Raw genomic sequence first — 64,471 nt, forward strand, 5'->3', positions numbered from 1 at the left:
AAGACAATCTCTACATTTCGTAGATATGCCAAATGAGCAAATCTAGACACTTTCCATAAATAGTATTTGGGACCGAATTGAGACTAACACAAAAGGCATGATAACGAGGGTGTTTGGCAAACACGGTAAGCTATCATCCAGCGATATTGAGGACTAATCTCAATATGCGATAGTTCTTGTCAAGCCAGTGCAAGACAGAGCAAAAGAGAACTAATAAGTCCGGCCAAGTATGCTTGGCTAAATAGACACTTAGGAATTCCTTCCTTATGCTCATCCGACCAAATACAGATACAAAGTTCAGTTTACTAACACTTGAACAAGAGGGACTAATAAAAGGTCCAACAATACCGACCTCCTGCCATCGTGGCAGTAAGGTAAGAGTGTTCGTAAGGACTAACTGACAGGTAACTTTTGATACCCAAAGTCACATTCCCAACACTAAAACACTCTCACTATTATGCCTCATGTATTGGTCCCATTTGGTCTTATTAACTATTTATAAAAAGTGTCTAGATTTTCTTGTTGGGCATATTGGAGGGAGTGAGTGATGGAATGTATAGACAATTGCTACAATCCACTTTTCTCTCTAGCCCTCCAATTGTCACCCATGGTTTGGCATGCTTTAGTATAATAGATACATGCATTGCTGAGTCAAGCAAAAAGAAAATAATGTCTTAGGGCATTGCTAAATTTTGATGTTTGTTTTCTACCAATGATTGCGTAGCATAGCCTATGCAAGAGGCATTTGCAGGATAACTGCCACATTTCCTTCCTTTCTCTCACCAGCTAATGGCAACTAAGGTTATGCCATACTCCTATCTATCGAAAGTAAATATCAAAAGATTTTTCCAATAACGATGTCAACCAACCTTCCTTTGCACCTAAGATCAAAAGGCTATGGTAAGTTAGAAAATGGCTCTTTATATAATGTGGATGCATGTGGATCTTATGGTGCCCTATATGCTTTATGACATTATTGTTAGTATGTTTCCCCAAGCATATATTTTATCCAAGTAGCTATGAATATTCTTTACTTTATTCTTATTTATAACATTTTTTTCTATCTCAATTTGGAGATTGGATTGAGTGATAAGATGATAATGAGTGGATTAAGATGCATCTTTATCTGCCCACATCCCCTTTCCCACACAGACCTAGCCATGAGAAGAACAACTGTGAATTAGACATTTTGCAACATAAATCAAATACTACTCAAGCTTGATCTAGGCTTCTATATATCCACATCAATATTAGTAAAGACAATGTTGGAATTCCAATATATTGCCACTGCCATAGAGTGGAGCTACATAGCTTGATCAAGAGATCATTAAAAAGTTGTCCATCCTTTTTTTCTGTATAAGCTCTTAGTTCTTAAGGCTTACAGATGCCATGAATGTTGCCACAATCATTTGGGAATTTTGAAAAATCCCAATCCCACCCATAACATGGAAGAGTTCTAGCATGCAATGTATTGCTTGTTCTTGGTATGGCCCATAGTCTAAGGCAACATTAGCAAGGCATTAAAAAATTGAGCATCAATCAGGCTATCACACTTGGAGTACTAGTGCTTAAGAAAATAAAAAAGAGTTGTTGTTGATGAATTAAGTTCCAAAAATATTGTGAAAAATATAATAGGGACATATGGCTATATTTTAACCATTGATTATCATTTATGACTGCCCCAAACCACTTTTTTTAGGTGATGATGAATCATAAAAAATAATTATATCTATTTAAAAATCTATAACAGTTAATATTTTAAAATATTATGTGTAGCGCACCTTATCTCTCTCCCCTTAAGCCAACTGAAAAAGGGGCAATTGCTTGATGAGAGAGCCCTTAGTGGCTATTTTATCCCCATTTATCCCCCAAGGTTCCAAGGATCCACGGTGAGAGTATATCCAAATCTCATCCCATGATCACATGCGCTACACTCACCCCCCCTTGAGAGATGTCAATGTCCTCATTGACTATTGATTAACAACCCCTACTGAGCCAAGGGGAACCAGCACCTCCATTTCCGCACTGAATTTACCAATCCTTCTATTGTGTAGACCAGCTATTCCATGTGAGGCAACTAGTCATCCACTTGTACCGCAGTCCCACGGTGGATACCTTCGTCCGTGGATACTCCACACAAAAGGAAGGACATATGCATGGATGCCCAATACATACGATTTCAAATTTAGGGGTAGGAATATACCTTACTTAAGGGTATATTATATTTTTAAGTAGCCACTAATCAATGGGAATCGAACCCGTGCCATTTGCTCCAATACCAACTATAGCGCACCTGAATTTGGAGCTGAACTCCAAGCCCGTTGCGCTATGAACGAGGGTCCGGTACAATCCCACAAGCACCAGCTCCCCGTATCCAGCACCTGCATGCAAAATGGTGTCAGACGGAGTCTGGCACAATTTTGGCATACCAGTGGCTTAACGCAGGAAGGAGGGTACTCCACCGACTAGAGCAGCGTGGAGCTTGGGCTTAGACCCAAGCCGGACGCAGAACAAGGAGCGACACAGCCCAGCGGGAGCCAAACTAATGTCTCAGATGGTCGGACATGCATTCCAACCACTATCCCTACTATACATTTGGAACCCCCCACAGCCCCCCCCCCCCCCCTTGAGGGACACACGCTTTGGGCTTTCACCCCAAGCCACCTTTAGTACCAGGAGTTAGTCTCTGGAACAAGCTCGAAACTTACTAAATATGGAATGGCCTTAGATTGCGAATTTGGATACAGGATGAACACCATTGTATTCAGGCCGACCCCTACATTCCGTAGATATGCCAAATGAGCAAATCTAGACACTTTCCATAAATAGCATTTGAGACCAAAATGAGACTAACACAAAGGGTGTGATAGCGAGGGTGTTCGGCAGACACAGTAAGCTATCATCCAGCGATATTGAGGGACTAGTCTCAATACGCGAGGGTTCTTGCCAAGCCAGTGCAAGACAGAGCAAAAAAGAACTAACAAGCCGGGCCAAGTATGCTTGGCTAAATAGACACTTAGGAATTCCTTCCTTATGCTCATCCGGCCAAGTACAGATGCCAAGTCCAGTTTACTAACACTTGGACAAGAGGGGCTAATAAAGGGAACCAGCAGTACCGACCTCATGCCGTCGTGGCAGTAAGGAAAGAGTGTCCATAAGGACTGGCCGACAAGTATCTTTCGATACCCGAAGTCACATTTGTGACAATCTCCCCCCCTTAGGGAAGATCGACGTCCTCGTCGATGCATACCTGAGTCTAGCAAACTGTCAAGGAAACAACTCCGAAAGTTAACGGAAAGCACACTATGTGGGAAATACACCGACTTAAATGAGTTAGGGAACGACCTCTCCTCTACGTCCAAGGATGCTAAGACTCAAACACCCTCCAGCTGTCACCGACAAGGAAATGACTAACAAAGTTAGCCCCCCTTGTTGCTCCGAGTACCACTCGGCTTACAAAGGAATGATACATCTCTGCCCGCAGGGATATAGGGAGAAGGCTAGATGCCGAACTGCCCCTGAGCAAGAAATCAACCTCGTCGAGAAGATTTAGACAACTATTATAAACTGGCAGATTAAGTTGTTTACATGACCACGCCCCTTTTCAAAAATGAATCATCGAGAGAGAGGCGGGGACTTGTGATCAGTCTATAATAGTTGTCCCCATGGTTATGGATTGGACCCACGCACCGAAGTGCCGAAGTCAGCCTGCCAAAACTGACCCAAGTACGATCGAACGAAAGAAACGACACGTTGATTTATAGAAATGTATTACTTTATTAATGTGCAAGATTTATTACAAGATTTACAAAAGCTAATCTTTATTACGAGTTTCATACTCCGTGACAAGCTCACGAGCATATGTAAGATTGCTAAGAGGCTCCCAAGTTGATTCACAAGATGGGTAACCTTTCCACTTAACTAAATACTCTCGACGTTTGGCACGTTTAAGCCAGCGTGTACCCAAAATAGCTTCCACTTCATATTTAGGTTCACCATCCACAACTTCTGGTGGTGGACGAATCTCCACTTGACGTGCATCATCCATAGTGTATGGAGCCAAGAGATTGGCATGAAATACATTATGAATATTGGACATCTCCGCAGGAAGATCCAATTGGTAGGATACATCACCAATTCGTTTTAACACCCGATAGGGTCCAACATATCTCAGCAAGAGCTTCCGAGATAAAGATCCCTTAATGTTCAAGTTCCGGGAAGATAGCCACACTTTATCTCCCATTAGATAGGATACATCCCGACAATGCTGATCCTTATCACGTCGATACCTATCCTGAGCTTTGCCCATCGCCTCAGTATCTCTAGACCAACCTTGGCGTAGCTGCTCCGCATAAGTTTCAACGGCTGGGACCAACACTTCGGTCATTGGTTTCGGGACAACAATCTGTTGAGCACGAGCATTTCCTTGCAGCATCTCCCATGGAGAACAGCCTATAGTGCTGTGAAATGTGTTGTTATAACAGATTTCTGCTGTATCCAAATGCTCAACACAATCATTTTGGTCTGCCGCGACATAGTACCGCAGATAATCCTCAATTTGAGCATTCACGCGTTCGGTCTGCCCATCGGTTTGAGGATGATAAGTCGTACTAAATTTCAACTTGGTACCAAACAATTGGAATAGGGTCCCCCAAAACTTCCCCGTAAACCTCGAATCTCTATCTGAGATCATTTCTTCAGGAAGACCACGAACTCGCACTACTTCATGGAAAAAGAGCTTTGCTGCTTGTTTCGCATTTACTGTTCCCACAGTTGGAATGAAGTGTGCAATCTTTGACAACCGATCCACAACCACCATCAAAGTATCATAACCCTTAGACTTCGGCAAGCAAGTGACGAAATCAAGTGTCACACTTTGAAATGGCCATGCCGGTGCTGGAATGCATTGCAACTTTCCAGCTTGCTTCTCAGTTCTGCGCTTACATTGCTGGCATACAGGGCAGGAACGGACATAGTCCGCTACATCACCTTCCATACCAAACTAGAAAAATCCCTTTTTCAATGAAGCCAGAGTCTTTTGTTGTCCACCATGTCCCGCTGTTGGAACATCATGATGTTCCTGCAGAAATAACTGCTGAAGATCCTTAGAGGGAAGATACAATCTTTCTTGCTTATAGAATATAAGCCCATCCCGAACTGAGAAGTGAAGCTTTGTATTAGTGCGACTAGCAACTTTCACTGCTTCACTACTAGGGCTCTGCTTCAACAACTCCGCAAGGCGTAAGATTGTCTTCGCCAATGGATCACTTCCATACGAAGCCTGAACGTCTTCCAACCAGTCCGAACTGATTGCCGATATTGCCCGGAATTGAGCTTGATGACTCAACGCATCCGGAACAATATTGTCTTTACCAGGTTTATATATGATTTCAATATCATATTTAGCAAACTTCTCTTGCCAACGAGCTTGCTTCGGCGTAAGCTTAGGCTACGTAGCAAAGTAGCTTAGTGTGTTACTATCTGTATAAACCTTGGTATGTCCACCCAAGTAGTGTCTCTAGTGTTCCAGGGCCGACACTATAGCAAACATCTCTTTCTCGTGCGTTGGCCATCTTCGTTGGGTCTCATCCAATTTCTTGGAATAGAACGCAACAGGACAACCATGTCGCTTTAGCGTAACACCAACTGCTTTGTCACAATAGCGCTGTAACACGGCATCAATAGCATAACCAGATGCATCACAATGCACTTCGAAGGGTTTATCAAGATCTGGGATCCTGAGAACAGGAACCGTAGTCAAGATCTCCTTCAATCGTACAAAAGCACGCTGGCAAGTTGGTGTCCAATGAAACGGAATATTACTCTTCGTCAACTCAATCAACGGAAGAGCAATTCTTGCAAAATTGCGGACAAATTTGCGATAGTATCCTGCCAAACCGAGAAAGGAACGAACATCTGACATAGTGGTCGGGACTTCCCAGGACTTCACCGCTTCCACCTTCTTTGGATTGACCTCAATCACGCCACCACCAACTATATATCCGAGAAAGTTTACGTGCAATTGTCCAAAAGCACATTTACTTTCCTTAGCATACAGTTTGTGTTCGCGCAACTTCTGAAACACCAGCTCCAAGTGTTTCAAATGATCCTCCAACGTCTCACTAAAGACAAGAACATCATCGATATATAGGACAACAAACGTGTCCAAATAATCTCCGAATATTCTATCCATCATAGTGTTGAATGTTGCTGGAGCATTGCATAACCCAAACGGCATGACAAGGAACTCATAAGATCCATACCGAGTCTTAAAGGCTGTCTTCTCCACATCCTGATTTGCCACCCGTATCTGATGATACCTGGACCACAAATCAAGTCGCGTAAAATACTTAGCCTTTAAGAGTTGGTCAAACAAGTCATCAATGCGGGGCAAAGGATAACTATTTTTAACCGTGATCTTATTGAGTGCCCGATAGTCAATACACATCCTCATGGTTCCGTCCTTTTTCATAACGAAGAGGACCGGCACTCCATAAGGTGACTTGCTTGGTCGGATATGACCTTTGTCAAGAAACTCCGTGAGTTGCTTCTTGAGTTCAGCCATCTCCTTGATGTTCAACCGATATGGAGCTTTCGTAGGTGGTTTAGAACCCGGAATAACTTCAATCCGATGATCAACCTCACGGCTAGGAGGTAGCCTTGGTGGTAAATCTTTCGGGAAGATATCCTGATTCCTCACCAACAACTCCAATATCTTCTTTGGTACAGGATCAACCCTGTCGCCGATTCGAACTGAGTCACCAACATCCTCAGCTTCCATCACTTGAACCCAAAAGGTTCGACATCCCCTCTTAGCTGCTTTTTGAGCGGCCCTCGCAGTCAGGAACTTTGCATCCCAATCCTTTGAGGAACGCTTTTGCAACTGAAAGGATACATCAGGACGTCCTTCTGACTTCAATGTGATATGACTTTGTCTAGCACCATAAATCCCTTTTATATACTTGTTGAAGAAGTCCATACCAAACACCATCTGAAATTCTGGTATCTTCAACACTACCAAGTCCACTCTTTCTTTCCACTTGGATATCTTTATTGGAACATCACTCACAAACTTTTTGGCTACTTGCCCACCTTTTGCAAACCGGAAGTGCATAGGTGACATTTGCTCAGCATTCAATCCTAACAACTTAACTAAGTCTTCGGATATCACGCTGTGCATAGCTCCCATGTCAATCATCACTCGGATTCGGTGTCCACAGACAAAGCCTACCAGATATATCAATGGATCAGTGTTTGCATTGACTGCAAGAAAAGCTTGAGGAAAGCAACGAAAGTTACTCACCTCTTCTTCCTCATAGTTTGCATTGACCAACTCGTCAACCCCTTCAGCTTCACCACCACCGTCTTCCCTCATGACATTAACCCGAGACCTTGTCTTATGCTTGTTGGGACATTCCGAGGACCTATGTCCTGATTCTTCACAATGGAAGCAATGACCCACACTACCCGTTCCGCTAGGAGCAGGTTTTGCAAGTTACTGCTGCTTGTACCCACTAGGAGGAGGAACAGAGGGCCTAGGACCAGAAGAAGCTGCTGGTGGTCTCCAACCACCACCACCTTTATTAACCGTAGCTTGTGGGCCCCCAGGGCGGTACCTACTTTCCACCCTTTGTTTCCGATCACCTTGCTTATTCCCAGAATTCCTATTCTTATCTGAGTTACCAGCATAAGGTTGCTGATATTGTTCCATGAGCGAGTGACTAAAGGCAACTTGCTGCACTGCCTCCTTACACTCCAGGTATGTCTTTGGCTTAAACTTCAAAATCTCATTGCGAGAAAATGAACTTAAACCCTCCAGAAAATAACTCCGAGCATCTTCGTCACTCATATTTGCAATCATAATGCGCTTCTGAGCAAACGCATTAACGTAATGCATAAGGTCCCCTCGCTGCTTTAACCGCCGCAGCTCCGCGCGAAGTCTCAGACCAAGATCATCCGGCAAGTATTCCTTACGGATACGAGACCACATTTTGGTCCAACTTCTAGTCTGCCCTTTTTCAGCACACACCTGGCGCCACCAAGTTTTGGCATGATCGGTGAGAAAGGATTGCGCGCACGCAACTTTCGTACAATCATCTACGTCTGCCGCTATGAAATAGTTTTCCATATCGTAGACCCAGTCCTCCAAAACTTGATAGTCCCGCATGCCTCTGAAATTGGGTGGTTTCGGAGGCTTGAACTTTGAAACTCGTGCAACCAGGGGTGGCTGCAGAACTTCATTGTCCTCAGAACTTGAAGAAGAGTCCGGTTGCTTAGGCTTAGCTGGTTTAGCTGCCTCAGCCTCTTTCTTCCTCTTCTTGTTCTCCTTCTTCAATTTGTGAATCTCCCTTCGCAAATTCTCAATCTCGACTTCCTGAGCCGTACGCTACAGCGCCGCAGCATCTAGCTCTTCCTCTTCTGACTCTGACTCAGCCTCTTCCGCAGCATCTCTAGCAGGAGTTTCCTCCTCTCGATTTGCTTGTTTAGAGGTTTCAGTGTCATCAGCACGGTTCCTCTTCACCATCCTGCTAGCTGCATGCATGCCTCTGAGGAGTCCGGTTGCTTAGGCTTAGCTGGTTTAGCTACCTCAGCTTCTTTCTTCCTCTTCTTGTTCTCCTTCTTCAATTTGCGAATCTCCCTTCGCAAATTCTCGATCTGGACTTCCTGAGCCATATGCTGCAATGCCGCAACATCTAGCTCTTTCTCTTCCGACTCGGCCTCAGCCTCTTCCGCAGCATCTCTAGCAGGAGTTTCCCCCTCTCGATTCGCCCGTCTAGAGGTTTCAGCGTCATCAGCACGGTTCCTCTTCACCATCCTGCTAGCTGTATACACGCCTCTATTAGTAACTGAACATGCATACAACGTTCTTACCGAATGGTGCTATCCAACTAATCCTACACAGGTCGCTTCGGATCTACTAGAAAAGTCTCTGCGTATGCAACTTGAGTCAGAAAATCCGACAAAAGTTGGATAGAAATCGCTAAGACAATTCCTCTGATACCAAATGTAGCGCACCTTATCTCTCTCCCCTTAAGCCAACTGGAAAAGGGGCAATTGCTTGATGAGAGAGCCCTTAGTGGCTATTTTATCCCCATTTATCCCCCAAGGTTCTAAGGATCCACGATGACAGTATATTCAAATCTCATCCCATGATCACATGCGCTACATTATGAGTGCATGGAATATGGATAGGGAATACAAAAAATGTGCATATCAATTAGCCCATAAACCCTAGCTTATATACAGGAGTGAGTGGTCTGGATTGAAATTAATCAAATGGGTACTAAAGTCCCACTACGTTAATATTAATATACAACATTGTAGCCATACACTTGGACCTCACATCATCCCCTCCTCTCGGAATAATGGAGGACCGTCAGGGTTCTCTTGTAGATGGGCTTGGATTTAGAGGAATGTTAGAAAAAGGCATCGACAGATATATAGGTGGTATTAGTTGTTTTTGATCCTTTTGTACGAAGTGTTTCAACCGTTGCATATGCACAATTTCTAGAGCTTGTTGGACATCATGCCGAACCTCATAAACTTGTTTTTCAATTTGCCGCAACACCTGATACAGTCCTTTCCACTAAGCAAAGAGCCCCTTAGATAAACCATATATAGTAAAATGGGGAAAACAAATTAACACCAACTCATCCACTTTTTACTCCACAGGTGGATGATGATGGGAGTTGTAGCACTGTTGTTGTCTCACTTGTACATGGCCTAAGTGTTTGGTAAACTCTGCTTGGACAAGTGGAAGAATGCTTGTTAAATATTGATCCCACGAACTAGCATTGATAACTTGTGGCAATTGTGAAGGTAAACCCAACTTCGTTGATAATATTGGATCATGACCATATAGGAGTTTATATGGTGAAAAACTAATAAAACTCTACACCCATGTGACATATGCATACCAAAGAAATGGTAATTAACCATCCCAATCCAAATGTTGAAAGTTCATGTACTTTACAATCATTCTTTTGAATGTTCGAATAAGCTGTTCCACCAAACTGTCTGACTGTGAATGATAAGCACTCGTGAAAGTGTGGCATATCCCCAACCAAGACATCAAAACATGAAATGCCTCAGCTATAAATGTGGGACCATTGTCCGAAAGAATCTGCTCCAGACAAAAATGTTGGAACACCACTTGATTGAGGAGTAAGTATCTAACAATAGTTGCAAAGGTGCTAGCAAGAGCACCAACTTCCACCCAATGAGTCAAATAATTAGAAGCAATAATAACATATTCATTGCTAGCAATCGATAGTGGAAAAGGTCCTATAAACGAGTGCCGTCCCCCGAGGTTGATGCTGCCCTGGGGGCACGGCTTGGAAATCCAATTTTGAACAGTCGAGGAGATAAATCCTTTGTAGACAACTTAAATAGGGGATGGGGTACTGTAAGTGGCAGAGTAGGCTTGCTACTACAATCCACTGAGGTTCATCCCTCTGTCCTACCAATTTGTCCCACCCACTGAAGGAATAAAACCAAAGGGTACGGCTTTCCCTAGCCCGACGAACCTGGGCAACATGGGCTTGGGCTCAAGCTCGAGCGCGTAGGGATCAAATGCTACCAACTCAAACGAATGGGAAATTGCAATTGACTCCAACTGTCCTTCCGTGGTATGAGGGGGAGTATTACAAGCTTGGCACCAAACACAACTACACACATATTGAATAACATCAAGTTGTATCTTTAGCCAATAGAAAGATCTGCATAGCTTTTTGGTCACACAATGATATCCTACGTGCCTGCCTAGAATAGAAAAATCATGGTAGGTATAGAGAAACCATGAAATAAAGGCAAAAGGCACCACCAATTGTAAATAATCATCAGGATCTGTCCCTATAAAATAAAAAAGGCCATCTTTAAGGTTATGACAAGTCATTAGTAAGTGATGCAGGATTCTCAAACCCATCTCGAAGCTTTTGAATCTATGGGTCAATCTTTTGAGCTTTGCGAACCTCATCAAGAGAAGGTAGATCTTGCTCTACACTTTATGGACATTGAATGTCAAGTACAATAACTGCAGACAACACATAATCCTTGTCTAGAAAATCCATAGATGCTAGAACAACAAGCTCATCAGAAACATGATAAGAGAGTGAAAAAGGAAGAGGAGCTCGAGAAATAGAATTAGCATTAGCCATAGAACTCTCTAGGTAGTGAACAACATCAAAATCATATATCTAAAGTTTCAAAGCCTACCAAACAGTATGACTAACCAAGTTTTTCCACTTTAATAATGAAGTAATGGCAACATGATCACTTTTTAGTAATGTTTAACAACCATGTAGATATGTATGAAGTTTCTCGAAACCCTAGACTACTGCTAAACACTCCTTCTCTATTGTAGAGTAATTTACCTTCGCTAGTTGTAATGTATACTTTATATACACAATGGGATGGCACTAACTAGACACACTCAGGCTCTCTTGCATCAACACTCCTCCAAGACGAATATCAAAAGCATCCACACGCAAAATGAAAGTTCGAATGTAGTCAGGATATGTCAAAACTGGAAGAGTCATCAATAACTCTTTGAGATCCATAAATGTCTGCTCACAATCCGAAGACCAAATGAAAAATGACATTAATGACTTTAGCAATGCTCACAATGGTGCAATGCGATCAAAAAGATGATCTATAAAGCGATTGAGATACTGCACCTTGCCTAGAAAGCACTGCACATCATTCACACACTTTAGAGTAAAGAACTTTAGAACACCCACAAGTTTGTTAGAATCAACTTACAAACCCTCATACGGTACCCAAGATAAGTCGTGTTCTTGGACCCAAATACATACTTCGACCACTTCAGCTTTACACTAATATCCCGTAGCCAATCCAACACTTTACAAACATCATGGATGTGTTCCTCCCATGTCCCTTCTGAGTGGATCAAAATATCATCAATAAAGTCAATAATCACCTTTGGCACATCACAAAGAACTTTGTCCATCATCCACTAGAAAGTTGCTGGAGCATTGTTTAAACAAAACAACATCACTAAAAACTCATACAAACCAAACGGTGTACAAAAAGCAGTCTTAGGAATGTCTTCTTTGGCCACTGGTACTTGTTAATACCCAGAAGCAAGATCTAGTTTGGTGAACTAACGATTTATCTCTAAAAGATCCAAAAGATCAACAATGTGAGGAAGAGGGTACACATCTGGGATCGTCACTTCATTTAACAAACGATAGTCAATGCAGAAATGAATACTTCCATTAGGCTTTATCACAAAATGATGTTTATATGCCCAAGGACTTTGTAACTTTTGAATAACACCCTTTTCCAACATCTCCTTGACATTTGCATGTAAAATCTTGATCTCTTTGAGTGACTGACGATGAATAGAAACCTTAATTGAAGGAACATCCCTGGTTCGAATCAAATGACGTGCGGCAATTTTAGCCCCAAAAGATCCATCTTGTTCCACTCTTCCCTTTTCCGATCCTTTCAACAATCTTTGTGTTTTAGCAATTAACCGGCTCATGAAGGAGTATACGTAAGCCACAAATTTTTCTTTTTCAATTTTCCAGCTTACCTCATCTATCCAACCAACACTTCTTTGGACTTAACTAAGTTCCCTTGCCAAGGTTCTTGCCTATGGTATTAACTCCTACTTGAACTCCTACTTGGTTTCAGCTACTCACTACATGAGTTATGGAGTATTAGCCATCCATCCACAGATTCCCAAATCTCTCCCAATCCACCTCCCCAGGTTAGACTAGACTTAAGGTTAAGCTACACTCCTCGCAGGCATAAGCATCCAAGCACACCAAGCCTCCAAATTTTTAACATCCCTTTGTACCACAAAACTTGATTATGGGACCCTCTAAATCCCAAGCCTTGGGTGCAACACTTGCTCCGGGATGCGGGGGGAAACATTGTGGCCTAGCAGCCCAATATGGGTACCTCTACTCCCCCACTTTCATCCCGAAGGGAAGGCCTAAGCCTCTAGGCAAGGTGAGGACCAATCAACTACATGGTACTCAAGTGAGGCACCACTCCACATGAGCTGGGAGCACCACAATTGATTTCCCTTCCAGGAGTGAGAGTTGCTCTTGAGCACTTCCTAGGGTGGCCCCTCCAGCACCACCCAAGTCTATGCTCACTCCCACCTAAGGCCCCTCGGCCCCAATCTCAACCTCAAGTTAGTTTGGAAGCACCACTGGAGAGTTCCTTCAAGAATGGTTCCTAGACCTCACTATCCCTACTATACTTTGGAACCCCCTGCAACACACCTCCCCCCCCTTGGGAGACACACGCTTTGGGCTTTCACCCCTCGACCTGTATTAGTACTCGGACTTGGTCTCGGACTCGATCTCGGACTCAATCTCGGACCCAACCTCAGACTCGGTCTTGGACTCGGTCTCGGACTTGACCTTAGACCTGATCTCGGACTCAACCTCAGACTCAATCTTGGATCTCGGACTTTGTCTCGAATTCGGTCTCGAACTCGGTCTCGGAGTCGGTCTTGGACTCGATCTCAAACTCGGTCCCATCTGATGAACTCTTTATCATTTCTGTCGTGCTTTCGGGGATCCTTTGCCTACGACACCTCAGAGAGTTAGTTCTTTACAATATACCGATCTCTTTGAATTTGACTTAAACATAGAAAGAAGTAGTGGGGAGACAAAAGTAATGGAAGTAGAGGTAGAAGTAGAAAGACAAAGAGGTATGGAAGTGAGGGGAATGGATAAAATATAAAGAAGTATGAGACAAGGGGGAGAAGCCTCAAAGTCACATTTGGTATGATTGCATTGCAACCAATCCATACTAAGGATGAGGTTAAAAGCTTAACTCAGCACTACTCACAATGACTACAACCCAAGCTTGAAATTGCCTACACGCACAACTAGGTCTGCCTCATCTCGTGCACATGCATATGTATGGCTATTGCCATAAAGAATGAAAACTAGCTCTACCGTATGACATAAGTGTAGATGGCAACGTATGGCAACAGGTTGAGTAATAGAAGATAAACTTGAACCTATATCAACTAACACAAAGAGAATAATAGAAGACCTTTTATTATAAAAATGAACTTAGAAAGTAAATATTGGATGAATTAGTGCCAAATGAACCCCTTAATGATACTCCCGAAAGAAAAATAGAAGGGTCATTGACTTATTTATACAAGGTCTCTCTACTACTCACACAACTCCTTGTTTCCCGAAAGCATCTTAGTGTTTAGACTTTCCATTGCAGAACATTGTTGACACTAAAGTCTCTACCCAGGAAATAAAAGTTGCCACTCCAGAATACGCTTACAACGCCAATAAGTGTGACTAACTTCATCATATACCCAACAACAACCACAACCATGTTCTCACCCTTGTTTTGGAACTCAGGCAACAGTAGCATCAATTTCCCATTTCCCACAAAAAGTGGAATTGAAGGATATGCAACAATAAGTGGAAGAGGTGACCAAATGAAAAGCATCGTCAAAAGTGGTTAGAGCAAGTATATACATAACTCCTACAAGATCTTAATAAATTGTTGGTCACAATATTCTCAATTTGATCTACTCTGACATATTTAGCTCCATATGAAGCAAAAGGCTTTAGAAATAAATGCCAAATTGCATTATGGACTCAAATGACCCTTGCCAAAGACAATGCAATTGTTAAAAAACATCATCATAATCATTGGCATATTGAAATGCACATTTGATGACATCTAAGAGAATGCTCCAATCTGCACAAATGGTTATGCTTAAATCATTATCCCACTACAGTGTCATCCCTTGGAGACATATATGAACTTTTCATAAACACCAGACATCATCCCAATAGCAATCATTGTAAAGTGATCAAATCAATAGTACATATCATTCTTAAAATTCTTATGGAAGAACTCTGGCCAAACACGAGGATTGACAGCAAGAGCAATAAGAACTATACCATGTGTTGTGAATATTGCCATCAATTGAGTTTAGTTATTCAATTATAATCACATAGCATTAAACAATTGCATTAATTGCTACTCCAAAGTCAAAAGAGGAGAAGACTACTACTCTGTTATGAAGATGAATGAAAAAAAAAGAGCAAAAGAAAAGAAATGGAAAAGACTAAAAGAAAAAGGAGATCTAAACGATGCAAAAGTTAAATTTAAACTAAAATCCCAAATCTAAGCACTCTTTAGAAACAATCAAAATTGCCCCTCACTTTTATCAATGTGAGTGTATGGAATATTGAAATGAAATATAGAAATGTATATATTAATTAACCCAAAAACTTCTATATAAGAGTGACTTTTATCAATGTGAGTGTATAGAATATTGAAATGAAATATAGAAATGTATATATTAATTAACCCAAAAACTTATATATAAGAGTGAGTGGTCTAGATTAAAACCAATTTGACAGCTACCAAAATCCCATTACATTAATATTAATATATAATATTATACCCGTACACTTGGACTTCACACCTCCAATTTAAATATATTATTGTTTTCTCTTTTCACTTAAAATGAATCATTTAAATCTTATACTAACAATTATGTTTCTCACTCTTCTTTAAACACAAGCCAAGTATCCCGCCAAGTCGCGAACACTGCAAATCCTGCCCGTCACCTCGGGCACGAACCGAGCAGCACAGTAGGGGCACGACACCAACCTGCTGCCCGCGTAGATTGCCGTAAATGTCACCCCACACAGTGGGTTCCTAGAGAAGCTGCAGCCAAGGCGATGCTGGTCTGGTTTGGATCCTCGTGAGCTGCGCTGCCGTGGCGAAATTCCTGCACCGATACGTGGCCGACATAAGCCATGTGAAGGCTGGATATCGCAGTGCGTGAAGTAAGCCGCGAGCTCGGCCTGGCGGACAGGCTCGTCTCTGAGATCCTTGCACTTGAGCTCCATCTTGAGCGCCAGGACGTACTCCTTGCTCTTGCCGATCAGGTCGTCCACCTCTTTGCAGCTGTCCACGATGATCACCAGGACGGTGTGGAGGATGGCGAGGAAGACTTCAGTGAATTTGCCTTCGACGTTTGGAGGTCAGCCTCCAGTGAAGGCCCCGAGCGAGCTCTGGCTCGCGCGGTGGAGGTCGCAAAACGCCGGTTGCAGCGGCGCGAAGTTTTTGATCCCGAGTTGCGGAGTGAGGAGGCGCATTGCACTGTCGAAGGCTCCAGCGGTGACGTGATCGGCAGCCAAGGAGGAGCTTTGCGTCCAGAGTTGAGTGACCAGAGCCCCTGGAGTTACACCAGCGAAGTTCCAGGTCTTCCAGCTCCCAGCCTCCCTCCTCTTCGCCTTCCTCGGCTCCGGCTCCGGCCCTTTGACCCCCCTCGACCTGTTCCACTTCGACTCTCCGCCTGGTCTGGGACAGCAACTGTCAGCTGCTCTTCATAGAACCAATGCAAGCGTTTAGAAACTAGACAGCATGACAAAAAAGAAGTTCACATACTCCACAGCTGAACTTGTCGATCGTCAGCGCCAGAGACAACGAGTGGCAAGCTTGGATGGAAAGCAGCCCAGTTTACACCCTTGTCATGTCCCATACTTGATGACCGCATCAAAGATCGGTGTGAGCCTCGGCTGGAGAGACCGTCAGAGAGCTGATATCTCACAAACGACCAGTCTTCTGATGCAGCGATGCAGGGACCTCCAGTTCCAAGTCCTGATGGTTTGATCGTCTCTAGCACCCTGATGGAACTGGTATAATCCCCAGCAGCACCCTTGTAGTTCCAGACCTTTCAATCTTGTAGTAAGATCAATCGAAATATCGATCAAAGATGAGAATGCTGGTTCGTGACTTACCTCCCGAGACGAAAAGAGGCTGACACCGGTGAAAATGGACGCCGTGACCCATCGTGCTCGTCGAAGCGATCTATGAGAGATCCGGCCGGTGTGGAGACTGGCCAAGATCCATGGGCGCTTGGGATGGAAGCTCAGATCGAAGCGTCAGCATCTTGGATCTAACCTGAAAGGACAAATCGCTCCCCCGATCGGAGCTCGGGGATGCCGCGGGAGAAAACACACACAAATGGCGCATTAGGGTTAGCATCCAGCCGCTGGTTTCTAGAGCAATCGGACGGTCAAAGATCCGCGCTATGGCGCGTTGTGAATATTCGGATTCCCGGAGAATTTTCTATGTGATCACCTATGGACGAATCTCTCGTTGCCCTCGGCGTCAATCACAATCTCGAAGAGCTCCGACTCGGCCTCGGAGGGAGTGGGCCTGCGAAGGTCTTGCGACAGCGCCGGCGACGCGATTGATCCCTCCAAGCGCTGGCTAAACAATTCGCCACTGTCGTACTGGATCGCCATTCGATTGGCGCCTCGATCGGGGTAGGGCCTGTGATTTCCAGGATCCGCAGTCCTCCTTGCGTTCTCGGGCAGGAATTCGAAGGCGCTCTGGCCGAGATTTACGATCGCCGTGGCGTCAAAGTTACAGAGGAACGCCGCGTGAAGAGGGCTGCCGAATTCCTCCGCCCTGGAGCAGTCGGCCTGGCAGGTCATCTCGCCATTGAGCGTGAAGAACACAATTCGCGCGGCGGGGTTGAATCCACAGCCCACCGTCGTGTCGCCGCGAGCTGGAATCCATGGCTTTCGCTTGAACCTCTCGTCTGTGTAGAGAGCTCCTGGAAGAACCCTAAAATCTCGTGAGCAAGTACAGCAATCAATACGCTTTTCTCCTACCGTTTAGAAGGATCTGACCATTGGAGTAGTAGCCGATCGATCCGCGATCGCCAAAAGAAGAGCCTCTGACGAGTCCGATCGCTACAATCTGCTCGATTTCGGCGGTGGAATCCCCAGAATTTTGCCTCGCATTCTTGTCAAGATCATGGTCTTTCGCTCCAAGAACTGTGATCTCGAAGTAGGATTCTTGCGGGTAGGAGTAGATTCCCAGGAAGGGGCCAGGGAGCGGCAGCGCAGATTTGAAGAACTGCGCGCTCCCGGTGGATGAAATCTCCGCGATGGGAATCCCCGGATTGGATCGAAGAATTTGCATCAGCTCGGTCCCTGGCCCGACCTCCCACCTTGTCTCCGCGTGAAATCCCTGCTTCCGATGATGGGGACGATGATCCATCCCATGATCCACCTGGGAGAGGGCAAATGCCGCCCATCCATTCTCGAGCGCCTCGGACATGAGCGCCGGGTAGTCTTTCCAGTTGAATCCAGCGATCTTGATCGAGTTCCAGCTCTGATTCCGCGCTCTGCCGTTGACACCGCTGCTGCTGTTACCCTGATCGTGCCGCAGGTATGGAGGATTTGGACTCTGCCGGTGCCGCCGCTGCTGATCATCGTCCCGGCCGCGGTTTTTCCGAGCCACGCAGATCCTGATGACGAGGAGTAGGAGCAAGCACGCGACGACGAGCGCGATGCCGGCAATCAGCTCCAGCCCCCAGTTTGCCATCGCGAATTATCGATCATCTGGCCAGGAGAGGAAGATCGTGTCGAAGCTCTCGTGTTCTTGCTTGCTGCTGTTCTTCCTGGCTGTGGCGGTGGCGATGGAGGCGATGGATTCTTCCATCCACCGAGAAAAGAGGAAGGGAGGTTAAAGAAAACAAATTGGGCAAAGACACTGTCCAAATTCAACTCTACCGACTCGGCCAGCGGGCTTCGCCGAAGAGAAGATTGGGGAGTTCTTTCAAGTTTCCAGCCAACCCCAATCTAGCAGCGCGAATTTTAGCCGAGCGCACGCGATTAGGATGAGTGATCCAAGCGTGATGTTTGTCGTTGTCACGATTTTTGTCTTTCCAGTGCTTTCATTTGGTGGAAAAAGAACTCCGGAGTGGAACGGGAAAGCGCATTGAATTCTTAAACTAGAATATTCTAAACAGTGTACCCGAATATGCCCATCGCAGACTTTAACTGAAAGGTTACAGGTATGGCTTTTCCTGTGTGTATTAAATTCTCTGTACAAGCAGACACTAGCACTTTGGTTTGGGTATGCTTCGTCCCAAACAAGCATTGGGAGTAAAGAATCATAGACCCCAGAGAGAATGGAATGGAAGGAAAGAGAAAAAGGATAATAGATACCTGCAATCGATTGATCGATCCACTGTGGCTCGATCGATTAATCGAATTTTTCCCAGTCGGTGGTGATGTTTGGAGTGCCTTGCGGTGGAGGAGCAGTGAGGCTGCCAACGCCGCTATCGAAAGTTTCCCATTTCGTGGTCACAACGCTGTTCCTGGAGGCCAGAGGATGTGGGATTGAGTTCTTGGTCTTGAGGTTGTCGAGGAAATCGACGTAGTTCTGGACCCTTTTCACCTGGAGTTTCGAGAGGCGATGAGAATGGATCGAGAGATGGAAGATCAAAACTCGTACCTGTATTCGCCTTTGGACTTTGGCCTCGCCATCGGCTTCGATCGCATCCAGCTTGAGCAGCTGCCGCATCATAAGCTCCGTGAGCTTGTCGAGATCTCTCTCCGGGACATTATGAGCGCTCTGAACGGCTGCTTCCAGAGCAGGGATCTGCGAAGCAATCGAAGAATCAGTAGCAGAAAAAAGAAGGAACTTTGGTACCTGTTCGGCGAGCTTGTCAGTCTCGGATCCCACTTCCGCCACGGCCCTGCAAGCCCGCTCCATTTTCTCGTTGCTCCTCATCTCCTCCAGCCTCCTCTCGCGGCTGGCCGGGTCCTCGACAAGGATGATCTTTGCCTTGTCTTTCACACCAGCCAAATGGAGGTACTCGACATCATCCTTTTCCTTGCCTCTGAAGAGAAGCCTCTGTTCATGCGGCTGGAGGCCCGTCTCTACTGCTACCAGCTTCTTCAATTCGCCTGTTCCATCCAGGACCAAAGAAAAGAAAAATAAAAAAAAACTAGAAATCTCATGGAAATCTCCTCCCCCTCTCTGTCGATCGATCGATCGATTTCTATCCTCTTACCGAATGATGCTTGCGCCGGAACGCTGATCTCATGCGCCTGGAGGCCATGGGAGACCCGGATCTTGATCAAAGGCCCTGCTGGAGTGGAATCGCCATTCTCTCCCTCGCCGGATTGGCGCTTCTGGACGAGCATCCCTCCCGGTCGCAGCTCCCAGGAGATGAGATCGCCAGGATCGCCGGCATTCTCCGTCTTGGAGCCGATCATGACTGATAGATAGATTGCAATCAAACCCTAGAAGAATGAGCCACAGTAAAACCCTGGTACGGTAGAGCTATCCAAAATCTCTCATAAATATGGCCAATGGATTTTTCCCTCTCTTTTCTCTTGAAAAGCCCTAAGAATGTAGCTCTTGGCTAGGGTTCTTCGTTCGCAGAATGCCGAGCTACAAGCTCAAGGGCGTTGACGTGCGCTTCCCCTACGATGCCTACGATTGCCAGCTCGTGTACATGGAATCTGTGATAGCGGCGCTCCAGAAGGTAAGCTCCAGAAGATCGATTGACCGAAATATGTCTCGAATCTCACAGGGGCAAAATGCGCTTCTGGAGAGCCCGACAGGGACTGGAAAGACTCTGTGCTTGCTCTGTGCGACACTGGCTTGGCGGGAGAGTCTCGCTCCGCCGGATCGGGGGAGGAGGATGAGCGCCAGTAGTCAATCCAGTGATCTCGATCCCACTTCCTCGCAGGAGGCAAACAAGCTTCCTACGGTAATCTACGCTTCTCGAACGCACAGCCAGCTCCAGCAAGTCATTCACGAGCTCAAGGCGACGTCATACAGGTTTGATTGATCTCGATAAAACTTTGGGAGCTTATATTCTTTGATGAACTGTAGGCCGAAGATGGTGGCTCTTGGATCGAGAGAGCAGCTATGCATTGAGAAAGATGTGCAAAAATTGCGGGGGAGAGCTCAGAATAATGCTTGTCGTACCTCGTGCAAAGCCCGCAAGTGTTACCACCACACTCGTGTCAATGGTATTTTCCGTTTCATTCCGCAATTTTGCTCTGATATCTCTTGTTCCAGAATACCTCAAAAACAATCCGGAACTCGGGAACGAACCGATTGATATAGAAGATTTAGTTCGAATTGGCAGAACCCATGGTCCGTAAGTGCCAATCTATCTTATGTCTTAAACGTTATGATTAAATATTTGTTGCAGATGCCCGTATTTCCTCTCTCGAGAGCTTCACGGTTCAGTAGACATGATCTTTGTTCCTTACAACTATCTCATCGACAAGGAAAACCGAAAATCGCTAACCGGAATCCGTTGGGAGAATTCTGTCATAATATTTGACGAGGCTCACAATCTGGTATGTCCTTCGTCATGGTTCTTATCGGAAATGCTCATCTGAATTTCTTAGGAAGGTGTTTGTGCTGATGCAGCATCTTTTGACCTTCCGACGACTACATTATCGGCATGCATCTCCGAGGCTGGCCAATGCGTTGAGCTGGCAACACTTCAGCGAAGTATCAGCAATAATGCAGACAAGTCTGGTGATTCTGAAAACTTCGCTCTATTGAAAGGTGGTGTAGATATTGATATGTAAAGAAGCTAACTTTTGCGTCTACAGCTTTGTTGTTGGAGCTGAGCAAAAAAATTGACGACATCTCTTTTGATTCGGAAGAGCTAGGTTTCACACGACCAGGATCTTACATTTATGACTTCTTGTCGGAGCTGAAAATTACCTGGGAAACCTCTACAATGCTAACAGATACAATTGATTCTGCTATCAGTCTCCTACAAGAAGGTGCTTGCTTCTCAAGAATTTGACATTTTAACTTTTTCTTGTAGATTCTAGCGCGCCTTCGGGAAAGCCAAAAACATCAACTTGCAAGCTTGAGTTGTTACGAGATGCGTTCCGCACTATATTCAGGGGAAAGGACTCAACTCATGCTACCTGTTACCGTGTAAGCGTTTTCAAAGTCTGTTTAGAGTAACTTTTATTAACTGGCGAATGCTAGGTACATGTACAAAACTCTTACAGAAGAGCCGAGGACAAGGGATTGAGCAAAGGTTTGTTTGTGTAATCGTTCTGTATAAACTTTGTGTAATATCTATCCTGCTCAGGCGACAAAAAATCACGAACTTTTAGCTGGTGGTGTTTCAATCCCGGAATAGCCATGGAAGAGTTTTCAAAATTGGGAGTTCGAACAATTGTATTAACATCTGGAACGTTGTCCCCGCTTGAGTCGTTTGCCATCGAATTAAAACTGTACGTATATTTTGGTCACGTTCTTGATTGAGTTTTTATTTTTACTATGCAGACCATTCGACGTCCGGCTGGAAAATCCTCATGTGATAGGAGCGAACCAGATATGGGTTGGCGTGGTATCCTCTGGGCCTTCCGGACGGGCTTTAAATTCATCTTATCGAACTCGGGACTCTCCGGAGTATAAAAACGATCTTGGGAATACAATTGGTAACGACAACTTTTTCTTTTTTTTAACTCTCATTCTATCTATTGATTCTAGTAAATTTCGCGCGAATTGTTCCCAATGGTCTACTTGTATTTTTTCCTTCCTACTATTTATTGAACTCATGTGTTGATTCATGGCAAACTCCGGTTAGTAACAATCTCGAGTGAGCAATTCGACTAAGTTATCGGTCACAGAATCAAGTAAATGGACACACGTTATGGGAGAGGATTTGCAAGCATAAGCAACCGGTTGTTGAGCCAAAGGAGTCGGCATTATTCAATCAAGCACACGAGGTGATTACTTTGGATTGCCATGTCCTCAAATTCAGTGTCTATGTTTCAAGGATTTTCTGGCGAAAGTAAAGGATTCAACAGGTACAGGAGCTGTGTTTTTTGCCGTTTGTCGAGGAAAGGTTGGGCCTTGCGTCTTCGTATTTTTCTTCTACGATTTTCGATCGTCCTCGTGTTTAGTCTATTGCCGTTTTCAGGTTAGCGAAGGTTTAGATTTTGCGGATGAAACAGGACGCGCGGTTATTGTTACAGGAATGCCTTTTGCAATGAAGACTGATCCGAAAGTGAGTCCTTACAAATCAGTAACATTGAAAATAGACTTTTCCCTTTTAGGTGCGTTTGAAGAGACAGTATCTAGACGAGGAAGGACGACGAACAAAAACCAGCACCCGTAAGGTACTTGAGATGCTACAAAATCACCTGTAGTAACAAAACCTTTCCAGGTTCTGACTGGAGAGGATTGGTATGTACAACAGGCTTCACGAGCCGTCAATCAGGCTGTAGGACGGGTTATACGACACAAGAACGATTATGGTGCAATCATTCTCTGTGACGAAAGGTAGCTTGCAAAGCTTCTTTTAGTTGCTTTACGTTTGGCAAGTCAGGTTTGCCCAGGCTGGTGCACAAAGTCAACTGTCACTGTGGCTCAGACCCCACGTCAAGGTTTGTAAAACGTTATAATTTTCTTGCATATTCACAGAAACATGCAGCTATATTCGAAGTTCGGGGATGCTGCTTTTACATTGACTAGATTTTTCAAGGACAAAAAGCCACAACCACGGACAATGTCTAAAGTTCAGCAAAACACGTCAAGCTTGCCTGATTTGCCGTGTTTGAACAAAGTTCATCCATTACAAAGTGAACCAAGACAGTCAGCTGTAACGACATTCATTGCATCAGCTGGTAAGAAAACATTTCTTTTGCAAAATTCATTGTTTTTGTTACGCAGTTGCGGTACACGAAAATGTTTTCCTGGAGCGTAAAACTATTGATCCCCTAGTACGTAACATAGTTCCATGTTCCTCTATATCAAAAGAAGTTTGTTTTCACAGAGTAAGATCTTTGGGGCCTCTACAAATGAACAGCAGCCACTGTCTGTGGTGCTTGCCGCGAAACGAAATCAGCAGCTTTGCAGTGCGGCAATCAAGCCTGCCAATCGCGCGTTTGGAAGTCGTCCCGAGCTCGTCAAAAACGCTATTAGCGTCTCAAAACAGCGAGGTTCTGATGAAGGTACCGATCGTGTGTCTTCGCCAATAGAAGCTTGCGAGGCCGGCACGGTCGGTACTTCCGCTTTCAAAACTGCTGGAAATTACATTCAAGAGGTAAGCTTTCTTAAGCTATTTAGTGAGGAGAGTTTTAACACTATGCCAGGTGAAAGCTCGTCTCACTAGCCCCGAGTATGAGCGCTTTCTGGCGTGCATGAAAAGCTTCAAAGACGGGACAACGAAGGTAGAAGATGTCTTCACTACAATGTCCGGCATATTTGCGGCTCCCGAGCGCCGTTATCTTCTTGAGAGGTTCGCTGCTCTTTATTCCATTTTCAGACTTATCACTATTTTGCAGGTTTGGTTGCTTTCTACCCAGTCGATATCAGAAAAACTTTGATGAATACATGAGTGCAAATTCAGGTAACGCTTTTTTTATCGAAAGGGAGGCTGATGCGTTTATGCAGGTGATTGTAAGGAATGCTACTCTGGCTTTCCCTTGGGAAGTCGGAAGAGGCAAAAACCATAGCTGATGTATATACCGTACTATGTTTATGTACGGGCGTCTAATATATACCTTTCAGCCCTATAGCTAAATCGATGTTTCGGATATCTGGGAGCCATTGTCGAGCGCTTTTCCAGCTCAATTCTGGACGAAAGGTGGGTGTCTGCCTGGTTGACGAGTGATTCTAACGTGTATAACCTTTTCTCAGGCGCGAATGGCAACGATCGCAAGCGCTGGTGCGAGTCAGGCTGTGCTTGACAAGATCAACAATGCGGGGCTACTGCGAGCCAAAGGATTGATCTCTGGTGAATGGGTGTCCGCTGAAGACGGTAGAACGCTGCCTGTAAGATAGAAGATCACTTGGGTTTCGGTCGTAGGAAAGCCGGCTTTACGCCCTTTTATTTGGCCAGGTTTACAATCCTGCGACTGGTGAGTTTTTAACAGAGGTTCCGCTCATGGGGGAAAGAGAGACATTGTCGGCCATCGACTCTGCACACAACGCGTTTAAGTGTACGTAAAATCGTGATCGAACTCCAAGCTAAGTTTTTTTCTTGTCTCTTTTCTTTCAGCATGGAGTAAAAAGACATGTTCGGAGAGAAGCAAGCTTCTGCGTAGATGGTGAGGATGGCAAAGGTGTAGTTTCCCTGGGTTTTGAGACAAGCATGACAGGTATGAGCTCATACTTGAGAAAAAAGAGGAGATAGCTCAGCTTATGACTCTAGAACAAGGAAAGCCTTTGAAAGAAGCCCTTGGTGAGGTAACTCTCTGTCTAGCTTCATGGTATCGAGTTTAGTGCTCTATATTTGCAGGTCTCGTATGGAGCTGGCTTCATAGAGCTTTTTGCTGAGGAAGCAAAGCGCACATATGGCGATATTATACCATCGCCTTATCCAGACCGGCGATTACTCGTTGTAAAGCAGGTACTTCACATTTGAACTACCACGGTCGAGGCAACCTGAAAAATATCTATTTTGTAGCCTGTTGGTGTTGTAGGTACGATAACTCCGTGGAATTTTCCCCTTGCCATGATCACACGCAAGGTAAAACTTTTCACATCCAGAAAAATAGTTATTTTTGTCTCAACCTTGTATAGGTTGCTCCAGCACTTGCAGCAGGCTGCACAGTAGTGATTAAGCCTGCAGAACTTACGCCCTTGACTGCATTAGCTGCTGCAGAACTATCCATTCAAGCTGGTATACCCCCTGTAAGTTTTTCTAACGAATGGTGGACCTTTTATATCAACTGTGTCAATGAAGGGAGTCATCAACGTTGTCATGGGAGATGCTCCGCAAATCGGAGCTGCACTTTTGGAGAGCACTAAGGTACTTAACTTTTGTTTTTTATTCTAACACTGTAAGCTGTAGTAGGTTCGCAAAATCTCATTCACTGGGTCTACACAAGTGGGTAAAAAGCTTATGGCTGGAGCAGCAAGTACCGTAAAGCGGGTACAGCGTTTTTCTTTTCTGTATCTCTCTTATTGCTTGTACTTTTCTGCTTGAACAGTTATCTCTTGAACTTGGTGGAAATGCACCATGTATCATACTGGATGATGCAGACATAGAAGTGGCTGTTAAAGGAGCCGTAAGTACTCTGGTTTGATTGTTTTGGTACTTTTGACACAGCCTTTTACTGATTTCTCCTGTCGTGTATCTTTTCCCCATGCAGTTGGCTTCCAAGTACCGGAATAGCGGCCAGACCTGTGTTTGTGCCAATAGAGTCCTTGTCCAAGATGGTATGCCTTTTTAGTACGACCTTTCTTGTTTCTAAGTCTCATTTTTCAAGGTATATATGACAAGTTTGCGGAGGCTTTTATTCAAGCGGTATCTGGCCTTAAGGTTGGAAATGGTTTGGAAGAAGGGGTCACGCAGGTATTGTAGGACTCAAGAGGCTTTGGCGAGCTATTGATGTGGTCTTTGATATACAGGGTCCCCTGATTAATGAAGCAGCTGTGAAGAAGGTAGTGATCTTTTAATGTTTTTCGCTATAAAATTTGTAATAACAGGTAGAGCAACACGTTGAAGATGCATTATCGAAGGTAATAACCCGATATCCGAATAAGCCATGGCCTGATTCTGTGGACTTGGATTTACAGGGTGCAATGCTCCTGGCGGGAGGCCATCGACATAGGCTTGGTGCCGCCTTTTACGAGCCAACTGTTCTCGGAGATGCAACAGAAGAGATGCTAATAATGAAGTACGTTTGCTGCCGGTGAAGTGGATCAGGGACTCCGTTTTTTTTTCTTTTCTTTCTGCAGAGAGGAAGTTTTTGGGCCTGTTGCACCCCTGATTAGATTCAAAACAGACGAGGACGCAATCAGGATTGCCAACAGCACCGAAGCTGGTGAGCTTCATTCATCTTTGGAATTTCCTGTCATTCATTTGTCACATCTTCAGGATTGGCTGCGTATCTTTTTTCGGGAAGCATCTCTAGAGCTTGGCGTGTGGCGGAGGCATTAGAATATGGAATGGTTGGTTGGAACGAAGGAGTGATTTCTACGGAGGTAGATTTACTCGTTTTTGGAGTTCGTTTGAAAAACTTTCTGGTCCAGGTCGCTCCATTCGGGGGTGTTAAACAATCCGGGCTTGGTCGTGAGGGATCCAAATACGGAATCGACGAGTACCTGGAGGTATGATCAATGAAATGAGGTTTCTCGTTTTAAATTTCTTTTTTCTTTCTGCAGATGAAGTACATATGCATAGGAAATATGTTGCCTTGATTGCTTTTAAATTCTTATTGTTATATATGATTGCCAAGAAAAAAAGCTACTTGAACAATTGTTTTTTCCTGTTGTTCTTTCCTATTTCTAATAGTGTTTGTTATGTAAAAAAAAAAAAATCTTTTATTCAAGGATTTTGCTGCTTGTTTACAGAGCAAGATCCTTTACATGCCGGGAGGATTTCCGCTAAATTTCTCATTCTCTCGGGTCCATGTTTATTATTGGCGGGTGATTTCACTTTTGAAAGTAATGATTATTCTAAGGATATTCTTGAAAAGGGGTGTAGGGTTTATTGGCCGATGACATAGCTGCTGCTGCTTCTTTGGAATAGGACGGAGCTCTTGACATGGAATTGGGCGGATCAATTGGTGCAAGTCCAGTTTTTGTTTTCTCCAATTTCACTGATCCTTTTCTGGTCTAAAGGTTCTACTTTAGTGGAAGCTCAAGACAATCGATCCTCACGTAAATGGATTGTTGGAAATTCCTCCAATGCTAAAGAGGAATGCTTTGTTTTTCAGCTTCTCCCGAGTGTAAGCGCCTCGTCGCTTGGATCGATGGCTATGAACGCGGCGCAACGAATCTAGACGACATTGTCGCATCCGGCTTGCTTGCAGCTCCCGAGCGCCATGATCTCCTCGAAAGGTTTGCTGCGGATCTTTCAGCACATCGTATCGTTCTCTTATCGGAACACTTCAGCTTTCGTGGCTTGCTACCAAAGCGGAAGTTTGATGACTACGATTTGGCTACCATTAGCAGCGCGGATTCAGGTACTGGTGTTTGTCGAGGTTTTTGTGTGAAGCAAACGATTTACAGGTGATATCCAGGAGAGCCATGATAAGTTGAAAGCTGCCACAGATTTCATTCAAGAGGTGATCTAGCTCTGTTAACCGAAGATTTTAAGATTGTTGGTTTGATTGCTTTCAATACGCTACCAGGTGAAAGCTCGTCTCGACGCCCGCGATTATCAGCTCTTCATTGAAGGTCTTAAATTTGACGAATACGTGCCTACTGCAAAAGGTATGGTCTTTTTCTTTCAAGGACAAAGAATATTTTTAAAAACAATTGCGTGGTGCTTGGCATGTAAAGCGCGGAAGAGGTTTAAAGCTACAAGCCCGACATCCAGCTGCTCATCAACATTTGCAACAATTGAGGGAGGAGTTTGCATATTGGATGTCTTGAGAGGCCTAGAAAGACTTCAGAGTTGATTTGAATGCATGTTTTGTTTTGTCTGAGATATTTCATCAACTTTATAATAGTAACAAAACAAAAAAAAAAAAGTCACATGTTGCATGTACTAATGTTTGGTTTGCTTAATAGTAGTGTTATTCTTACTTATTAATCCAATTGATCAAATAAAGTTTATTATTATAAGCATTTTTGTAATTTATAAACACAAGATTAATCTTATTGCATATCAACCATTATCTGATAAAATAAAAAATATTATACTAGAAAGGGTTTAATAAAGTTTGTAAATTATAAATATGTTTATAAATTATACATACAAGATTAATCTAAATGAATAACAAACGTTAAATAGTAAAATATCCTAGAATATTTAAGTCTATTCTAGGCATCCCCAAACCAAAAATCTCTCTTCATATTTAAAAACCTTTATTTAAATTTACAAGCATATGACTGATTTTTTAAGTATATTCTTATTAATACTTGCTAGAATTAATGATTTAATCCGGTTTTTCCCAATTCGATGGCTCAAAAATAATTATCAGTAATCATAATATTCATATTATATATAGTAAAATATATTTCAATTAGATCCATAATTATAAAAAAAATCAAAATATTTTTAAATCAAATAGAGTTGATTTAATCATTTTTTTCATTTAAACCTTATCCAAAAAATAAAACAGAAAACTACTAGTACTAAAATGAACACATTCACTTAATTTAACTTTAACTTTATTTAATGTTTCAAATATTAAAAAATAATTCACAAAAATCATATATATATTTTATAATTAAAAATAAAACATTTATATAGAAGAACTTTTTTTATTTTGTGTGGTTGATGATTTCATAACAATTAGTTTAAGTGAATTATTGATATTTATATCTAATACAATAAAGGGTGCATTAAAATGAGATAAAGATACTCCACCTACATTTAAATTTTTATATTTTAAATGTTTTTTTAGAAATATTAGCACTTTTATATAAAATATATTTATGAGTATATATAAAATAAATGTATAAATTATAAATTATAAAAATAGCTAAACTTACACCCTTTAAAATAATAAATTTCTAGCTCAAATAGGTGCTATGTAATGATAATAATAATAATAATAATAATAATGCATATTTACATGCTATAATAACTAAAATGGTCATATAAAAATATATTTAAAATACAGTTATCGTTAAATTGATTTGATTTTAATTATATATATAACTAAAAAGCTTAAATAAAATTAAAACCAAATGGAAAGTATATTCCATATTTAAGTTGAATAAATTTCAATTAATGTTTTATACTTTCTAATTAATGAAAATATATTTATATATATAGCTGACCAGATTCTTTCTAGGGCAGGAATGGATGAGCAAATTCGCTCCCAAGAGCAAATGCCAGGCTCTCCTCGCGGCCCTCAAGGGCTGCCGCGATTCCAGAGATCTGGGCCGCGGCCAAGGAATCCACGCCGAGGCCTCCCGTGCGTGCCTCGATTCCGACATTAGGGTTGCCAATTCTCTCATCGCCATGTACTCCAAGTGTGGAAGCATGGTGGACGCACGCAAGATCTTCCTTGCCATGCCCTTCCACACGCTTGCGTCGTGGACGGCATTGATCCTCGGGTATGCGGTGAATGGCGACAGTGATCTCGCGCTAGAGATCTTCCAGAGATTGGAACTAGAGTCGAGATTTGTGGATCTTAGCTCGCAGGCTTACGTCGCGGCGCTGGTCGCGATCGCGAGCCTGGCATCGCGCGAAGAACACGATCACGCCAAGGTTGCGTGGCTGGAGAAGGCGATGGTCCTCCACTCCAAGGCCGAGAAGAACAACTCGATCCAACACATTTTCTTCTCAAGCGCGCTGGTGGATTGCTACTCCAAGTGTGGCAGCTTGATTGATGCTCGCGCGGTGTTTGATCGAATGCCTCGCCACGACGTTGTGGCGTGGACGGCACTGATCCTGGGCAATGTCGAGAACGAGCAATGCGAGCTCGCGCTGGAGCTCTTCCATGCCATGGGCGGGATTGGGATTGTCCCAAACTCCCGGACGATCGTGGCGGCATTCATGGCGTGCTCGGGCCTTGCCGATCGAGAGCTCGAGGAGAAGAAGAGGGTGGGCAGCTTCTCGAAGATCAAGGCTCTCGATCGAGCTATCGAGCTCCACGCTATGGCAGTGGCAATGGGCTGCGATTCCAACATCTTCGTTGCCAACACCGCGGTGGATATGTTCTCGCGCTGTGGAAGCCTGGATCGAGCTCGAGCGGTGTTTGATTCGATCAAGGAGAGGAGTGTCGTGTCATGGAACGCTCTGATTCGCGGCTATGCCGCGCAGCAGGACGATCGATCATCCGCCATAGCTCTCGATCTCTTCTCACAGATGGAGAATCCAAACCAGCGGAGCTTTTGCGCGGCGCTGGGCGCGTGCGCGAATCTGGGCGCTATCGACATGGCGCGATCGATCCACGCCCGCGTCTCCAGCCAGGGATTGCTCCAGCCGGATCCCATCCTCGCGAATTGCCTGCTGGATTGCTACGCGCGATGCGGCAGCATGGACGACGCCGAGCGCGTGATCGCATCCATGGCGAAAGAATCCCGGAGCTTCGTGGGATGGAGCTCGATCATCGCTGGCTATGGCCGCGCCGGCGATGCCAAGGGGGCGATCTCGGCGCTGGATGCGATGCAAGGCGATGGGTTTCGCCCCAGCGCAACGACGTTTGTGTCGATCCTCCACGCTTGCAGCCATGCCGGGCAGGTGGATCGAGGGCTAGAGCTCTTCGAGTCGATGGAGCTGCGATTTGGGATCCAGCCCGAGATCGAGCACTACCACTGCGTGATCGATCTGCTAGCGCGATCGAATCGGGTCGAGGAGGCGGTGGCGATGGCGAGAAAGATGCCATTCGCGGCAAATGCGGTGACTTGGAGGACTGTGCTCGCGGCGTGCCGGAAGTGGCGGCGCGTGGAGATTGGCGAGGTTGCGTTTGAGACTTTGATCGATCTGGGCGAGCGCCATGCTGCCATCTATCTCCTCATGGCTGGGATCTACGCGGGCGAGGGGATGTGGGCGGATCGCGAGCGCGTCCTCCTGGCAATGAGATCGTTGTCATGCAATTCAATCACAGGATCCAATATCCAAACCAGTTCAACCATGTGTGGAGGAAATTAAACCGAGCAGAAAGATCGAGCCACAAACTCCAAAATTGCAGGTCTTAGTAATGCGCAGCATGCAACCTCAGAAAATCTCCCAGGTAAAAGTCGGGATCCCAGGTGGAAAGGAAGATTCAGATCAGCAGCAGAAGTTTCTAGCTACAGTCAGAGCTCTTTTTGCAAGAAACATTCATTCATACATAACAAATGAAGTTTTTTGCAAAAAGAGCTTAACATGTACAACTTGGTTCATTGCTTCTCTCTTTAATTTCTGTCTTCTTTCTTTCTTGGTTTCGGTTATGAATAAAAGTGGCCTCATGCTCATCCATACATTTAGTTTCTTTCAGAATTCTTCCAAGGATATAGAACCAAGCCGTCTTAGCTCAGCCGGTAGAGCGCGTGGCTTTTAACCACGTGGTCGTGGGTTCAAGTCCCACAGACGGCGAGTGTGTTCTCCCGATTTTGCTTCAGGCAAGCTTGGGTATTCGGGTTTTTTCATATTTTGCTCGAGTTTTTTAATCTTCACTGCTTATCAGTCTTAACTTCTTTTGTTTCTAGCTTTAAGGCAGAGGCTTTCCGCAAAGCCCTGGATTTCCTGCAAAGCCTGAGTTTTTTAATCTTTGCTGCTTATCAGTCTTACCTTCCTTTGTTACTGTTATCTCTAGCATGAAGGCAGAGGCTTTCCGCAAAGCCCTGGATTTCCTGCAAAGCAGCTAGCATCAAACGTAGAAAACGCTCCACCTTGAGGTATCTGTCCGCTCAGCTTGTTGTTACTCACGTTAAACCACCTCAACAAGTCCAGGTTTACCAGGCTTCTGGGGATCTCACCACTTAGCTGGTTATTCTCCAGAGATAGCTGCTTCAAACTCAGCATGCTTCCCATGGACGAAGGAATCGCCCCGGAAAACTTGTTACTGCTCAGTCGCAGGATCTCAACACTGGAAAGGCTGGAAATCGTCCGGGGAATGGGACCAGATATACTGTTGCTTGACAAGCTCAGCATAGACGTGAGGAAGTCGTCTGAGTCTCGAAGCTTGAGGGTCGCCAACCATGGTGGAATGGGGCCTTGGAGACCACAGTTGTCAAGGTGGAGCTCGCCCAGGAAAGGCAGCGTGGAGAGCCCCTGGATGGTGTCGAAAGTGAGTGGATTCGAACTCAAGTAGAGAATTCCAAGCCGTCCAAGGCGGCGGAGATTCAGTGGAAGCCCTGTCAACTTGTTTTTCGCGAGATCGAGCAAAGCCAGATTGGATAAGTTGCGAGTGAAGGCGTTGGGGATCTGGCCAGCGAGAGAGTTATCATCGAGCTCCGCGTAGACGAGGCTGGAGAGCAGTCCAAACGAAGATGGAACACTGCCCGTGAGCTTGTTAGACTGGAGCCGGATCCTCTGCAAGCTGGAAAGGTCACCAATGGAAGATGGAATGCTGCCCTGGAATCCATAGTTGTAAGCCAGATCAAGCAGCCGGAGCCGAGAGAGCTTGGTAACCGTGCTTGGAATTGCCCCTGTCAGGTGATTGTAGGAAAGATCGAGCTTTTCCAGGCTCGAGAGTGATCCAACGCTCTCGTGGAGAGTTCCAGAGAGCTGGCCATTGCTGAGCATGAGATGGATCACTCGGGACGTAGTTTTGTTGCATCTTACGCCCTTCCAGCCTCGGCAGCAGTTTGGATTGGTTTTGTTCCAGCTCGTGAGGAATCCAATTGGGTCATTTGTGATGGAAGATTTGAGGAGCAGTAGAGCTGCACAATCGAGAGTAGGTTTGGCCACTACATCACTAATACCTGTAACACAGAGGAGCACCAACACTAGAAATAACGCCATAGACCTACCTGTACCGCTAGATAGCACTAAAGAGTTGTAGTCGGTGCATTTTATATCCTTTTTATAAAATATATTTTTCAATCTCACGGCTGTGATTTTCTTGTATTAGGGCTTGAAAAAAAGAATATTCTTAATTCCTCTTTTCCCTGCTTGGAGCGGCAACTGGTGAGTCGCGATTCCAAACTGCAGGCATGACATAGCTATGCTTCTATGGAGGGAAGCTCACACATTAAACTTTCAAAAACCTGATGGTCAGAGCACATCTTGGGCTTGCCTTCACTGCATTGTTTGATCGACAATTGGAATGCTGGCACGGATGAGCATCGAAAGTGAAGGAAGAGTAGAAAGAGCCCTGATATATCAATGCAGCAAGACGTGCTCCAAACATCAGGTTTTTGACAGTTTAATTCGAAATGATTTTAGTGAAGAACTTGTAGTATGTTCAATATTTAATTAAGCTAACTGCCAGTGTTGGTCGGAGAGCTACTATCTATGTCATCCAGAGGAACAATGTAAGGCATTTTTTGTCTGCCTCGCCAATGCTGATGTACTCTAGCTTCTTCTTCTCTAAGGAATCACCCATCTCTTACTTCATTATATTACACACCTAGCTTTGGATTGCATTCACAAATCGGGAGTGATGAGATTTTGCATCCTCACCTAGTTAAGCTTCTTCTCTAAGGAATAACCTATCTCTTATTCCTTACACATTTAGCTTCGGATCACATTTACAAACTGGGAGGCAACCAAAAAGAACAACTCGAGAGACAATCCATGTAAATATATATAAAAAAAAGGCCTATAAACAAAAGTGCATCTTCTTTTCTAAATTGGTTAAGTAGGTGTCTTTGGATAAGATTATCAAAAGTTAAAATTTAGGAACTTACAATTTTAGGAATCTTAATTTAAAAAAAATGTTGCTAATATTTTATCATGAATTAAAAGTTTTAAGAGAATTTTATGGTTGATTTTATTGAGTTTTGATTGAGGAGTCAATGAGTTTATTGAGATGGTCAAATAAGCTTAACATCAAAATGCTATGATTTAAAAGCTATATATCTAAATAAATCTGCCATTTTTTTGCAATAATTATGTGCTTTTAATTAACTAAATTCTACATTGTTATCATGAAAACTCAGAGGCTAATCATTTTAAGGAGGAAAATATATAATATCATTAAGTGCTACTTTATGAAATATGTAATTTTGGAGTGAGTAAAAAAGCTAAATTTTTTAAGTATTGTAATTAAAAAAATTTATATAAGATAGTGTTTATATGAATGTTGAGCACTGTACACTAAAGAGTTTAATAGTTAATGAAAAATCAAAAAATATTTTGCAATTTTTTGCACAAATTTTAAACTTTCAAATGATACTAAATAAATTTTTTTGAAATTGCACAAATTATACAAAGAAATGAAATAGTAAATAATTGTTGTTTTTTGGATAAAAAATAAATTTAAAGATGATTTTAGTGTGCAAAGGCTAGGGTTGACAAAATGTGTTATATCCATCATAAAGCTTTAGTCTCCCTTAAGGGGAATTACTTTATGACACTTGATGATATCTTTAGTGTAAATCGTTGTGATTTTATTCAGGAGATTAATTACAAAATTTTATGTAAATCCAAGGATTTAGTATACAATCTTTTTTCCTCCAAAAAACTTTTTTTATGCATAAAAATTATCAGTTACATTTTGTAGTGCATTCTGGAAAAATATAAGTAAGAATAACAATTAAAATTTTAAAAATAAAAAAATTTGCTATATATTATACAATATTTTAGTGTTATTTACTTTTCCATTTGATCACTGTATAATTTAGTTAAGAAGTATAAAATAAAAGAATTTGATATAAAGTTGGATAAATATTCAACACACATTTTAAAGACAATCACTACTTAACTTTTGTAGAGATTATTTGCCAAAATTAAGTTTGGTAATGCAAAAAAAATTGATTAATCTATATATCAGAAGGTGTTTAGGAAAGTTTAGAGATTACAAACACAAGATTAAGTAACAAGATGATAGAATATACGAGAATGTTCCAATATATTTTAAGTTCATCCATTATTAACATTATAAAATAAATCTTAAATATAAATAAAATCAAAAGGTCAATGGAATTTTAATAATTTTTTCTTGGAGCAAAACCATGTGTGCATCAACTCCAAACTTAGCTTGTAACCACTCCCGATTGATGGAGAGACTGAATTCTTCTTGAAGGGCAGGTCCTCGATGGTAGACAAGATGAACTCCTCTGTGAGCATGGTCAGCAGTGAAGCACGCACACAACAAGAAGAGAAGCAGAGCTCCATGAGTAGGAAGGTAAGTGCTCTCCTCATCCACAACATGGTTTCGTTGTTTATGGTGAAGTTTGTGCACTGTCCCTCGCTGACTTGTTTCCGATTAACATGTGGATTATCGCAGTGTGTAGTGCGCTACCAGCTGTTAACAACATAGTTAAGTTGCATCATGCTTCGCCAAATCAATTTCCATCCGGATTCAATCCTGCTGCAAATGGGATTGGGATCACAGATGCTACTCTCTGTATACTTTTTAACTAAAATTTGAAAGATTTAATAACCCTACACTATTGAATTTCCAACTAGAGGATCTAGGAGTCTAGTTCCCCAATCGGAAGAACTTAAAACGCCTGAGCTAAAATCCATTTTGATTTTTAGCTTGATTTGAACATCATCAGTGATCACACAAGAGGAAAAAATATATTGGATCCTTTTATTACAAATGAATGGGAGCGTCCTGCAAACAATTGTAACTCCATAGTTCCTGGATGGAAGCAAGCTCGTCGTCCTCGGATGGAACTCCAACTCTTTGGTAGTAAAGCAAGCTCTGAGAATTTACACTGGTGGTGTCTAGTTTACCATTAGCATTACATCGCTCCGGAAGAAATCTGCCAGGGAAGTTTACAAGCAATTTAGACATGATACTTTCTTTTGAGCAATTCAAACGGAGTACCTTGTTGATGATACTGTTGGAAGGAGAGACAAGGCTTTGGGCCTCGCCATCACAGCCCCTGAAATTTTTTTCTGCTAGACACTTTCAGAGACTGGACACTGCTAGTTACATGTCCTACTAACCTCGGATTTGGGATATCGATGCATGCATTGTTTGGCTACCAATGTCGCCAGTTCTTTTCTCCGTGAGACTCTATTCATGAAAGCTTTATGAACGTCAGGCAAATCTTTGCGAGCGAGAGAGTGCCTGACAAGAAAAGAGTTGCGAGATAAGTTCGAAAAAAATGTGCTTGGAAACAAACCAGTAACTCTTGAAGTGCTCGTCACTCGTTTGCAATCTTGTCGAGCAGCCAAGCACGTCTTTTAGAGTGTCAAGACGAAGGTCCGCGCCAGTTGATTTCCTATTCGCTATCTCGGTGAATTGCTTTCGTGTTACCTGAAAGTAAGAGGCATGCGAGTGCTCTCAGTCACTAGAAAAGGTTATCAACAATGTACCATTATTGTTCGTAGTTCAGTGCTCGAGCCATCCACAGCCTTATACCATTCGTTCATAGCTAATTCGACAGCAGCGTTCGCTCTTTCTACAGCAGACTCTGGCACAAGGCTCCGTCGCCTTTTTAATCGCTGCCTGGAATAGAACTTAAAGGTTGACCACACGAAAGAATAACGAAGAGAGTGTATACCTCAAGTAAGCTTCATCTGTTACGTCGCTTAGATTGTCACGAATCTCACCATTCACAAGGTGTGAATTTTGTAGTAACAAGGATGCTGGCTTCCTTGCTCTTATCCACCTGATCAGACCGTTTACTGTAAGTAGCATGCAGAGAAAGGAAAACTACATGCTCACCTCTGAGTTTCTGCACAAATGTTTTCCTGGGTTTTGCAAGCCTTCCACAAAGTTTTGAGCTGCTGAAGGTTTTGAATCATTCTGCAGCCTTTATCATCAGAAACAAATCTCTGAGCTAAAACGAACTTACGTTTGATGAAACTTTCGCAAAGATACACGGAAGTTCTTTCGTTCGTTGTGAATCCGCGTTTGTGTTAAAACAACGACGTCGGGATGCATAGCTCTGCTGCAAGCCAGCTCGCCCCTGAAACGAGAAAACGACTTCTCACAGATCAAACCCAACCGAAAACTTTAAGCTTGCCATGACGTCAAGGGATTTCCAAAGTTCACATTTTCGCCAGCCAGCAAAGCCGTGATGGTTTTCTCGATGTCACACCCCTGGGGCAGCAATCCGCACAGGTGCTCCTTTTCTAGATCTGAAAGACAGGAGTTCCATGTCTATATAACAAAGACCACAGTAAGGTGGATGCGAGGGAAAAAAAATTCCTGGTTACCTCAATTGAAAGAATTTGATGAAGATTCTCTAGCGCAAAAACTTCGTCCGGAACTTCAACCACATCAGCGAGATATTTGTGCAGCCTTTTAGCTTTTTCCACGCGGGAGGATGCTGCTAATGAGCTCCATGATAGACCAACTAGTGATTGTTTTGCCACGACTTGTTGATGCGATGAATTCCACTCCAGTGGTACATGAGGTACCATAGAATAATCGTCCATGACGCTCTTGGAGGCTTTTTAATTCACTGAAAAGGAAAAAAGAAGAAAAGAACGAAAAGAAGAATAAGAAACAAACCAAGAAGATCACTTAGAAAGAATGAAAGAACGAAAAGTTCTTTCATGCCATGGAAACGAAGAATTTCTAAGCAGGACATCGAAAAATTACGAGAATGCCGAGCAAAATCAGGAGTGCAGCTTGAGATCCAGTGAAATTCACAATGCATACGTACCAATTGTGGGCGCAATCATCAATCGCCCCCGCAAAACACTGCCACGCACCATTGCCGCCATCACTCTCTCGCCCTGCCCTAAAATCTAAGGACACATCCCCGTCAGAGACACGTGTCTCTAACTTTAAAGACAGGGCCGGATGTAGTCGCCATCGCCATAGCCGCGGAGGAGCTCTTGACTCCATCGCGCTCGCCCCGGGAATCGAAACCCAGACCTCCGTACAGGTTCTAGCTTAAAGTACGGAAGGACTCTTAGAATTTGCAATTTATTTTAGGGCTAGAGGAGCTGGGCGAGAGGGCTTTTCTCCGGGGGTAAGTTCGTGTCCAGTCTTCCTTGGCGAAATCCCGGCAGCGCCAGCGCCAGCGCCAGCGTCCTTCTCTCTCGCATCGTCGTCGCATCGTTCCATCGCATCAATCTGTTCTTAAGGTGAAATATCTGGAAGGAGTAGCTGTTCTGGGGGATTGGATTGCTTTCCTGGAGTGCCGCTGCATTACACTCTCCCTCTTTTCATTGCCGGGTTTTAGGTCGCGAGGTTTTCTTTCTTCCTGTATCGACAAAATGGCAACGAGGGCTGTGTGTAGAAGCGTCCAGTTTTGCAAGCTCCCAACCGCCGTCATTTTTTTTTCTACAGGGAAAGGAAAAAAAGTTTGAAGGTTTGTGAAAAATGGCTAGTGAAACAGATGAGAATTCGGTGATTGCTATGCTCTATGAGTATGGGGAACGACTTAGTAACTCGGAAGACAAGTCGAAGGTGTGGCAATTTTTCGTTGTTAGTTCACTCCCAACTCTGGCATGACTCCTAGCAGAATGAAAGTGACTACCTCGGTATCATAGAAGCAGCAAAGTCTAAAGGAAAGGTGAAGCAGCTCGCCGCGCAGCTGATTCCTCGCTACTTCAAGTACTTCCCCAACTTGTCGGTCCGGAGCCTGGAAGCACAGCTCGATTTATGCGAGGAAGAGGAGCTTGGGGTAAGCGTGATCTATATGTCAGCTGTTGGTAATTCTGTTTTGTTTTTGTGATTGTTTCCTTCGTTGCAGATTACTGTTCAAGCTGTCAGAGGACTAGCCACAATTTGCAAGGATTCGAAAGATTTGCTTCCAAAAGTCGCGGATGTGTTGGGGCAACTGCTGATTACAGGTAACTTTCTTGGTTTGTCCGCTATTGTTTTAACTTACGTGTTTATCATTTTGGCAGAAGAACCACTTGAGAAGGATGCTGTTCAGAAAGCTCTCATGTCCATCTTAAGACAAGATGCCAAAGGTGCGGCCTGAGCATTCGAGTTTTATGCGTTTTGTTCTAATGCATGGGTGGTATGCAGCTACTCTTACGGCACTGTTTAAGCACGTTGAAAACAGCGACGAGAACCTCCGCGAGAAAGTCTTGGCTTTCATCCGTGAGAAGGTTGGTTATTTTCTCACTTCGGCAACAGATTATTAACTATGGTAGCGATGAACCAGGTATTCCCTTTAAAGAATGACCTCCTTCAACCGCAAGAAGAAATGGAGCGTCACGTAACGGATCTAATAAAGAAGGTGGGATATCTTACTAATGCTTTTTCTCAATGTTCTTATACTCACTTCGTGGTACCGATGACAGAGCCTACAAGATGTTACAGGAGCAGAGTTTAAAATGTTCATGGAGTTCCTTAAGAGTCTTAGCATTTTTGGCGAGAAAGCTCCGCAAGAGCGCGTGCAGGAGCTTTTGGAAATTGTAGAGTCGCAGGCTGATTTGGATTCGCAGTTCAAAGTAAGGCACACTTTCGTTTCTTTTTCTGCTACTCATTCTCGAAATTCATAGGTAGAGGACACCGATCACATTGACCGCTTAATGGCGTGTTTGTTCATGTCGCTTCCTTTCTATGCGGTATGCAAAAAGACGTTCTTTATTCTTATTGGCTTTTGCTATCTGCCAGAGGGGTGCTTCAAACAGCAAGTTCCTGAACTATATCAACAAGTCGTTGTTTCCTGCCTTCGATAAGGTTTGTACTACTGTTTATAGTACTCGTATCTCATATTTTCTGTCGTGTTTTTTCAGCTACCAGAAGACAAGAAAACTGAGTTGCTAAAGAAAATTGCCGAGAGTGTGCAATTCTCGTCGGCGCAAGATGCCAGGAATCTTCTGCCTACCATCTTGCAATTGTTGAAGGTACGAATGTCGTGAGACCGTTGTAGTGCTTATATGTTTCATGCAGAAGTACATGCCGAAAAGGAAAACAACGGAAGAGTTCAACTATCTGCATGTAGAATGCCTGCTGTATGCGTTTCACCAGCTTGCACATAAGGTAATTTCTGCTCATGTGCTTTTTTCTTACTGATAGTCTATGACAATGTACAGTCGCCAAATTCTACAAATAGCCTTTGTGGATATAAGATCGTGACTGGCCAACCATCTGACCGTCTCGGGGAAGATTTCACCGACCTTTACAAGGACTTCATTGAGAGGCAAGTCATTGCATTGTAGACCAGACCCTTAACGTTTTCAGTGTCTGTGATCAGGCTGGAAGTTGCGGAAAGCCTTTCGAAATCCACGCTGAAAAAATTGACGCAAGGGATGACTAAAGTACCAGCTGCCAAAGACGAGAACGCAAAAGCAGAAGAAGTAAGTTTTCCAGTCTAGAAAATTCCAGCTAATCACCGATGCGTTCTTCCAGAAAGCGAAAAAAGTAGCATTAGGGGTTGGACTGAGATCCTGCAACAACATCACGAAGCTGATAACGGTTTGTAGTTTATTTGCGTACGTGTTTGGAGCACTAAACTGTGTTCATTCCACAGCCTTTGAAACAAAAAACACCAGAGTTCCTCGGCGGCCCAAAGAACTTCAATCCCTCGTGGAAGGAGGCGGCTAAGCCCGCCGCAGCCGCAGCCACAGCAACACAGGCTTCCACGCCAGCCAATTCGGGGTAAGAAAAGCTCTCCTTCCAATGAGTGCTTTCTTGAAATGTCTTCGCCTCTCTTTTGTGCACAGAGCCAAGCGTCCAGCAGCTGCAAACAATGGAGCGACCACAAAGAGGGCTCGAGGCGAGCAACATCAACACCAACAGCGTCAACCCGAGCAGCAGCACCTCGTCAACAAGGCCTTCGCCGGAATCTCTCGAGGCGGAGGTGGTGGTGGCGGCGGAAGGAGGCAGTGGCGAGCTGGTCGTGGGAGAGGCAGGAACTACTATTGAGCGAGGTCCGTCTTTATCACTCCTTGGTTTTTCGAAGAAAACGAGACGAGACAGGAATTTACAGGAAAGTATTCCATCCGTTAAAAGACTAACAAAGCAATCGTAGCAAGGCTTTTTCCGGTGAAGAGAAGCTGCTGTCATTTCTCTCATTTTGTATATTCCAGATCGAAATTTCAGGCTGTGTGTTCTTCACTTGGTAAATCTCTTTACTTGATTCTATGGTTTTTCCTTCTCATCACATTAGATTGATCCAGGTAGCATGGCTTGGAAGTCCGGCATGGACGACGAAGAGCATATAGTAACCGCTGGGAGCAACGCTGGCGCTGCGAGGAGCCGTGGTCTCGATCTCGTAAGTTGGGACTCGGCCAGAGATGGAGGCTGGAGCATCGTCCACGAGCGTCACATTGTGGAGTGGTAGCCGTATCATTCTCTGGCCCATGGAGACCGCGTGGCTGGCAAAAGGTGGCGCGAGCAGTGCGACGCCGGTGGTACCGGGGAAGAAGTGTCCTCGCAGGCGGTACCGCACGGTGAGCCGGGTGCCGTGGGCGGGGCTGGCGGTGCTGACCGAGGTGACGCTGGGACGCCGCGCGGCATAGTCCGAGTCGAGATAAGGCGGAGAGAACACCTCGAGTGAGACATCGGTTGGATAGACCCCGTCGGTGGCAGTGGCAAACGAGTACCGCCCGTTTGGATTGCTACCGCCGACGAGGACGCTGGCGTCTGGAAGGAGGATGGCGGATGAGTGGTGGAGCCTCGGGCGAGAAGCGGCGGTGAGCGTCTGGAACCGGTTGTAGAGCTTCAAGTTTGGCTTGTAGAGCACTGGATGGAGTGCCGGGTTGCGTGCGCTGCGCCACCCGGCGGTACCGCGCTGTGCGCCGTTGATAATGAGTACGTCACCGGTTGGAAGCAAGAGCATGTCGCCCATGACGCGCGGCATCGGCATGGCCTCCATCGCCCAGCTCGGCGACGCGTCGCCCAATTTGATCCTGCCACAGTTTTGCGACGCGTTGAGGAAGTTCCCCCGACTGGCCTGCGCGTAGTTGTATGGATCGGCGCCTCCACAGACGAGGATCTGCGCGTCCGAGTAGTCGGACGCTCCCTCGAGTGCCAGCATCACTGAGGAGCCCGAGGACGGGTAGTTTCGAGCCTCGAGGCCTGGCATTCTGGGAAACCTCTTGACGACTTTGCCGGTCTTGTAGTCGAGGAGAATGGAGTCGGAGTTTGCGAACACGAACAGGTTCCCATCCGGTGTGAGATGGACGAACGGGTAGAGGTTGTCCTGCGATAGATCGTTGGTCTCTGCCAAGAACGAGAGCTCGTGGACGCCTTCGTTGTCCTGCCTGGGGACGAACTCGTAGCTAAACTGTCCGCGGCCACCGACGACAATAACGCGGTTGTCCGGCAAGAGATGGCTGCTCGAAAACCGCCGCTTCACCGCGAGCCTCTGGCGTGATTCAACCCAGTCGCATCTCTGGCAGGCGGCGAGGTGTCGCACGGTCTGTGAGCCATTGTTGAGACCACCAACCTGCACAAGCGTACCGTCTGCTATAGTGACCGCCGACGAGCACCAGGTGTCTGTGTAGATTGTTAGCGGCCGGATGGTGTTGGTAGCGACGTCGTACTCAACCGAGTGTGCGCTGCAGTCGAGCTTCCCCGGGATTCGACTTCCGGTGTTCTTGCATTCTCCACTCGGCTGGCTGATGTTGGAAGGACCCGAGCTGAAGCCGTCGAAGAGGATCACCTTGTTGTTGTGCGTGAGAACCATGTGCATTGCGGAGATTCCTGCATTGTCCACCAGCAGCTTCCATGTCCCGGGGCTTCTCAGCTCTGCTGATGTTTCTTGCGCGTAGACAAGTAGGAGAATTGCTAGAAGAGCTGCTACTCTTCCCATCTGTAGAGAAGTTAGGAAAACAGCAAGAAAGGGGTGATTTTTGGCCTACCTTGACTGGGCTTCTCGATTGAGTATGAGTGTCGCGTTTCTTCTTTACACGCATTGCCACCATGATGATGTTTGTGTCCTCAGTGATTTAAACGCTGCTGCGATTGAGAAGCGAAGTCAATTTCGAGGCAGAAGGCAAAGGATGTTGACAGAGACCCCTGCTTCCTGATGAATTACCGCTGTAGCTGACAGCTCCGCTACAACAAAGACGAGCTAAGGCCAAGTAAGAAGCATAACAAACCTTCCCATGCTAAAGTAAAGTGTTTACCCACTGCAAGTCTGGATTGATGGTCCACCATTCCCATTCACGGACTGTCTCCTCCACTTTACCTTTAATAATAAAACCCGAAAAAAAAAAGCGAACCAGAGCTCGCAGAGTTGTGGCACATGTCCAGTACTTGGACTGCTGTAAAGCAATTGCTAGTTTGCAACTCGAAGCAATGCTTACTTTTGTTCTTCCCGCAAAACAGGAGAATTAATCTGTAAAGAATCTGTTAATCGGATAACTCCAAAGCATTGGAAATCGTTACCTGAACGTAGTACTACAGCCGCACGTACATTCTCAGGATTCCAGCTGACTCTCCTTTCGTTTCACCGTTTGATCCAGAATGTCTATTCTTCGACTTGAGAGTTCAATGTATTGCCCCAGCTTGTCTAATGCTTGCCTCATAGTTCGCATTTTACTCTCTGGAACCGCAAGCTTTGGGCTGTTCCGGCGCCCAGCACTGTTAAGATCGACTTTCTTTTTGGCAACACGTTCAGCGCGCAAGGTAAGTGATTCCACTGCAGACTGTAGGATATCGACGTCCTGATTCATTTTTCTATCTGCGTCACAGAAACCGTAAGGGTCAGGCGAATATGTTTTCCGTATATATGTGTGGCATACCCAGAAGATCTTTGAACTCCCGCTCTGCGACTGTCAGAACCTTCTGTTTTAAAGCTGGAAGCTTGTTGCATTCCCGAATTCGCTCCTGTAGCTGCACGTTCTTCTCAAATGCTCGCTGTATGCGAGTTACGAAGGAGTCCAAGTTACTTTGAGCTTGATCAAGCTCGCCAGTCACTTGACGCAGCTGCCTTTGCAGATCTTGAACAACGTGACCGAGGTACTTATGATGAGACTTGAGCTCGACGTGCACCTGTTTCGTCATATCATAACTAAAACCATGAAACATCAAACGTAGAAAAGCCATACCCTGTGTGCATACTCAATATATTTTTCGTGCAGCAGCTTGCCTTGATCGTGAAGGATGGAGCGACCTTCAACAGTATTCAAAGTAAGAGGTGTAGAAGCCGAAATCTGCACAGAATATAAGACATGCATCTCAAGGTGCGAATCAGTTGTACCAGAGGGATGTGTATATCTTTCGGTCCGAGCAGCAAATCACTGCTGATAAGCTTGAGCGAAGGTTGGTCGGAGTTTGTCGCTGGAATACTGGTGTCCTCGATAGCGACTGGAGGAAGAGGTCGATGCGGTTTCATGTGTACAACAGCACAGTTTCCCGAAGCTGTAAGAACCACCAGCCATGTATCGCCGGAAGACTGGAGAATTACAGTAGCACCGAGAAGAGGAACAGGAGCAGAGTTTCCTGTGGCCGATGTTTCGAGAACTGGAAACACAATAGGCGGTTCCCTGCTCTCACCAGAAAACGTATCTGAAAATGGTAGCCACTGAAGCTGGATGGTGTCGAGTCCCATCGCATGATGACAATATATCCGCTCGGGGACAAGAGGGTCCGAAAATATTCCCAAAGGACTGGCATTGTAAACCTCTGTGTCCAGTGCTAGATCAACCGACGCCAAATGCAAAAGGGGTGGATTCGGTCCTATAAACTGCTCCTCTTCTTTTTCTTCCGTGTCCTCGTCAGCTGTTTGTGCGGCGTCATTTTTCTCTGCGCCCGGTTCCACGAGCATTGCCAAAGTTACCAAATCGCCTAGATCGTCTTGGAGAAGTTTGGGGGTGTTGTCCAAGCTCCACATAGGATGGACTTCATCGGCAATCGCATAAAAGAACATCTCCCCGTTTTTTGTGCACACGGTAATGACGCTATCCTTCCCAGCGGTATTATACAGCATCCCAGTGGCATAGCTCGATATTTTGTGATCATTCTCACGTCCAGATAGTTTGGGAAGAGGCCCCTGCGCACAACATACTATAAGAACCGGGAAGTAAAGAAAAAATCAAGTGGCATACCTGCAGCACCAACGACGCATTGAAGGGAACCTGGGGACGAGCTCTAAACACTGACGAGGTTTCCAGCTCTTTTTCAGTATCACCAAGCTCCGGGAAGACAATCTCGAGCCAAACAGCTGCAAGCCTCGAGCTTTCCTTTGCCGTGGGAGAGTTGTTCGACACTTGGCCGGCCAGATCTTTAAGACTCGAACCATAATGAAGGCTGCAAAAAGCTTTTGTAAATCACTGACTTCATACTCTACGCATTTTTACCTTCCAAATGGCACTATGGGACAAAGAGCATAGATCGATGCATCCGTAAGAAGAACAAAAACCTTGTAAAAATTATTGATGATAGAAGTTTCGTACCCTGAGGAAAAACCAACTTCTTACCGTAAACCGGTCCCAAAAGTGTTCACCGCCGAAAGCAAATGATACCGCGCGACAATATGGTTTGGAGCGAGCACCAATCTGCAAGTGGTACTCTTGTTCTGGCACCGTGATATCTCCAGCTAAGTTGTATAGTCTGGAAGGGAAACTCATTACCTCAAGCGCTGGCACTACTGACGAATTCATACCTGAAAACCCCGTCCGAGGATAGCACTCCAAGGTGCGTTTCACTGTAAGGATGCCAAGCGGCATGAAGTACTCGCAGAGACCGGCCATTAAACATATCCCCAGCGATCATTCCAGATCTGCCAAAAAGAAAGAAGAGTAATCAAGGAAAAACAACGCTGTGGATGATGACAAACTTACCGGCATGGCTGTGAAGCTTGAGAGACCACATTCACGAACATAAGAGCTCTTTCACCAGCCAGTAACAGCAGCTCTCCCGTTCGATTCAGCTTGAGACTCCTCACAGCAAAGGAAACGTCTGTGCTGAGCTTCAAGGTCTATCTACATTCTCATCGATCAACAAGAACACCGAAGAAAATGGAGGAAATTTTGAGCTCACCTTGCTCTCACTCGCTGCATAGAGGGACTCCGACTGATCATCGAGGGTAGAATCCTCGATCTGGAGAGAATGGAGTAGCCGGTGCTCGAGATCCCACATGAAAATGCGACCAGCGCCATCGTACGCCAGGAGATTGAGGGGCATGAATGCCGCCTCAGCTGCTGCGAGCCCAGCAGGATCGATCGCCATCGACTTGAAAATACCGGCGCCTTCCAGCTTCACTCTCGCCATTTTGTGGAAGAACCCTAAACCCCGTGGGAGGGAAGAACTAGGGTTTGTAGAAAATGAGCGTGATCTCGCCATACAGGGCCGGATTCCAGCTCGTTTGATGGAGTAGAATGCGGGTGCGTCGGAGATCGTTAATTTTCTTGGAAGAATCGGGCTCCAAGGGATCAAAATCTTCGCAATGGAGTAGAGATTTTGGATGAAAAATGCGGGTGTGGAGATCTTTCGTTTTCTTGGAAGAATCGGGCACCAAAGGATCAAAATCCTCTTCGCTGGTCGCAATCTCTGCCATATCAAGTCGATACACATTTCACAGGTATAATCTCGCTGTTCTTCGCGTTTTCTTATCGATTTCTCTTGGTGCTCTTCCAGTGGTCTTCTGGAGAGCTTGCAAGCCGTAATGTGGCCCACGGGCGGTGTGATTCTTCTCGCGACGAGGTAAGAGCTTCTTTGCTGGCTGCTATCAAGGCATGCACAGTGTCGAGAGACTTAGACAAGGGGAAAGTCTGTCACGCAGATGCTACAAAGACCGGGGAAGCCTCAAACTTCTTTGTGGCTAGCAGCCTTCTCAACATGTACGCCAAGTGTGGCAGCATGGAAGATGCTCGCAAAGTCTTCGACTCCATTCCTCGCCACAACGTCGTGACTTGGAACACTTTGATCCTCGGCTATGTGGAGATCGGTGAAGAACAAGTAGCTTTGGATGCTTTCCATCGCATGCAAGCTCAAGGGTGTGTTCCCGACGCGAGAAGCATTGTTTCTGCGATCAAGGCGTGCACTGGTCTTGCAGCCAAGGAATCGCCCAAGCAAGTAAGCTTTTTTCTTTTCTTCTTTCGCTTCTAGCTAACTTGGAAAATCAATAGATCGGAGAAAAGCTTGTGAAAATCGAGGCTTTGCAGAAGGGCCTGGCTATTCACGCTCAAGTTCGACGCAGCACTGGCTTACAAGACGTTTTTGTCGCGAGCACTCTCGTCAGTATGTATGCTAGATGTGGAAGCTTGGAAAACGCTCGGATGGCGTTTGAGAAGATGCCTTGTCACAACGTCGTTTCCTGGAACGCTATAATTCTTGGGACAGTGGACAACGGAGAAGCAGAGGCGGCAGTAGAGCTATTTGCGAGAATGCGGCAGACTGGAGCTCCACCGAATTTTCTTACGTTCGTCGCGGCCCTGAAAGGCTGTGCGAACCTGTCAGGGGACGAGACTCAAGTCAGTGGAAGGCCGTGTAAGCTCCGGGTTTTAGAGACGTGCATGGATCTCCACAGTGAAGCTGCGAAGTTTTGCTGCGACTCCAACATATTTGTCGCAAGCTCGCTGGTCCAGCTCTACGCAAAGTTGGGAAGCATGGTGGATGCTGGAAGGGTGTTTGAGAGAATGGCGTGCTGCGATGCCGCTACTTTCAATGCCTTGGTGCTGGGGTATGTCGAGAATGGAAAAGAGCAGCTTGCTCTCGACTTGTTTGCAAGGATGGAAGCTATAGAGTCCGGGACCAACGCGCAGTCTTTCGTTGCGGCCTTGAAGGCTTGCGCTATTCAGGCAGCTATGGAGAAAGGAAGGAAACTAGATGGCAAACTCGTGAATAACGAGACTCTGAGAAAATGCGTCGACATCCACTCTCGAGCTGCCGAACGGGGATACGAGTCGCACATGTTCGTGGCCAGCAGCTTAGTGGATTTGTACGCGAAGTGTGGTGACGTCGCTGCAGCTCGCAAGGTTTTCGAGAAGATGGTTTGCAAAGACGTGGTTTTGTGGACGTCGATCATGCTGGGACATGCTGAAAATGGAGAAGGGGAACAGGCAATGGAGCTTTTCCAACGCATGAAGTCCGAAGGGTGTGCTCCAGATGCTCTGACGTTCGTGGCCGCACTCAAAGCTTGCATTGCTCTAGCATCGAGAGAGGAGTCCAAGGAAGTGGATGGAAGGCTTGTGAGGACCGAGTCACTGCAACTGGGAACCGAGATATACTTGCAAGCCGTCAAGAGCAACTTCCACACTGACATGCTCGTCTCAAACACCGCGATGGATTTTTATGCCAAGTGTGGGAGCATGCTGGATGCGAGAAGGGTGTTTGACGGCATGGCTTCACGCAGCGTCGTCTCCTGGACAGTGATGATTCTCGGCTATGCTGAAAACGGGGAGGGAGAGCTAGCCTTGGAGTTTTTCGAGCGCATGAAAACTCAAGGCTGCTCTCCAAACTCTCGGACGTTCGTTGCAGCATTTAAGGCCTGCTGCTGCCTAGCAGAAAAAGAAGAAGCCAAGCAAATCAACGGAAAGCTCGTGAAGGTGAAAACGCTGCAGAGAGGAACGGGGATTTACTCTCAGGCCGTCGAGAGCTGCGGTGACTCTACCAACATTTTTCTCGTCAACACGGTGTTGGATATGTTCGTGAAGTGTGGAAGCATGGCAGACGCACGGCAGCATTTCGAGAAGATGGAAAACAGGGATGTGATATCCTGGACTGTGCTGCTGCTGGGATACGCCGACACCGACGAGTTTGAGGTCGTGCTAGAGCTGTTTGCGGGGATGCGAGACGAAGGCATCACTCCAGATCCTCTCACTTACGTCGCTGCTTTCAAGGCCTGCGCTGGCCTGGCGTCGAAGGAAGAGCCGAAGCAAATGGATGGCATGCTCGCAAAGCTCGGATCACTAGACAAGGGGATGGCTGTCCATTCGCAAGCCGCTAGTGGAGGCGACGACACGAAGATCTTCGTGGGAAACACGCTGGTGGACATGTACGCAAAGTGCTGGAGTGTGCTCGACGCTCGTCGAGTGTTCGACAAGATGGAGTCCCACACAACCGTCTCGTGGAACGCCTTAATCCAGGGATACGCCGACGGCGACCAAGGTGAGCTAGCTCTCGAGATCTTTTTCTGGATGCAAGCTAACGGGTTTGAGCAGGATCCCCGGACTTTGGCCGCGGCGCTCAAGGCCTGCGGTAGCGTCGTCGCCATGGACACCGGCAAAGCGATCCACGCTCGTCTCTCCCGTCACGGCCTGGAAGACGATCCAGTTCTCGAGACATGCCTGGTCGACTTCTACGGTAAATGCGGCTGCATGGTTCATTCCCGGCATGTCTTTGACAAGCAAACTCGCAGGGACTCGGTGGCTTTCGCGGCGCTGATCTCGGGATACAGCCGACAGGGAGACATGGAAGACGCTGCTGGAATGTTTCGGCAATTGCGGCACGAAGAACTGAAGCCCGAGGCCGTGACTTTCGTGTCGCTGCTCACTGGATTCAGCCACGCCGGCCTGGCCGATCGAGCAAAGAGCTACTTCCACGCGATGGAGCCGAGGTATGGAGTTCCTCCAGGCATCGAGCACTACGTTTGCATGGTCGATATCCTTGGCAGGAACAACGAGCTCGAATCAGCAGTGGCGATGGTGGAGTCGTCCAAGCTCTTGGAAGAATCGCCATCGAATTCTTCCGTGGCCTGGACGGCGATTCTCAGCGCTTGTCACAAGTGGAAGAATGTGAAGATCGCGAGGCTGGCCTTCCAAAACCTCCAAAGGCTGGACGCGGCGTACGGACCGGCGTACGTCCTCATGGCCAACATCTATGGCGGAACCGACGACTAGGATTTAATAGAGTAAATAGCGGGGCCTTTAGAAGATTCGAACCTCCACTTTCCCGGCTATTATTTAAAGGAACCAGTTAAAAAACAAAGCTAAAGGTAGGGCTCGGGGGCCCCTCCCCTTTTACTTGTCGCGCTTAAAGACCACACGAGGGCGTCTTCGTCTGGCTGGTGCCTGCTCAGCGCCATGGCGGCCATGGATTGATCGAATACGCGCTGTTGCCTCCGATCGCTATCGATTCTCGCCTCCCCGCCGTCGCTATCGATCGGTCTAGCAAGTGCGCGGCGAGTGGAGCAGTGTGGGAACAGGGTTTAGGGCAGGGAAATCTCGCTCTCCAGCTATGGCGAGCAATCTCTCCTTCTGGGAGCTAGATCCTTTCTTTCCAGCTGCGGAGGAGGTGCAAAACTCGACCGACAGGTAAGATTTCTTGCTTTGGAGCTCCAAAGAGTGATTGGATTCATGGGAATGAGCATTCTTGCAGGATGGAATCGATTTATCGTGCTTGGAAATACACCCAGGGCGTTGCGCAGGAGACTCCGGAAGATTCTTCGATCATTGCGGCGGTGAAAGCGAACAAGCGCGACCTTATCACTGCTCTCGACACGGTCAGATGGCAAGTAAGTCGATTCAACCTTCTTCCCTTTTAGTCTTTCTCCTTTTCCTGGAACTTACTTTCCAGAACTTTAGAGCGTCTTTTTTCTCTGTCAGTTATTAAGTTTCGTTTCTTTCCAGTTGGAAGAATTCGCGAGGGCAGTGAAAGTCGCAACGAATGCTGCCGCCGAGCGTGTCTACCTGGGCGAGGATGCGAAATCTCGTCACACCCAGTTCGTGAACGCGATCCAAAGCCAGGTGTGTAATATGGAGAAAGAGATAGGCGATTCCTTAGAGAAGAAGAAGCTCAAGTACGCGAGCATTGGTGAGGCGGACAGCAAGTGCCTCGCACTGTTCCTATCGGGTAGTGACGACGTAGATAGTAGCTCTCCGACCGCCATAGCCGTCCAAGAACGCGAGGTAGAACAGGGCAACGACAACGACGTTTTGCTCGACAGCCTTCCAAGTATTTCTATCAGAATCGACACTGTGGACGGTTGCAATGGGTTTTGTCATCACAACGAACGAAATGGTTTTTTCTCGAGTGGCAGTAGCAGCAGCAGTAGCAGTGGCAGTTCTAGTAGCAGTCGGGATGGATTGATAGAATCCAAGAGTTTTTGGAACAGCGTAGCGGGGATTCTTTTCTGGAGAGCTCGAGACCATCAATCGAAGATGCAAATGTCGGCCAGTGTGTTGAAGCGGTGGAAAGACGGCGACGCTGGCTTTCTAGATCGCGCCGAGGAGTGCATGTCAGCATTGAAGAATCGATGCCTGGTACGTAAAGAATGAGATTGCTTTCTCGCTTTTGTTTTCTCCAATGACTTTGGTGTTTACAGGGTAGAAACAATGGCAGGAAGCAGTCAAGCGGTTCCCCTCGTTTGTTTGGTCTCCTCGGTGATCACAGCGGAGCGGTGATCCAGAGAAGGTTTCTGCGAGCGAGCGAGGTTGGGGACGCTGCGAAGATCGGATTTGGAGCGCTCGTGGTGATTGGGCTCATGGGTTTGTACTTTTGGTTCTTGTCGACTCTCGTGCCGCTGGATCATCAGCCTGTCCCCGGCAGCTTCTTGAATTGATTGATCAAAACTCGAAATGGGGTTTTAATAAATTTAAAAATTATCTGTCTAGATTTTATAAGGAGAATATTTTATGTTTATGCTTTTTAAGTAAGTATATTTAGTATAAGTACATACACCTTTTCTAAAAGGCAAAAGTGTTGCGAATCAAAAGACAGTGTGTTTTACAGATTTTATTTTATTTTTGTTTCTCGAATAAGCAAGTTTCATGCGTCCTAATCTGTTGTACGATTGCTACCGCCGTACGGCTGCCATCTATGGATGAGCATTGCAAGCGAAATGAACTTGCTCTGGAAACTCTGATGGCAGACCCACTGTGACAGCAAACCCAATGCTCCCAAACCCTCTTCACGCTCGCCCTTTCAAACACTGTGCTCCATGTAGCAAGAGAGCTTCCTCGGGCTCAAGCTCCAGATTCTTGAGAGCTTCATTGCGTGGATTCAACTTGCAAAGCTCGTGGATGGCACCCTCCAAGGCCTGGCGGCCACTGATCCTTGCAGCTTCATTCAAATCATCGTCGGCTTCGCGAGACAACGCTAGAACCATGCCGTGAGCAAGCTGGCTGATCCACATCCACCGCCATTGATCCCGATGCCTCGGTGGCCAGCTCCACAAGCATAGCTATTTCATGCCTGAAGTTGGGATCGCCACTCACCAGTTGCCGCTCCAAGCAGTGATTCAACGCGGCCTCCAGGAAGAAAATGCTCTTCAACACCAGCAACTCCGCTTCGCATCCAAGCCCCGCCAGAATGGACGCGACCTCCATCCCCACTAAGCCCTATCCCTCCCCTTATGAATAGTTCATTCAGCATCACAAGTAAGTGGAGCCATCACCCATCAGGAAAACCACAAGTGGAGAGAACTTTTGCCATACCTGACTGAGAACATCAACATTGTTCCTGCCTCTCATAAGTTTGATTGCCTCGTCTAGTCTCACGAGAAATTTCAATCATTCTTTTGTGAGATTAGTTTTTTTCTTTGGCTTCATGAGTTTCTTGTAGCCTCTTGCTCCATGCTTTAGGCTTTTCTTCCAGAGCGTCTTCTTTCTATTCAATGCGCACACCATGATCGCCCAAGGAGAGGTCTTGCGGGGATGGAAGACCTCCAACGCACACATGCACACATGACGAGAAACTCTACCTCAGCAACACAAAAATCCTCAACGTTTACACAACGACGCAGCTCTACATTGTTAATGGCGTAGAACGGTGGCTAAACACAGGATAGGTAGCATGCCGGACGTGAAATGGTGTGAGCACCAGCACGTCGTGAATTAACATTGATTGAGTCGCATGCCCGTCCTGCCCAATTTTGCACCTCAGGACCGCGGTTCCAGACACGAGAAGAAGACATGCCACCATTCCAAGAAAGCTGTGGGTGGATAAACCAGTCACTGGACCACAGTGCTGCGCACCTGATTCGTGTCCTTAACCATGTCTGCCCAAGCCCAGCACAAGCCCGATTCCCTAAGTCGAAATGATGGGATGCCAAATGCTGCCGAATGCTCGGATGCGCTCGCAATCAAGCACAGGGAAAACCATTACCGGGATTTTCAAAAGTGGGATTTTTCAAAAATCCGAATTTGTGGCATTGAGCTTCAAGATAGAGGTTGCGGGAACTGGCAGTGCTGGCATTGTGAAGATTTTAATGTCTAGAGGAGCTCTTTAGGTAGTTTCTAAAGGACTAAGCTTGTGCTGAAACTGAACGACGAGCATATGCTTTTACATTCGGTAAATCGCAGCGCATCGCTTGGCTATGATGCTGAGCAGTCTTGGATGGAGGCGCAGAGTGATCTTGGAGAGATCTTGGAGGCAGGATGAGCTTGGAGTAGATTTTCTTTGCGGAGGATGTCCAGCTCAATGATCCGGGATCTTCGCACCTCCAAGATCGCTCACCAGAGAAGTGCTCTAAATCTATGGATGACTCAACCAGTACCCTTGTTGTTCATGGAACAATCGAGGCAGCACCTGTAATACCTCGAAACTCTATCGTCCAGATCAGTCTATTCCAAGTACGCTGGATTCTCATCACTCCTGCTCTCTTGACTGATTCGCCAGTAAAGTTCTTGGAAGCTGATCGTCTGCTCAAGAAGTGGTAAAGTAAGTATGACAATCTCTCTAGTTTTCTCAAACTTCCACTGCTTCTTACGATCTTCCATGGTGTTTTGGTGACAAGCCCTAGAGTCGGAATGATGCACTTGCTTTGAGCGAAACAAAGTGTTGTCAATTGGGTTATCCTTCTCTTTTAATTATGAGCAACACACACCTTTGACAGTCGAGCGTCAGGTAACGTTCTTGCTGTTTCCATCTTAACTACAAACTTAGCAAACACTGTTCTTGAACAGGAACGCAACAAGTCCACTGGCTTGGACGTCCCCATGACTGGAATAGGTGGTTGACGCAAAGGTATTGAAGGTTGAAGGGCTGTTCCCATGCATCCAAAAAGCCACCCACTGGAGATCCATAAGCAGCCGCCGTTCAGTGTGAGTTGTCCAGGGGTATGAAGGTTTACTTCTTGTTTTGTTGTTTCTCTACTTATCTCGTTTGCTTGCTTGTTTCAGGTGGCATGATGTCAAACACTAGACTTTTGAAGCATAGGAAATGGGCTCTCGTTGTGCTCAGCCATGATTGGTAAGTTTTTCTTCTCCCAGAAACTTGTCTTGTTGCTTTCTCATTCTTATGTTTCTTTGATCAGTGAAGGAACATGGTGATGATCCAGAGGCATAAGAGTCAACAAGAACCAAAAGTACAAACCCATGAGCCCAATCACCACAAGCGCTCCAACTACAATATTCGCAGTGTCGCTGGGTTGGTACGCTTGCAGAAATCTTCTCTGGATCACCACTCCGCTGACCAAACAAACGCGGGAAACCATTGGGTTGCCTCCTGCCATTGTTTCTACCCTGTGAACCCCAAGTTATACAATCATTCTTACGTACTAGGCATCAATTCTTCAATGCTGATATGTCTAGAGAAAGCCAGTGTCGTCTTTCCACCGCTTCAACACTCTTGCATCCCCAGTTGATGGTCTCAAGCGCTCCAGAAAGAATCCCCGCTACGCTGTTCCAACTTTTGGAACTCGAGGCACGAAAAGAGAATATTCGTTAAAGCCCGTTATGCTTCTTATGGTCACCAAAAATTCTTAAGAAGGATTCTATGTTTGAATTTTTTATGCACGACACCAAACATTAGATGCTTACATTCTGCTATAAAATGGCGTGCTCTAGAGTGTTAGTAACCAGCAGTTTCGAGCTAGATAGATATATCATAATTCTGTTCTAATGGCTCATACCAATGCTCTAATCTTCCTGACTTCCTTCATTGCCTTCGCTGCAAGCATTGCAGGGGCAGGAATTTCACTTCCTCCCACGCCACCCCTTGCCTCCCCTCCCACTCTAGCCACTCCTCCAAGCACTACTCGCACTCCCCCTCCAGGCACTACACCCCCTCCAGGCACTACTCCGCCTCCAGGCACTCCGCCTCCAGGCACTCCCCCTCCAGGCACTACACCCCCTCCAGGCACTCCCCCTCCAGGCACTACACCACCTCCAGGCACTCCCCCTCCAGGCACTACACCACCTCCAGGCACTCCCCCTCCAGGCACTACACCCCCTCCAGGCACTACACCTCCTCCAGGCACTCCTCCAGGCACTACACCCCCTCCAGGCACTCGACCCCCTCCAGGCACTCCTCCACCCCCTCCAGCAACTCCAGCCACTCCAGCCAGTCCAGGATGTTTCCCAGGTATGGTTCATGTGAATTCATGTTGTTTTCTTCATACAATGTTCAAGCTATTATAGGAGATGCAACTGTTCAGATGTATAATGGAGAAATTAAGTTCGTGAGGGAGCTTAATGTTGGAGACAAGGTTGAATACTTTCACACAAATCTTGTCCAAGTATAACTTTTCCACAGGTTGCAGTGGGCAAGAATATCTATTCAGATGTATATGGATTCGGCCACAAGGATGCTGATGCCATCTCCAAGTTTTTCCAAGTGCACAGCGCTTCAAACATGTTGGAACTCACTGCAGGCCACTTTGTTCCCGTTGCTGTCAATGGGAAGCTCATGTACAAGAGAGCCGAGGACCTCAAGGTTGGAGATTCCCTGTGGGAATCATCTAAAATCACTGGTAAGGAAAGCAAAAAGCATATATATTGGTGGGATGTTTCTAACAATTCTGCGCTACTTCTCCAGAAATCTCAAAGGTTGAGAAGCTAGGCCTCTACAACCCACTCACTCTCTCTGGCAGTATCATGGTGAACAATGTTCTAGCATCCACTCACAGCGAGTGGTTCTTGGACTCCATCTTTGATGCTGTCGGTGCAACCGAGTACCTGCCATACGCATACCAGGCCGTGCTTGCTCCAGTTCGCGCCATCTACAACACCATTGGCAAAGACCTCTATGCAAAGGGCTATGCTGCCATCGATTCCTTCACCAGCATTGCTGAGTTTGGAACGAAGTATGGAGGAAGCGTTGCTCTCACTTTTGGAATTGCTGGTCTTGTGCTAGCCTCCAAGGTGTAAACACTTTCAGCACGAATAAAAATTCTATATAGACAGTGCAATTATTGGGGCATTCCGAGAATAGAACTCGGGACCTCTTGCACTGGTTACTAACATAACTAAAACACTAAGTCTTGCTTGTTTATTTAAATATTATTTAATATAATATATTTCTCTATTATGATTTGTCTAATATGTTAATGCTATTGTATCTTTGATCTATAGTTTTCTTCTATTGTCTTGAGTAATTTTACTTCTTCATTGTGCTTTTAGTATTATAGTTTTTATATGTATATTTATCATTTGTATTGTTAAGTTCTAATAACAAAACTTAATTTATTTAATTAAGATACTTTTTAACTTTATAAATAAGTGATTATAAATATAATTTAAACACAAAATCTCAAGGTAAATGTGATGAAAGTGTCTGCTGTATAATGAAGGTGTTTTTCCACAGATACAGTTGTTTGTGTGACAAATCATGAGAAACCAGCATGGATACATCAAGTAGGATCTGCAGGAGTAAAGTTGGAAGCAGCTTGATTGCTTCGGTGCATCCTCATGCAGTGCACGAATGAGCCTCGGGATTGTGATAAAAGTTGCAATCCCATTTGTGACGTAGAAACTTGAACAGTGACTAGACTTTGCTGATGAGTTAAGCTTCTTCGAATGTCTTCACCACCTTTCCTAGCAGTATGGGGAAGAAAGACTGAATCTTGATCCAAAGCAAAGGAGAGAAAGATCCCTCCATCTCATGAGAGGAGCCTCATTCCAGTGAAGATCCTCATGAAAGCAGATAGGCACTGCATCATCTTGATTCATGTCCTCCTGAATCTGGATCTCATTTTTAACACACCAAAAGAACTTAGAACTGTTGGTTAAGATTTTCAACCTGTTTTCACATGTGATTCACTTCCACCCAGAGAAACAACAAATCATCTGGATTGCCATGGTGAGAATATAGTCTCATGAAACTTATTGTTCATTGCTTATGCACAAGCAGAAACATCTCCTCAAGGTCATTGCTCCCAGACTTGACTCAATCACTTGAATTTGATCAATGTGTTCCACAATCTTTGTGCACAAGTGGTGGTAAGAATCAACATAAATCTACACAAGCTAAATTCCATGCACTTTTTATTTAATTATTTTTGTTATTCTTGTTTGTTCTTGTTTTTATTTAACATCTTTGTGTACTTTAATCTTTGTGATCCTGTTCGTGACACAGTTTTAGCAGCTTTTGCAAGCCATAAGTTGTAAATACATTTGATTCCCAACACACTATATAGATTGAAAGACAAAAGTGACCAACCAAGGAGCCTATTATACTGGCACCAAACCTAATATTTAGACTAAGGCCAAATTTATGTGTTTAAAAAAAGGGGTGATTGCATGATAGAATATAACAAAGTGATAATAAAATAATTTGCTGTGCATTATGCAGTAATGTTTGGTTTGTTTAATAATAGCATACTGGATCTTGATCTTCGGTCATTATAGTGGCCTTCCAACTGATACTCAAGCCTCAGGTACCTGTTTATGGTCAACATCATCTCAGGATTATCTGCCTGGATTTTCTCTCAACAGACTTCTAGAGCTTAGGCACTTGAAGGTGGTATAAAAATGTTATAATTTATAAAAAAGATTAATCTTATTGCATATCAGTAATATAATCTAGAATATACTAGGAAGTAATAAAGTTTATAAATTATAAATACAAGATTAATCTAAATGAATAACAACTGTTAGATAGTAAAATATCCAAAAATATCGAAGTATATTTTAGGTATATTCACTACCACCCTGAAAAAGTAGTTGAAACAACATAAAAAATAAACCTAAAATCATTTTATATAAATATTTTAAAAACATTTATTAGTTTTCTTATATTTATAATATTTTTAGAATATACTAGCTATTTTTCTAAAAATAGTTATATTTTGTGAGTGCATGAAATATGGAAATGTGAGGGCCAACTATATAGCTATGATGCTGTATAATAATATTAGCATAGTGGGATTTTGGTAGCCGTCGGATTGGTTTCAATCCGGACCACTCGCTCTTGTATATAAACTAGGGTTTTTAGGCTAATTGATATGCATATTTTCTATATTCCCCCAAGCACTCACATTGGTGGAGATGAAAGGCACCTTTCATTGTCCCTAAGGAGCGCTTGGATTTAGGATTTTGGTTTAAATATAACTTTTTCCATTTCTTTTCTTTTGTTCTTTCCTTTTAGAATTTTGATTTATATCTAGCTTTTCCATTATTTAAATCTCCTTTTCCTTCTAGTTTTCTTCTCATTTCTCTTCTTCTACTCTTTCCTTTTCATTCATTTTCATGGCAGAGCAACAATCTCCTCCTCTGACTCTAGAGTAGCAGTTGGTGCAATTGCAATTGAACAACCAAACTCAATTGAAGGTGGCATTCATGGCATGTGGTATAGTTCTTCCTGCGCTTGGTGTCAATCCTCACATTTAGCCGGAGTTCTTTCGTGGGAATCCTGGGGATGATGTGTACCATTGGTTTGATCACTTCACGGTGATTGCCACATATCATTCTTGGGATGATGCTCGACATTTGCGTGAGTTTCCCACATGTCTCCAAGGGATGGCACTGTAGTGGTACAATGGCACATTCGGATATGTTGACGATTGTGATAATGCCTTTTAGCAATTGCATCATCTTCGTCAAGGGTCATCTGAGTCGGTGATGCAATTTGGCATTTGTTTCTGAAGCTTTTTGCTTCGTGCGAAGCTAAATATGTCGGAGCAAATCAAGTTAGGAATGTTGTGGCTAGCACTTCATCAAGATTTTGTTGGACTTGTGCATGCATTTTCTCCAACCACCCTTAATGATGCTCTTTGCTTAGCACAATGTTATGAGATGTCACCTTTTTCACTTCTCGCTGCCTATCCTTCTGCTCCACTTCCTATGGGTGATGGTCTTGTTCAAATGGAGGTTGATGTTGTTGCTGCTTGAGTCCAAGGACAAGGGTGAGGATGTGGTTGTGGCTGTGACGTTCGCTATTGGGCATGTGATGAAGTTGGTCACACTTATCAGTGTTGTTGATATTTTCTGGATTGGCGACCCCTATTTCTTGGGTGGAGACTTTGGTGTCAACAATGTCCTGTTGGTGGAAGGTTTGGACACTGAGATGCACCGGGAAACAAGGATTCGTGTGAGTAATTGAGGGACCTGTGCGAATAAGTCAGTGACCCCTCCATCTTTCTTTTGGGAGTATTATCAAGAGGTTCATTCGGCACCGGTTCATCAAGTGTTTACTATCCAAGTTCGTTTTTTATAATAAAAGGTCTCCTATTATTCTCTTCGTATTGATTGATACAGGTTTGAGTTTATTTTCTATTACTCAACCTATTACCACACGTTGCCGTTTACACTTGTGTTATGCAACGGAATTAGTTTTCATTCTTTATGGCAACGGTCGTAAACATGCATGTGCAGAGGATGAGGAGGACTTGGTTGTGTGTATGGGCGACCTTGAGTTTGAGTTGCAGTTATTGCGGGTGATGCCAAATCAAGGTTTTGACCTCATCCTTGGTATGGATTACTTGCAACGCAATCATGTCAAATGTGACTTTAAGGCTTCTCCCCATTGTCTCATACTTCGTTATATTTCATCCATTCCTTTAACTTCTGTACCTCTTTGTCCCTTTACTTCTACTTCTACTTCCATTACTTTTGTTCCCTCACTATTTCCTTCTATGTTTCCGTCTTGTTCTACTCTTCCCTTTTTTCAATCCCTCCAACAATCTTTGTGTTGCAGCAGTTGACTGGCTTATGAAGGAGTATTCTGATCTCTTTGAATTTGACTTATTATCTGGGGCCAAGATTGCCTCATGTCATCCAATTCCAACTGGGGATGTTTGTCCAATCAAGGTTCCTGTTCATCGTCGGTCACCCAAAGAGATCAAAATTTTACATGCAAAAGTCAAGGAGATGTTGGAGAAGAGTGTTATTCAGAAGTTATGGAGTCCTTGGGCATGTGAACCTCATCTTGTGATGAAGTTTGATAGAAGTATTCATTTCTGCATTGATTATCATTTGTTAAACGAAGTGACGATCCCAGATGTGTACCCTCTCCCTCATACTGCTGATCTCTTGAATCGTCTGAGGCGAAGTTGTTGGTTCACCAAGCTAAATCTTGCTTCTGGGTACTGGCAAGTACCGATAGATGAAGAAGATATTCCTAAGACTACTTTTCGTACACCGTTTTGTTTTATATAAGTTCTTGGTGATGTTGTTTGGTTTAAATAATGCTCCAATAACTTTCTAGCGGATGATGGATGAGGTTCTTTGTGATATGTTGAAGGTGATTACTAACTTCATTGATGATGTATTGATCCACTCGGAGGGGACATGGGACGAGCATGTTTGTGATGTTTGTAAAGTGTTGGATCAGCTATGGGATGTTGGTTTAAAGTTGAAGCAATCAAAGTGTGTGTTTGGGTCTAAGGACACAACTTATCTTGAGTATTGTATTTCTCGTGAGGGTTTACAAATTGATCCTAACAAACTTATGGCTGTTCTAAATTTCCCTACTCCGAAGTATGTGAATGATGTGCAACACTTCTTGGGCAAGGTGCAGTATCTCGATCGTTTTGTGGATCATCTTTCTGATTGCACTACATTATTGCGAGTGTTGATGAAGTCATCAATGTCATCTTTCATCTAGTCTCCAGATTGTGAGTAGGCATTCGTGGATCTCAAAGTGCTATTGACAATTCCTCCGGTTTTGGAATATCTTGACTACATTTGATTTTTATTTTGCACATGGATGCTTTTGATATTGGTTTTAGAGGTGTGTTGATGCAACGAGCTTAAGTGTGCTTGATCAACACCATCCCATTGTGTATATAAGCCATATATTACAACCAGCAGAAGTGAACTACTCCATAACAGAGGAGTGTTTAGCAACAGTCTGGGGCTTCAAGAAACTTCATGTATATCTACATGGTTCTCAGACATTACTTAAAGGTGACCATGCTACCATTACTTCATTATTGAAGTGAAATAACCTAGTTGGTTGTATTGCTCAATAGGCTTTGAAGCTTCAGATATATAATTTTGATGTTGTTCATCGCCTAAGGAGTTCTATGGCTAATGCTGATGCCCTTTCTTGAGCTCGTCTTCCTTCTCCACTCTCTTCTCATGATTTTGATGAGCCTATTGTTCCAGCATCTGTGGATTTTCTAGACAAGGATTTTGTGTCACCGGTGGTTGCTATATTTGACATTTAGTGTCCACAAGGCACAAAGCAAGATCTACCTTCTCTTGATGAGGTTTGTGAGGCTTAAAATATTGAGCCATAGATTTGAAGGCTTCGAAATGGGTTTGAGATGCCTTTTTGGCATTTACATTCTCAATATCACCTTGAAGACGGCCTTCTTTATTTTGTGAGGACGGATCTTGATGATCATTTACAGCTGGTGGTGCCTTCTATTTTTATTCTATAGTTCCTCCATGCCTACCATAATTCTTCTATTCTAGGTGGGCATATGGGACATTGTTGTGTAATCGAAAAGCTACACAGGTCTTTCTATTGGCTGGAGATGCGACATGATATTATCTAGTATGTGCGTAGTTACATTTAGTGCCAAGCTCATAATACTCCCCCTTGTGTTGTAGAAGGATGGTTGGAGTCAATTCCAGTTTCTCGTCTGTTTAAGTTGGTGGCGTTTGATCTTATGGGACATTTTTCATAGTCGATTGCTGGCAATGAGTATGTTATTATTGTTTTTGACTACTTGATTCATTGGGTGGAAGTTGGTGCTCTTGCTAGTGCCTCTACAACTACTATTGGATACTTCCTCCTCAATCAAGTGGTGTTCCAACATTCTTGTCCAAAACAGATTCTTCCAGATAATGATCCCACATTTATGGCTGAGGCATTTCATGTTTTGACATCTCAGTTGGGCATATACCACACTTTCATGAGTGCTTATCATCCACAATTAGACGGTCTGGTGGAATAGCTCATTCGGATGTTCAAAGGGATGATCGCAAAGTATGTGAACTTTCAGCATTTAGATTGGGATGGTCATTTGCCATCTTTTCGGTATGCATATGTCACAGGGGTGTAGAGTTCTATTGATGCTTTACCATATAAATTCCTATATGGTCATGATCCAATATTACCAATGGAGCTGGGTTTACCTTCACGATTGCCACGAGCTACCGATGCTTGGTCATGGGATTAGTATTTGACGAGCATTCTTCCACTTGTCCAAGCAGAGTCTACTGAACACTTAAGCCGTGTACAAGTGGGACAACAACGGCGCTTCAACTCCCATCATCATCCACCTGCGAAGTACAAAGTGGATGACTTGGTGTTGGTCATCTTACGGTACATGGTTTATCTAAGGGGCTCCTTGCTCAGTGGAAAGGACCATATGGGTGTTGCGGCAAGTGGGACCACAAGTTTATGAGGTTTGGCATGACGTCCAGCAAGCTGATCCTCTAGAGATTATACATGTGCAACGGTTGAAACACTTCATATAAAGGGATCAGGAGTAGTTAATACCACCTACAGATCCACCAATGCCTCCTCTTGATGTTCCTCTAGATCCCGGCCCATCTACAAGAGAACCCTGATAGTCTTACATTATTCCAAGAGGAGGGGATGATGAGGGCCAAGTGTACGGCTACAATGCTGTATACTAATATTAGCATAGTGGGATTTTGGTAGCCGTCGGATTGGTTTCAATCCGGACCACTCGCTCTTGTATATAAGCTAGGGTTTTTGGGTTAATTAATATGCACATTTTCTATATTCCAAGCACTCACAGAAAAGGAATATAGAAAATGTGCATATCAATTAGCCCAAAAACCCTAGCTTATATGCAAGAGTAAATGGTCTAGATTAAAACCAATTTGATGATTATTAAAATCACACTACACTAATATTAGTTTACGGCATCACAATTATATAATTGGACCTTATATTATCCCCTCCTCTTGGACAATGGAAAACCATCAGGGTTCTCTTTTAAATGGGTTGGGATTTAGAGGAACATCAAGATGAGGCATTGATGGATTTATAGGTGGTACCAGTTGTTTCTGACCCTTTATACGAATCATTTCAACCGCTGTATATGCACAATTTTTGAAGGATTGGCTTGCTGGACATCATGCCAAATCTCATAAACTTGCGGTCCAACTTGCCACAACACTTGATATGGTCCTTTCTACTGAGTAAGGAGCCCCTTAGATAAACCACATATCGTAAGATGGGGAAAACAAACTAACACTAAATCATCCACTTTATACTCCATAGGTGGATGATGATGGGAGTTGTAGTGTTATTGCTGTCCAGTTGTATGTGGCCCGGATGTTCGGCAAACTCTACTTGGACAAGTGGAAGAATGCTAATCAAATACTGATCCTATGACTTAGCATCAGTAGCTCATGGTAATCACAAAGGTAAACCCAACTCCATTGGTAATATTGGATCATGACCATATAGGAGTTTATATGGTGAAACACCATTAAAACTCTGCACCCCTGTGATATATGCATACCAAAGAGATGGTAAATAACCATCCCAATGAATGCTAAAAGTTCACGTACTTCGCAATCATCCCTTTGAATGTTTGAATCTGTCTATGGATGATAAGCACCCTTGAAAGTGTGGTGTATCCTCAACCAAGACATCAAAGTATAAAATGCTTCAGCCATAAATGCAAGACCATTATTTGAAAGAATCTGCTATAGACAAAAATGCTAGAACACCACTTGATTAAGGAGGAAGTACCCAATAACAGTTGTAGAGGCGCTAGCAAAAGCACAAACTTCCATCCAGTGAGTCAAGTAGTCAAAAGTAATAATAACATACTCATTGGCAGTAGTTGATCATGGAAAAAATCCTATAAGATCAAATGCCACTAACTCAAATGGATGAGAAACTACAATTAACTCCAACCATCATTCCACAATATGAGGGGGAGTATTACAAGCTTGACACTAAACACAATTATGCATATACCAGATAATATCATGTCATATCTTTGGCCAATGGAAAGACTATAAGGAACAAACTCGCCGAGGTGTCATAGGCTAAAGGAACCCCAAAAGCATGACCAAAATGACAAAGAGTTCATCGGATGGGACCAAGTCGAAGATCGAGTCCAAGACCGACTCTAGGACCGAGTTCGAGATAGAGTCCGGAATCGAGTCCGAGACCAACTCGGGGACCGAGTTCGAGTCCGAGTTCGAGACCGAGTTCGAGACGGAGTCCGAGATCCGAAATCGGGTCCGAGACCGGGTCCGAGACCGAGTCCGAGGTCGGGTCTGAGATCGGGTCCGAGACCGAATCCGAAGTCGGATCCGAAATCGGGTCCAAGATCGAGCCAG

The 64,471-nt window shown here is 44.7% G+C and overlaps 14 protein-coding genes, 1 long non-coding RNA gene and 1 other non-coding gene across 26 annotated transcripts; 9 read left to right on the forward strand and 7 right to left on the reverse strand.

Annotated features, from left to right (window-relative positions):
- Positions 1-15,455: 15,455 nt before the first annotated feature.
- Positions 15,456-16,987, reverse strand: LOC9629703 (coatomer subunit alpha-3). Of its 2 annotated transcripts, none has more exons than XM_024683903.1 (3): positions 16,773-16,987; positions 16,420-16,705; positions 15,456-16,351 (listed from the first exon to the last, which is right to left on the reverse strand). In XM_024683903.1, the coding sequence occupies exons 2-3, from the start codon at positions 16,526-16,528 to the stop codon at positions 16,014-16,016; spliced, it is 447 nt and encodes a 148-aa protein (XP_024539671.1). In that variant the 5' UTR covers positions 16,529-16,705; positions 16,773-16,987; the 3' UTR covers positions 15,456-16,013. The 2 variants fall into 2 exon arrangements, with proteins under 2 accessions (XP_024539671.1, XP_024539676.1); XM_024683908.1 differs by having other exon boundaries at positions 16,420-16,713.
- A 58-nt stretch (positions 16,988-17,045) lies between these two features.
- On the reverse strand, positions 17,046-18,713 carry LOC112350061. The gene is made up of 2 exons (XM_024685559.1): positions 17,655-18,713; positions 17,046-17,596 (listed from the first exon to the last, which is right to left on the reverse strand). Exons 1-2 carry the CDS (start codon positions 18,370-18,372, stop codon positions 17,112-17,114), a joined length of 1,203 nt encoding a protein of 400 aa, XP_024541327.1. The 5' UTR covers positions 18,373-18,713; the 3' UTR covers positions 17,046-17,111.
- Positions 18,714-18,825: 112 nt separating this feature from the next.
- Positions 18,826-20,108, reverse strand: LOC9629704 (BAG family molecular chaperone regulator 4). The gene is made up of 4 exons (XM_002961860.2): positions 19,850-20,108; positions 19,486-19,742; positions 19,288-19,434; positions 18,826-19,230 (listed from the first exon to the last, which is right to left on the reverse strand). Exons 1-4 carry the CDS (start codon positions 20,052-20,054, stop codon positions 19,036-19,038), a joined length of 804 nt encoding a protein of 267 aa, XP_002961906.1. The 5' UTR covers positions 20,055-20,108; the 3' UTR covers positions 18,826-19,035.
- Positions 20,109-20,191: 83 nt separating this feature from the next.
- LOC9629705 (regulator of telomere elongation helicase 1 homolog) lies at positions 20,192-24,347 on the forward strand. Its single transcript, XM_024684101.1, has 24 exons — positions 20,192-20,326; positions 20,375-20,625; positions 20,680-20,819; positions 20,869-20,950; positions 21,005-21,155; positions 21,207-21,369; positions 21,417-21,593; positions 21,638-21,753; positions 21,808-21,859; positions 21,914-22,058; positions 22,111-22,265; positions 22,318-22,409; positions 22,458-22,556; positions 22,607-22,675; positions 22,751-22,837; positions 22,887-22,949; positions 22,997-23,112; positions 23,159-23,216; positions 23,264-23,456; positions 23,503-23,552; positions 23,606-23,875; positions 23,925-24,070; positions 24,117-24,181; positions 24,226-24,347. Exons 1-24 carry the CDS (start codon positions 20,225-20,227, stop codon positions 24,285-24,287), a joined length of 2,904 nt encoding a protein of 967 aa, XP_024539869.1. The 5' UTR covers positions 20,192-20,224; the 3' UTR covers positions 24,288-24,347.
- LOC9656931 (succinate-semialdehyde dehydrogenase, mitochondrial) lies at positions 24,289-27,048 on the forward strand. The gene is made up of 20 exons (XM_002961395.2): positions 24,289-24,418; positions 24,472-24,606; positions 24,674-24,773; positions 24,833-24,881; positions 24,933-25,020; positions 25,073-25,183; positions 25,241-25,303; positions 25,357-25,467; positions 25,520-25,585; positions 25,631-25,708; positions 25,767-25,844; positions 25,929-25,995; positions 26,046-26,131; positions 26,188-26,220; positions 26,266-26,298; positions 26,356-26,456; positions 26,518-26,603; positions 26,657-26,763; positions 26,812-26,889; positions 26,944-27,048. The coding sequence occupies exons 1-20, from the start codon at positions 24,359-24,361 to the stop codon at positions 26,977-26,979; spliced, it is 1,566 nt and encodes a 521-aa protein (XP_002961441.2). The 5' UTR covers positions 24,289-24,358; the 3' UTR covers positions 26,980-27,048.
- Positions 27,049-27,582: 534 nt separating this feature from the next.
- On the forward strand, positions 27,583-28,131 carry LOC112350341. Its single transcript, XR_002993723.1, has 5 exons — positions 27,583-27,621; positions 27,676-27,746; positions 27,793-27,848; positions 27,915-27,996; positions 28,066-28,131. It is a non-coding gene; the product is annotated as an uncharacterized LOC112350341 (long non-coding RNA).
- A 1,408-nt stretch (positions 28,132-29,539) lies between these two features.
- LOC112347616 (pentatricopeptide repeat-containing protein At1g11290, chloroplastic-like) lies at positions 29,540-31,333 on the forward strand. The gene has a single exon (XM_024678732.1). The coding sequence runs from the start codon at positions 29,540-29,542 to the stop codon at positions 31,331-31,333; it is 1,794 nt and encodes a 597-aa protein (XP_024534500.1).
- A 353-nt stretch (positions 31,334-31,686) lies between these two features.
- TRNAK-UUU lies at positions 31,687-31,759 on the forward strand. The gene has a single exon. It is a non-coding gene; the product is annotated as a tRNA-Lys (tRNA).
- A 66-nt stretch (positions 31,760-31,825) lies between these two features.
- On the reverse strand, positions 31,826-33,130 carry LOC9656932 (LRR receptor-like serine/threonine-protein kinase GSO1). The gene has a single exon (XM_002961861.2). It carries the CDS (start codon positions 33,128-33,130, stop codon positions 31,976-31,978), a length of 1,155 nt encoding a protein of 384 aa, XP_002961907.1. The 3' UTR covers positions 31,826-31,975.
- A 2,702-nt stretch (positions 33,131-35,832) lies between these two features.
- On the reverse strand, positions 35,833-38,103 carry LOC9629706. Of its 2 annotated transcripts, none has more exons than XM_024687936.1 (11): positions 37,900-38,101; positions 37,448-37,695; positions 37,255-37,391; positions 37,084-37,197; positions 36,954-37,034; positions 36,790-36,897; positions 36,602-36,734; positions 36,409-36,542; positions 36,230-36,353; positions 36,108-36,178; positions 35,833-36,042 (listed from the first exon to the last, which is right to left on the reverse strand). In XM_024687936.1, the coding sequence occupies exons 2-11, from the start codon at positions 37,667-37,669 to the stop codon at positions 35,871-35,873; spliced, it is 1,296 nt and encodes a 431-aa protein (XP_024543704.1). In that variant the 5' UTR covers positions 37,670-37,695; positions 37,900-38,101; the 3' UTR covers positions 35,833-35,870. The 2 variants fall into 2 exon arrangements, with proteins under 2 accessions (XP_024543704.1, XP_024543705.1); XM_024687937.1 differs by having other exon boundaries at positions 35,985-36,042; positions 36,108-36,165; positions 37,900-38,103.
- Positions 38,104-38,174: 71 nt separating this feature from the next.
- Positions 38,175-41,215, forward strand: LOC9629707 (apoptosis inhibitor 5-like protein API5). Of its 3 annotated transcripts, none has more exons than XM_024687927.1 (17): positions 38,175-38,326; positions 38,532-38,651; positions 38,707-38,868; positions 38,938-39,037; positions 39,095-39,160; positions 39,219-39,301; positions 39,358-39,432; positions 39,497-39,646; positions 39,698-39,763; positions 39,813-39,878; positions 39,935-40,045; positions 40,092-40,181; positions 40,235-40,341; positions 40,396-40,498; positions 40,551-40,616; positions 40,672-40,799; positions 40,865-41,191. In XM_024687927.1, exons 2-17 carry the CDS (start codon positions 38,565-38,567, stop codon positions 41,064-41,066), a joined length of 1,662 nt encoding a protein of 553 aa, XP_024543695.1. In that variant the 5' UTR covers positions 38,175-38,326; positions 38,532-38,564; the 3' UTR covers positions 41,067-41,191. The 3 variants fall into 3 exon arrangements, with proteins under 3 accessions (XP_024543695.1, XP_024543688.1, XP_024543698.1); XM_024687930.1 differs by having other exon boundaries at positions 38,194-38,211; XM_024687920.1 differs by having other exon boundaries at positions 38,175-38,651; positions 40,865-41,215.
- LOC9656933 (aldehyde oxidase GLOX) lies at positions 41,124-43,122 on the reverse strand. Its single transcript, XM_002961863.2, has 2 exons — positions 43,007-43,122; positions 41,124-42,957 (listed from the first exon to the last, which is right to left on the reverse strand). Exons 1-2 carry the CDS (start codon positions 43,067-43,069, stop codon positions 41,302-41,304), a joined length of 1,719 nt encoding a protein of 572 aa, XP_002961909.2. The 5' UTR covers positions 43,070-43,122; the 3' UTR covers positions 41,124-41,301.
- Positions 43,123-43,253: 131 nt separating this feature from the next.
- LOC112350894 (nuclear pore complex protein NUP88-like) lies at positions 43,254-46,433 on the reverse strand. 2 transcript variants are annotated; one of them, XM_024687905.1, is made up of 11 exons: positions 46,131-46,433; positions 45,932-46,068; positions 45,754-45,870; positions 45,569-45,701; positions 45,449-45,510; positions 45,197-45,398; positions 44,350-45,141; positions 44,198-44,302; positions 43,892-44,141; positions 43,536-43,830; positions 43,254-43,485 (listed from the first exon to the last, which is right to left on the reverse strand). In XM_024687905.1, the coding sequence occupies exons 1-10, from the start codon at positions 46,431-46,433 to the stop codon at positions 43,568-43,570; spliced, it is 2,364 nt and encodes a 787-aa protein (XP_024543673.1). In that variant the 3' UTR covers positions 43,254-43,485; positions 43,536-43,567. The 2 variants fall into 2 exon arrangements, with proteins under 2 accessions (XP_024543673.1, XP_024543678.1); XM_024687910.1 differs by having other exon boundaries at positions 45,932-46,072; positions 46,131-46,235.
- A 115-nt stretch (positions 46,434-46,548) lies between these two features.
- LOC112350885 (pentatricopeptide repeat-containing protein At5g27110-like) lies at positions 46,549-50,053 on the forward strand. Of its 6 annotated transcripts, none has more exons than XM_024687872.1 (4): positions 46,549-46,671; positions 46,728-47,165; positions 47,219-49,647; positions 49,705-50,053. In XM_024687872.1, the coding sequence occupies exons 1-4, from the start codon at positions 46,555-46,557 to the stop codon at positions 49,928-49,930; spliced, it is 3,210 nt and encodes a 1,069-aa protein (XP_024543640.1). In that variant the 5' UTR covers positions 46,549-46,554; the 3' UTR covers positions 49,931-50,053. The 6 variants fall into 6 exon arrangements, with proteins under 6 accessions (XP_024543640.1, XP_024543658.1, XP_024543666.1 ...); XM_024687890.1 differs by lacking the exon at positions 49,705-50,053 and having other exon boundaries at positions 47,219-49,394; positions 49,450-49,564; XM_024687898.1 differs by lacking the exon at positions 49,705-50,053 and having other exon boundaries at positions 47,219-49,199; positions 49,253-49,393.
- Positions 50,050-51,652, forward strand: LOC9629708. Its single transcript, XM_002961397.2, has 4 exons — positions 50,050-50,344; positions 50,409-50,544; positions 50,660-51,292; positions 51,355-51,652. The coding sequence occupies exons 1-4, from the start codon at positions 50,268-50,270 to the stop codon at positions 51,589-51,591; spliced, it is 1,083 nt and encodes a 360-aa protein (XP_002961443.1). The 5' UTR covers positions 50,050-50,267; the 3' UTR covers positions 51,592-51,652.
- A 3,219-nt stretch (positions 51,653-54,871) lies between these two features.
- LOC9656935 (anther-specific proline-rich protein APG) lies at positions 54,872-56,279 on the forward strand. Its single transcript, XM_024678746.1, has 4 exons — positions 54,872-55,334; positions 55,391-55,458; positions 55,506-55,722; positions 55,788-56,279. The coding sequence occupies exons 1-4, from the start codon at positions 54,872-54,874 to the stop codon at positions 56,117-56,119; spliced, it is 1,080 nt and encodes a 359-aa protein (XP_024534514.1). The 3' UTR covers positions 56,120-56,279.
- The last annotated feature ends 8,192 nt before the right edge of the window (positions 56,280-64,471 follow it).

The sequence above is a fragment of the Selaginella moellendorffii genome, unplaced genomic scaffold, assembly GCF_000143415.4.
Source record: "Selaginella moellendorffii unplaced genomic scaffold, v1.0 SELMOscaffold_1, whole genome shotgun sequence".
In the NCBI taxonomy this organism is placed as follows: Eukaryota; Viridiplantae; Streptophyta; class Lycopodiopsida; order Selaginellales; family Selaginellaceae; genus Selaginella; species Selaginella moellendorffii.

Coding starts and splice junctions, on each gene's coding strand:
- LOC9629703 (XM_024683903.1), bottom strand. CDS start 16,528: ATGCGGTCATCAAGTATGGGACATGACAAGGGTGTAAACTGGGCTGCT. Junction 16,352..16,419: donor TCGACAAGTTCAGCTGTGGA/GTATGTGAACTT, acceptor TATGAAGAGCAG/CTGACAGTTGCTGTCCCAGA.
- LOC112350061 (XM_024685559.1), bottom strand. CDS start 18,372: ATGGCAAACTGGGGGCTGGAGCTGATTGCCGGCATCGCGCTCGTCGTC. Junction 17,597..17,654: donor TGGTCAGATCCTTCTAAACG/GTAGGAGAAAAG, acceptor GGGTTCTTCCAG/GAGCTCTCTACACAGACGAG.
- LOC9629704 (XM_002961860.2), bottom strand. CDS start 20,054: ATGATCGGCTCCAAGACGGAGAATGCCGGCGATCCTGGCGATCTCATC. Junction 19,743..19,849: donor TCCGGCGCAAGCATCATTCG/GTAAGAGGATAG, acceptor TGGATGGAACAG/GCGAATTGAAGAAGCTGGTA. Junction 19,435..19,485: donor CTGACAAGCTCGCCGAACAG/GTACCAAAGTTC, acceptor ATTGCTTCGCAG/ATCCCTGCTCTGGAAGCAGC.
- LOC9629705 (XM_024684101.1), top strand. CDS start 20,225: ATGCCGAGCTACAAGCTCAAGGGCGTTGACGTGCGCTTCCCCTACGAT. Junction 21,754..21,807: donor CTCATGCTACCTGTTACCGT/GTAAGCGTTTTC, acceptor GGCGAATGCTAG/GTACATGTACAAAACTCTTA. Junction 24,071..24,116: donor CGCCGTTATCTTCTTGAGAG/GTTCGCTGCTCT, acceptor ACTATTTTGCAG/GTTTGGTTGCTTTCTACCCA.
- LOC9656931 (XM_002961395.2), top strand. CDS start 24,359: ATGTTTCGGATATCTGGGAGCCATTGTCGAGCGCTTTTCCAGCTCAAT. Junction 24,882..24,932: donor AGCAAGCTTCTGCGTAGATG/GTGAGGATGGCA, acceptor CAAGCATGACAG/GTATGAGCTCATACTTGAGA. Junction 26,457..26,517: donor GAAGAGATGCTAATAATGAA/GTACGTTTGCTG, acceptor TTCTTTCTGCAG/AGAGGAAGTTTTTGGGCCTG.
- LOC112347616 (XM_024678732.1), top strand. CDS start 29,540: ATGAGCAAATTCGCTCCCAAGAGCAAATGCCAGGCTCTCCTCGCGGCC.
- LOC9656932 (XM_002961861.2), bottom strand. CDS start 33,130: ATGGCGTTATTTCTAGTGTTGGTGCTCCTCTGTGTTACAGGTATTAGT.
- LOC9629706 (XM_024687936.1), bottom strand. CDS start 37,669: ATGGACGATTATTCTATGGTACCTCATGTACCACTGGAGTGGAATTCA. Junction 36,898..36,953: donor ATTTGTGCAGAAACTCAGAG/GTGAGCATGTAG, acceptor CGGTCTGATCAG/GTGGATAAGAGCAAGGAAGC. Junction 36,043..36,107: donor CCAACAGTATCATCAACAAG/GTACTCCGTTTG, acceptor CTTCCCTGGCAG/ATTTCTTCCGGAGCGATGTA.
- LOC9629707 (XM_024687920.1), top strand. CDS start 38,565: ATGGCTAGTGAAACAGATGAGAATTCGGTGATTGCTATGCTCTATGAG. Junction 39,038..39,094: donor GGGGCAACTGCTGATTACAG/GTAACTTTCTTG, acceptor TCATTTTGGCAG/AAGAACCACTTGAGAAGGAT. Junction 39,302..39,357: donor TGGCTTTCATCCGTGAGAAG/GTTGGTTATTTT, acceptor GCGATGAACCAG/GTATTCCCTTTAAAGAATGA.
- LOC9656933 (XM_002961863.2), bottom strand. CDS start 43,069: ATGGTGGCAATGCGTGTAAAGAAGAAACGCGACACTCATACTCAATCG. Junction 42,958..43,006: donor AATCGAGAAGCCCAGTCAAG/GTAGGCCAAAAA, acceptor ACTTCTCTACAG/ATGGGAAGAGTAGCAGCTCT.
- LOC112350894 (XM_024687905.1), bottom strand. CDS start 46,433: ATGGCGAGATCACGCTCATTTTCTACAAACCCTAGTTCTTCCCTCCCA. Junction 45,702..45,753: donor TCCTCGGACGGGGTTTTCAG/GTATGAATTCGT, acceptor TTTCCCTTCCAG/ACTATACAACTTAGCTGGAG. Junction 44,142..44,197: donor ATATTGAGTATGCACACAGG/GTATGGCTTTTC, acceptor ATGACGAAACAG/GTGCACGTCGAGCTCAAGTC.
- LOC112350885 (XM_024687867.1), top strand. CDS start 46,555: ATGAAAAATGCGGGTGTGGAGATCTTTCGTTTTCTTGGAAGAATCGGG. Junction 46,672..46,727: donor AGTCGATACACATTTCACAG/GTATAATCTCGC, acceptor GTGCTCTTCCAG/TGGTCTTCTGGAGAGCTTGC. Junction 47,166..47,218: donor CCAAGGAATCGCCCAAGCAA/GTAAGCTTTTTT, acceptor GAAAATCAATAG/ATCGGAGAAAAGCTTGTGAA.
- LOC9629708 (XM_002961397.2), top strand. CDS start 50,268: ATGGCGAGCAATCTCTCCTTCTGGGAGCTAGATCCTTTCTTTCCAGCT. Junction 50,545..50,659: donor TCGACACGGTCAGATGGCAA/GTAAGTCGATTC, acceptor GTTTCTTTCCAG/TTGGAAGAATTCGCGAGGGC. Junction 51,293..51,354: donor CATTGAAGAATCGATGCCTG/GTACGTAAAGAA, acceptor TGGTGTTTACAG/GGTAGAAACAATGGCAGGAA.
- LOC9656935 (XM_024678746.1), top strand. CDS start 54,872: ATGGCTCATACCAATGCTCTAATCTTCCTGACTTCCTTCATTGCCTTC. Junction 55,335..55,390: donor CAGTCCAGGATGTTTCCCAG/GTATGGTTCATG, acceptor AAGCTATTATAG/GAGATGCAACTGTTCAGATG. Junction 55,723..55,787: donor GGAATCATCTAAAATCACTG/GTAAGGAAAGCA, acceptor CTACTTCTCCAG/AAATCTCAAAGGTTGAGAAG.